The sequence below is a fragment of the Ricinus communis genome, chromosome 2, assembly GCF_019578655.1.
Source record: "Ricinus communis isolate WT05 ecotype wild-type chromosome 2, ASM1957865v1, whole genome shotgun sequence".
Lineage (NCBI taxonomy): Eukaryota > Viridiplantae > Streptophyta > Magnoliopsida > Malpighiales > Euphorbiaceae > Ricinus > Ricinus communis.
Window position 1 is genome coordinate 14,427,136 of NC_063257.1, and position 62,165 is coordinate 14,489,300.

A 62,165-nucleotide genomic window follows, 5' to 3' on the forward strand; every position below is an offset into this window, starting at 1 on the left:
AAGTACTAGTTTATTTGAGAATTTCATATTAAAAGATTTATCGGTTGTCCAATATCTTTCTTAACTTAGAGAACTAATTCTAAATATTGTACCAGTTCTCCATTGTCTCAATATTCTGGAAGGCTAATAATTAAAATTAGATCTCCAAAAAGCAATTTTACTCAAAGAACTACTTCAAATATTTTAATGATTCTCTGATACATCAATTACTTGTAGAACTCGATACATTTTTCAAGATGCTGAAAGTTTTGTCGGAATTAGCTCCTTGATTATAAAATAAATCCCTTAATTATAGGCTGATTATAGTTTCTAGTATAGGCTGATTTAGTTTCCTGTATAGGCTAATTGTAATTTCCTTAGAATAGAATTGCTTCCTAATTTAGCTCATGATTAGGAAGATGTAAATGTGTATATATTTCCTCTTCTTTAGAGATAGAATATGACAATATATCATTTACAGAATTCATTGGTTCAATATGGTATCAGAGCAGTGTTTGCTCTTGAATGTTGTATCTTGAAACCACCACCATTTCTTTTCTTTCTTACCTGAAAAAAAAAACTCAGTAACCTAAATGGCTGAGATACTACTAATTCCATTATTCCAGCTACATAAACAAACCAAACACCACCAATAATCATCCACCAAGATAATTATGCATTCCTTATCAGTAATATACTTTATGAAACGAACTACCCACTATGGTCTCAACTCATGGAGATGCGTATTGGGTCCCGAAATAATACTGGATATCTCACTAGAGAAACAAAAAAACCACCACTCGAAGATCCTAGTTATGCAACAGTGATCACCGAAAATCTTAAAGTGAAAAGTTGGCTTATTGAATCAATGAATCTATTATTGATGCGGCGGTTCATTCGTCTCTCAACCACTAAAAAAATCTAGGAAGTAGTAGCCAAGACCTTCAATGATGAATCATATGAGACTTGTCTTTTTGAATTGAATAGGAAGTCCTTCTCTACTACATAAAATGGTAGACCATTGTCCACATACTATAATGAACTTGTTGCTATTTTCTAGGTAAAAGATCATCGAATGATCTCTCAAGAAGGAACAGTTGAAGGGCTAGTCCAAATGCATTCTGCAATGTCTAAGCTTCGGGTCCATATCTTTTTTAGTGGGCTTGATCCTAATTTTGATCAAGTTCGTGGAGAAATTTTGCAAAAGGATCCCAAACTCAATCTAGAAAGTACTTATCCGTATGTCAGAAGAGACTGCCAATAAAAACTTACAATGGGATGATCTAGAATCATATCTAAAAGTTCAACTATGGTTTTCAAGAGAACTCAACCAGCAGTTTCACCTGGCTTAGTAAAAAATGCTTCGAATACCTATACCCTACAACAAAATGGCTTGGCAGAGAGAAAAAATAGGCAAATTATGAAAATCATTCATGCCTCTCTCTTTGACATGAAGATGCCTTGTTTCTACTGGGGAAAGCCATGAAATTTATTGTATATCTAATTAATTGAGTTCCTTCTCGAGTAATTAATTTTCAAACTCCTCAACAAAAGATTCAAACTTTCTTCTCTATGTCGCATGTCCCAAATCTTGAACCTAGGATATTTGGTTGTACATTATATATCCACATTCTGAAGGAACTACGAAACAAACTTGGTCCCTATGCAAAACGATGTGTATTTATTGGTTGCTCGAACTTTTAAAAAGATTATCGTTGCTATGATCCACCCATAAAAAGAATATATATGACCTTGGATGTGTACTTTCGCGAATCAGAACCATACTATTCTGGAAAGGTCGATACTCAGTCTCAAGGGGAGATTCTTAACAAGAAAACTCTATTATATGAAAATCTGACCGATTTTCCAATTTTGGAAGAAATGAGTAAAAGTTTTTGGCATAATAATCAACAAGTTCCAGAAGAAGGGAGGATGAAGAGTTATTAGTTTCTTCTGGAGACTCACAATTACCAATATCTTCTACAGAATCACCACCATCTGAAGAGTTGTTCATATTAACACCATTGCCCAAAAAATATCTCAAAATATCCTGGATATTAATACTTCCACCCAGGTAAACCCAATTCCTATATTTGATGAGTTTAATGAAATAAAACAGAAATCCTGTATCAAATGGCTAAAGGAGGGCGATAGAAAGAGACTATGTAACGCCTGCATTTTCTCATCATCCATGTTATGTGCATTTATATTTAATCATTGGGCATATGATGGTATATCAATAATATTTTTATTTTATGAGAATAGATATATATTAATTATAAGTAGAGAATAAGAAGCATGATATTAGATTATTAATTTAGATAAGTTGTTAAGTACTTGGGTTATGTGTATTAAGCCTTAAGACTTAATTGAACCAATAGTTGAAGGTTGGGTAAATAGATTGGACTTAAAAGATACAATTAAAAGTTAGTACCTATATATGGTTAGTAAGAATTAATTTAGGATGATAAAACTAGTTTAAGTAGGTGGTGGCATTGAGAGATGAATCTTGGAAATTGGAACCATGAGCAAGCTCATTTTACCTCTTCATTTCTCTAAAATTCGTACATGGCCAAAAACACAAAATTTGGAATAAGAGAGAGGAGTGGAATACCTAGAAAAACTTAAGATTAAGATAGAATTTTACCAACTATTGAAGGAACCAAGCTAAAGCTAAAGGATTTAAGCATATTAGCAACCCAAAAGCTGAAATTGGTGAGTTGCTACTTGAGTGTTATTAATTTGTCATTAGGATTCTTGATTACAAATTGGAAAAAACTTCAATTGATGCTCTCATTGATTAATTAAAGGTCTGATTATCATGAATTAGTAGAGTATTGAATTATTGCATAGAGATTAAGCTTGATTTAAGTTTAAGTATGTCAAGATAGAAAACTGTCAAAATTCCAGCAACCTTAATGTTCTGTATTTTAGGCATAACATGGGTTATATAAGTCCAAATTAAGCTTAATTGATGTCTATGGAAATTTTGAAGAGTCCTCTATAATTTTGTAGTTTTGTGATTTTGCTATTTTTGCCGTTTTGGTTGCTTAAATTGAGCAAACAAATTTCTGCTCGGGTACAACTAGCTGTATGACCCTTGCTCAGTAATTTGAAGATAATTAAATCTATAGAAGTCGGAATTGAGTAATTCTTCTTGGAGATGAAACTAGACGCATAAATGGATATGTTTATTTAATACAAGATTTTTGTATTAAGCCAATTTTTCCCAACAATGAATACACCTTGGTACTAAATTCTGTCTAGAAAACAGAGATATTAGAGATTAGTTTTATGCAATTTATTTGATGTTAATTTAAGTTAAATTGGTATTTAACTAGATGAAATTATGATATTAAAACAATAATTGAGAGTCTTAGAGGAAGAGTTAGACCTATGAATTAGAGAGGGGATGATCTTGTAATGCATTAGAACTAGCATTTACATGAATATTTGGAATATGCATGAAATGTGAATTGATGAATGTGTTGACAGGTACTCAAAGGCCTAGAAAGGAAGTTGTGGAGAAAGGAGGTTCTTATATGCTGAAGGAATAAATGTATTTTGAGTAAGTAAATAGTTAATATTTACTATGTTCATATATTTAATCAAATGTTCCGCGAATGGTTGTGTTTGCTTAATATTATTTATGTTTGAATGAACGAGATGGAAATGATTGGTGTTGAGTGGAACAATTGTTATTGCTTGAATATGATATAAGTGAAATGATTGAATTGTGATGTTAAGTGCATATGTGCATGTGAATGGTGGATTCCCCTGTGAAAAATATATATATATATATATATATAAAGCCTTGGGAGGCTAAAGCCTAGAGAGGCTATAAAAGTGTATAATAAGAGGATGAGGCGGAGCAGCTTACGTGTACGATGGGTGAGGATGAGGCGGAGCAGCACATTAAAGGGGATCCACAAGCAGTAAGAACTAACCATAATTGTTGAATTGTATTTCTTCTATGATGGTTGTAATGAATTGAGTAGAATGGTATGAATTTATACCTAAACTATGAATCATGGTAAGTTATGTGATTGGGTGGAAATTGTATGAAGTGTATGTGATATAGATTATGTTGATTATTTATTTCACCGAAATGGAGGCTCACCCTCTCCAAAATTTTTCTTTTCAGGTTTGTAAATAGTAGTGCATCCGTTGGTTGTATCTCAAGTCCGCTTTTAGCCTCAGTTGGACCGGCCATGAAGTCTCCTCCTGATGCATTTTGTATGCAGTTATGTGATATATATGGAAGTATGCCTTATAAGGCATAAGAAGATGTTTTGAATACTTGTTAAATGATGTTTAAGTATAATCATATGTTTATATGTTAATAACCTTATGTCTTGATTCTTAACAACCTGCATATTGACCTATCTACATGTAGTATATATTCTACGACACTTGTATGCTTCCTGGCTAATGTCTATTGGTTAGCATGTAATGGGGGTGTGACAGACTAGATTTTTTCATCTCTCCACTTTAGCTAGAAGATCCATAAAAAACTCAAAAGAAGTTGTTAAAGATGATGGCTCTACCTTTAATGATGTGTTTCAGGTGGGGGCCAAAGCTGCTGAGCACTTTCAAGGGCTCTGCTTTTCATGGTTTCCGAGCGGGGGGTGGCGCCTTAAGCCTAATCTACTTAGATGTATTCCCACGATAATCACTGATGTTGAATATCTCTTTCAGGTTTCCACGCCATAACGAAAAGAAGAAATCTATGATGCGGTGAAAATAGAGCCTAGTTAAAGTGCCCTCCCCTATCCTTTAAGTTGATGGATTCCCAGGTCTTTTCTGTTAGAAGATTATTGAAGACGACCCCTGGTCAAGGTGGTTCACAATTTCTTTGCTGAAGGTGCTGTTAAGCAAAGTTTGAATTAAGATCTTATTGCCCTTATTCCGAAAGTGGAAAGTCCTTCATATTTTCACCAATTTTGACCTATCTTTGTTTATGGGATATTTGAAGGAGAGCTTTGTCACTTTTTCTAAAAAAATCCTCTTTAGCTCGAAAAATGAGTTGGATTCCCCTTAGAATACATTTTCCTAAAAATTTTCCTTATAGATATCCACAAAGATCAAATAAAGGTATACTAAAGAAACAATATGAACCTGATCTTAGAACCAATGTTAAATATCCAATTGGTAATTACCTTTCGACATATAGATTGTCTAGTTCATATGCATTTGTTACTAGTCAATTATCCCAAGTATCTATTCCTAGTAGTGTGCAGGATGCCTTAGCAGATCCAAAGTGGACAAAAGCAATGAATAAAGACATGGAGGCTTTATAAAAGAATTGTACATGGGATCTCGTTCCATTACACAAAGTAAAAAAGACGGTTAGTTGCATATGGGTTTACACCGTCAAACTCAAATCAGATGGAAGCATTGACAGATATAAGACAAGGTTAGCCACAAAGGGTTTTACACAAAAGTTCAGAGTAGATTATCGAGAGACTTTCATACTAGTGGCCAAACTCAACACAATTCGTATTCTAATTTTTGTAGCAGCAAATCGAGATTGCCCTTTGCATCAATTCGATGTTAAGAATGCTTTTCTTAATATAGATTTAGAAGAGAAAGTCTATATGGAGCTACCACCGGGAGTAAATTATAATACTTCATATAAAGGTGATGTTTGTAAGCTGAAAAAGGCATTGTACGGCCTTAAACAATCACCTCGAGCTTGGTTTGGGAGGTTCACTTTAGCAATGAAGACATTCGGTTATAAACAAAGTAATGGTGACCATACTTTGTTTATCAAACATAAAGAAGGGAAGGTAACGGCTTTAATAGTGTATGTTGATGATATGATCTTGACTGGAGATGATCCTTGTTAAATGAAGTTGTTGTAGGAATATTTAGTTAGTGAATTTGAAATGAAGGATCTTGGACATCTTAAATATTTCTTAGAAATTGAGATAGCAAGATTAGAAAAAGGAGTTTTCCTTTCACAAAGGAAGTACGTTCTTGATTTGTTGACTGAAATCGGAATGCTTGATTGCAAACCAGTTGAAACTCCGATAGAGGTAAATCATAAACTCAGTTTGTTCTTAGAACAAGTTCTAACAGATGTGGGACGTTATCAACGACTGATTGGAAGATTAATCTATTTGACTCACACAAGGCCCGATATAGCATATGCTGTGAGTATTATGAGTCAATTCATGCATACACCTAGTGAAGAACACATGAACGCAGTATACCGGATCTTGAGATACCTAAAAGGGACTCCGGGCAAGGGCCTGTTATTCTCAAAAGATGGCAGCTCGTATATTGCAGGATACACCGATGCTGATTGGGCAGGTGATCTACATCAGGCTACTTTACTTTTGTAGAAGGAAATCTGGTTACTTGGAGAAGTAAAAAATAAAAAGTTGTGGCACGATCAAGTGCAGAAGTTGAATTTAGAGGAATGACATATAGTTTATGTGAGTTATTATGGATTAAAAATGTCTTACAATCTTTGAGGATAAATAATACAAGTCCAATGAAACTTTATTGCGATAACAAAGCTGCCCTTGAGATTGCCCAAAATCCCGTACAACACGATCGTACCAAACACGTTGAAGTTGATCGTCACTTCATCAAAGAAAAGCTCGACCAAAAGATTGTACAGTTCTCATTTCTCAGCTCAAAACAGCAGCTAGCTAATACACTAACTAAAGCAGTGTCTGGAAAGATTTTCCATGATATGATTAACAAGTTGAGCATGATAGATATCCACGCACCAACTTGAGGGGGAGTGTCGGAACTAACTCCTTGATTATAGAATAAATCCCTTGACTATTGGCCTTAATTATAAGCTGATTATAGTTTCATGTATAAGCTGATTTAGTTTCTTGTATAGGTTGATTCTTGTATAGGCTGATTTAGTTTCCTGTATAGACCGATTATTGTTTCCTTAGAATAGAATTGCTTCCTAATCTAGCTCCTGATTAGGAAGATGTAAATGTGTATATATTTCCTCTTCTTTAAAAATAGAATATAACAATATATATCATTTACAGAATTCATTCTTTCAACAGTTTTAAGCTAAATAACTATTGAAATATTTAGTTCTCTATCGCTCAATTCTTACACTAATTTATTAAAATTGACTTTTAGCTCAATATTTCATTTAGACTTTCATTTTATTCTCATATAATTAAAACATATACATTTATTTATTTTTATAATTATGAATCAGGACATAGGCCCCCAACACTCTTGGTTATCTACACTCTTGGTTTTGGAGATAAAAGCTCCTTTTAATATAGCCTACTAAAGAGATATTTTACTTCTTCCAACTTAACTTTAATCTCTACTTGCTGCTTGGCACTCTATACTCATCAGCTATTATCTTACAGAACTGAGCTGAAAGAAGTCTAAATGGATAGTTATCACAAATTAATTCCACCTCAACTTTAAGAAAATTCAAATATTAACACTCTTTTAAATAAAAAGGAGATTATGAGGACAAACTAAGATTGACTGGCTTTGGAAGGAATTCTGTCCAAAACTTTCTTTATTGGATCTTTGAGTAAAACTAAAAAAGTAGGCTAACGACAACAAGTTAGGTCCCATGCATTTTTCCTTCAAGACAACGTAACGATGCCAGTCCCGCTCCATCCTGTCCCTCTTTTCTTTTTGTACCAATGAAACTAATTTCTTTTAGTTACAATTAACTATAAAAACAAATTTTACAATTAATTTATAAATTTACGAATCAAAAGACAAATTAATTATCCGGTTGATAAATAAAATCACAATACAATATTTTCCTTAGTTAAAGTTTTTATTATTTTTAGCTAAATATATATTTATATCTTTAAATTTATATCTATTAATTAGTTAAATATTTTAACTTTCAGTATAACCTAAAAATTATTAAATTTTAAATTTTTTAATATCTAAATATTTATAACTTTCAATTTAATCTAAGACACTTAGATTTTATTTTTTTGATAATATTTAAATATTTTTATATAATACATGTAGATTTATTGGATGAAGTCACATATCAAAAATATTAAAATATCACAAAAAGTAAATTTAGATATCCATTAGATTAAATTAAAAATTAAAATATTAAAACTGACTAATAACTAAAATTAAAAAATATAAAAATGTATTTAATTTTTTTTAATTTTATATTATGTTTACAGTAAGAACATATTTATATATTAACACCAAATCAATAGTTTCAGAAAAAAAAAATACAATATTTTCTAATTATAATTTGGGGTGAAAATAATCTGATATGACAGATAATATTAAAGTATCTCAATCCAAAATACAAATACTTGAATAAAAATTGCCCTTCATTTGATTATTAGTAATATATACATTAAAAGGTACAAAAAAAGACCTATATGTAATATATATATATTATATAATATATATTACAACAAAAATTGGGTAAGCAAACGACACTATACACCCTATCACCATCTGCCTGATGATTTTTATTCCAAACACACAGAACAAACACACATATAATTACAAACATAACACTATAAAAATTTATTTTTAATTTTCTTTTTCAAAATTCAAAATAAAATAGATGTTACTTTACGAATAAATAATAATATAATACAACAATGAACCGGAATCTTATCCCGGCGAAAGGCTATTATACGCCTATTAGCTACACGTCGTCCATGTCAAAGAGTTTCAGTTACCGGCAACCTGATTTTCCGGTTGCTGTTCTTGTCTCACGCAAAGCACAGGCTTAAGCTTGCTTTTCCAAATCTGCTTAAAACATCCGGCATCACCCCCTGTCCTTCTCACGTCAACAACGACCAGTTCATCCGTTAACCGGCAGACTTCGACCTCAGCATTGAAATTACCATTTTGCCCTTCAATCTCAAAAGCCCACTCTTTCGTTCTTTTTGCCCTTAACCTCTCAGCCTTGGCAAACTCCTCAACTTTCTGCACCAGTCTCTCCGGCGTCTCCGATGACACGAACCGTTCGCCGTCGTCAACGGCGTTGTACGAGTCATCTAACAACCCGTTCAAATCCAGTCCCGACGAAAACGAGATCAGATCAAAAGCGTTCAAGTTAGTGATCTCCGGCTCATCTTTGTCAAACTTAACAACGTTATTATCGTCGTCATCGTAAAACTTGATTTCCTTGTAACCGCCTTTCTTGAACCATGGGTCCCTCAGGATCCCGTCGACGGTAATCCTCGTCTCGGGATTCGTGTCCAGAAGCCGAGACAGGAACCGTTTCAGATCGTTAGACATCCATTTCGGGCACCGAAACTCGCCTTTGTAGATCTTTTTATACATGTTCATGAGATTCGGGTCGTTAAACGGCAGATAACCAGCCGTTAAAACAAAGAGAATGACACCACATGACCAGACATCAACCTTAGCGCCGTCATAACCTTTCTTTGACAAAATCTCTGGAGCAACATAAGCCGGAGTTCCACATAAAGTATGCAAGAGCCCATCGCTTCGGATCTGATCCGTCACGGCACTGAGTCCAAAATCCGAAACCTTTAGATTCCCATTTTCATCTATGAGGAGATTTTCAGGTTTCAAATCTCGGTGGAAGACGCCTCTAGCGTGACAATAGCCAACGGCTGAGATCAGCTGTTGGAAGTATTTACGGCTGAGATCTTCGCTGAATCGACCTTTGGCAACTTTGGCAAATAGCTCACCTCCTTTGACAAACTCCATGATGAAATAAATCTTAGTTTTCGTCGCTAATACCTCGTAGAGTCTGACGATGTGACGGTGGTTTAGACGACGCATAATTGAGATCTCCCGTTTAATGTTAGACATTAAACTGGAATTAGCAATCTTCTTCTTGTTGATGACTTTGATTGCCACGCTCTGCCCAGTTGAGACATTGCGGGCATGATACACTTTTGCAAAGGCACCGCATCCCAGTAATTTTCCGAGCTCGTATTTTCCAAACAAGGCATTCTCGGCGCTGACATGTTCGATCTCCGGCATACGGTTAATCTACCAGAGACCGAACCAACAGATGTGGTCCGATCAAATAAAAAAGCAAGATGCTAAAGGAGAAGAAGAAAAAACAAAACCCGAGTTTCTCCTATAAACGGAGAAATGAAAAACTGATCAACAGAAAGAAACTGAGCGAATTTAGCGGTGGAAGTTTCTTGAGACCGGCAGGTGTTCGTTGGGTAATTTTAATGGAGACGGAGTCGTGAAGGAGTGAGTGTCTTTCCTTTACGCGTTACCCACTTGTTCTATTTTTATAAGCCGTCTGTTCCTTTTTTTCTTTTTATTCTAGAAAATTAGGGTTTTACACGTGGTAGATTATTATTGGGTGTAAAGCCTGTATATCAATAAGTTGTCGCCAAGTCAGTACTGTCCAGACCCTTATTCAAAAGAAAGTACTGTCCAGACTCTGGCGTTGGTGGGGCTGTTGATATTCGGACTGCCAAATTATTAGAACGTCGATTATTCAAATTCGTTGATATATTATTTAATAGTTTATCTTTTGTATGGTAAAAATAATCAAGTTTGATTGCCTAGTAAGGATTTGCAGTTTTTGTAATAGGTTGTCTGGTTTCCGTATGTTTCCATATTGGGATTTTGTAAAGGGGTGATAACTGGCACGTAGAAAACGAAATCGTTTTGGAGAAAAAAAAAATCAAACACATTTCGATTTCTTCACTTTTATTACAATATTTACAGTTGAGATTTATTTTATAATAAAGTATATTCTATTTATTAAGTGTTGGATTTATATTAATCAGTTAATTTATTACTATTAATTATTGATGGTTAAAAATTGAATAATATTACAGTCTAACTTAATTTGTATTAATATTCAATTAATAGAGTATTTTTATGAAAATATTATACAACAAATAAGATGAATAAGAAATGGTAAAAATCAAGATGGAATATTTAATATTTTTAAAAATTCAACCAATAATTTTAATATCTAATAAATAATATTATGTAACTACATGTAATTAATTTGTCCACAGTAGCTTTTAAGAGTTATGAGGAAAGCATGTCTTTACTTTTTCTTTCTTTTAATCTAAATATAGTTTATTAAAACACCCTTATAACGGCCATATTTAACAGCTAGTTTCAGGAGCATTTAGGAAGTGAACTGTAAGAATCTATAAATAGCTTTCATTTTTCCTCACTTTTAACCTCTCATTTCTAAAAGCTTCAAGCTTTCGTTACTTTCTATATTATAAAAATTAAACCTGGAAAAACACTAGCCGTTGCGGCTACTGCGTTCACCATCAGTACCACCGTCATTATGTCAATCTCTTCTCTTTGGCGAAAGGAGAAATGTATAGAAATCACCATTTCTTTCATACCATACACATTTATTTTTCTTTCAAATCATAAATTCATTATCTGTATCTCTCTACATTTTAGAGAGAGAATCATAGAATTATTAAAAGAAAACATTACTATTAACTTCTTTATTTAGTGTTGCGCCCACATCGCATTAAATTTTAAAAAGTGACATACTTTTTTTTTTAATTCAAGCAAAAGAGGTACAAATAGAGATAATATAAAAATTCTTGTAAATATCTACTTAAAATTAAAAAGATACTACATATTTTTTGTGCTTTTCTTTTGTATAAATATTGAAGAAGAGCAAGATACAATTAAATTGAAAAGGAGTATGATATTTTTGAGGTCCATTTAAAATGAAAACGATATCGAGTGCGAAATATTGTTCGAATTATTATTATAGGCAAAATGCAATTATGTGGTCAATAACATACTAAGAAAATCCAATTGAGGAGAAGTCTTGAAAGAATAAAAACTGGGAACTTCTGATACGTTACTTCTAACACTTCTTAAATAAATTCATCCAAATAGGTACTCTCTCCCATTGCCCTTTTTGTACGATGTTTCTTGGTGTTGCATAAAAATTAAGAAACTACTAGGGGCTTGTTTATTTGTAGATCATTTTTTATTTTTATTTTTTTTTAGTTTTTAAGAAAAATAAATCTTTTTTATTTTTTTTCATAAATTTTATAAAATATATAAAACATGTTTATTATATAAAAAATATTTTATTTTTTATTTAGATAATATTTTAAATATAAAAAATAAACGTAAAATAAATGAAGTGAGAACTTATTGTTTTTATTTGTAAACTACTGACTTTCTATATAAAGAAAAATATAGAAAACATGTCAAACTTATTTTAAAAAGATTGTCAAAGTTTAGTTGTGATTTTAAGAATATAAGAAACTATTTTCTATTTTTATTTTAGAAAAATAATACAAGTAAATATAAAGTTCTATTTTCTGTTTTTATTTTAAAAAAATTCTAAATAACTGACATAATTTTTATAAATAAACAGGCTCTAAATATGTACATTTAAAAAAGGATTAAATTATCTCCTTTTAATAGAGGTACCCAAACTAAATGTATTAATTATTTCTTACTTTTAATATGGATATAATTAAAAAAGAAAAGAATGAAAGTTTTATCAGCTATTGTTGAAATACTATCAATTCACGTGTTAAAATAGATTATATGAAAAAGGAATAATAGACTTGCAAATTTTTTGCAAAAGGATCTATATGCAGTTATAGTGATATTTAGACTGTTTGCTAATAACGAAGGTAAGATAAAATAAAATAATAATTACAAAGTAAATAGAGGTAAAATCCTAGAAATAAGATAGTTTTAAATATTTTATTTAGAAATAATGCATAGTAAATAAAAATTTAATAAATAATATACAATTTTTAAAAAGTTATAGGAACAGCCTAGATTATATTATATATATATATTAATTTTTGAAACTTGAAATTTTTTTGATATGTGTCTTTAAATTTTGACACATAGAATTTTTATTTTGATGTATATTATTTTTTATACGTGAAATTCAAGTTTATGTATAATTTTATAATTTTTATTTATTTATTTATTAATTAATAAATTACATCCTAATTAAACACTGACTCTAATCCTAAGAAATATGATATTAATTATATTTTAATATGATATTAACTAATAAATAATTTCTTAATCAGATAACGATATTAATTCTATCATAAGAAATAGTATATTAATTATGTTTTAATATTTTATTAATTAATACATTAAAATAATTCTAATTTTAAAAAATAACATCTTAAATTATATTTTTTATATTATATTTAATAATAAATTAAAATTTTAATTATATAATAAATTTTTATTTTAAAAATAGTAATATCAATTATATTGATGGTATTAATTTATATAATAATAATATTAAATAATAAGTAATTTTAAATAATTTTATATTATTATATTAATAAAATTTTAAAATCTTAAAAAAATAACAAAAACATTTAAAATAGTTAGTTTGCTATTATTTTTTAAAATCTTATAGATTAATATTAAATATTAAAAATTTATTAAATTTTATTTATCAACTTAATTTTGTAATCAAAATAATAATAACGGTTGTGCAACACACAAGCATACGATTAGTTTTCATATAGATTTCGAACTATAAGACTTTTTTGAAAACTTAAAGAAAGAGTTTCATATTATCTTTTATTTTCTTAATTTTTGAAACCTTATAAAAGAATTTGAGAAAACTTATTTGAAATTCTCTTGTACATTTTCTTTCTAATAATTAGGATTTTTTATTCTCAATTTATTTATTTAATTTTTCTCCATTTATATCTTGTTTTGTGAAATTAGTATTTATATTCCCTTATTATTCATTTATTTCATATCTTAAAACTTTTTTCTATATTAACCAATAATATTAATTATTATTATATTATTATTAAAATTATTATATTATAAAATTAAATTTAGAAAAAATTATTAAATTATAATATTAATGTGGGTAACAGTTTCAGGTGCGCACCCAAATATTTTTAGTGACTACGATACTGCAAAGCGTTTCAACCTAAAAGGAACATGCTACTTAATCACAAAGACTAGCACGGAAATAAGAGTCGTTACCCAGATAATTTTTCAAGACACTTTCACTAATTGAGTGGCATTTTTCGATTCCATAAAGAAACTTCGCTACATCTAGAGATGGATACGGAAGCCAACTTTCTTATTTGTGTATCTTTATCTTTAATTTTATAGTTTAACATGCTATTTCTTATAAATGCAACAATTATATATTTATAAGCAACCATTACAACATGTGATGTCTACCTAGGTCTAATCCATTTTATTTAAACTCAATTCTCATTTAACTTTTTAATTATGTACAGAGATCCATATAGTCTAGCCCAATTATAAATTATGCTTCTAATTACTAAATATTTTAACCTAAATGGACTACCCTTTTTTTACATGCCAAAGCTCAATTGGGTGATCTTATTCTAAGTTAGCTCATTAATTAATTAAAAGTATGATAAAAGCCTACTAAGTCTATATGGATTTTAATTTAAGTTCAATCTACCATCTTTTCACCTAATGCCAAGATCTATTTTTAAAGCCTAATATTTGTATGTCCAGTTTTTTTAAGCAGTTAGATACCCTGGTATTTGACATACATTCAAAATAAGAGCAAAAATAAATAAAAAAAAAATTAATCTAACTATTACAACCTTTCTACAACTAATAAAATCAAAGAAAAATAACTAATCTAGGTTACAAAGTACAAAAATTGCCAAAAAGGACCACAAAGTCCAATATTAGGTCAAAGTTTTGAGAACAACCGATTGGTGAGGTCATTGAGCCAATCGGATCTAGGCTCTGCCTCGGTCGGCTTTGCACAGATCACGGTCCTCCCTCACCCAGAATCCAAATCACATGGAAAGAGAACATTAAATAAAGAATTAATATAAAAAAATAAAATAAAGACATAAAACTAAATTTAATAGAATCAAAACACCAAAAGAAAAAAAAGAACAATTAATAGGAGACAGGAACTTCACATGGAAGATTCTAAATTTAATCATGTAATTATAAAATCTGATTTAATCACATAATCTCATTTGCAAAGTGAATCTAACATATTGACCTAATTATTCAATTCATTCGACTCAAAACCCAATCTAGTTTATGTTATCGGATTCAAAAGCTAATATAGTTTATGTTATGAGATTCAAAATCCAACATGCATTAACATTACAAAAATATATAAAACTATTAAAACCCAAGATTTGATCATATAAGTTATATAAAACATTTGAAATCAATCCTAACATATTTCTAAAATCATGAAATTAAAAAAAAAAGGAAAGAAGATGTTGATAATGCAGGCTTTTAAAACCCTCAGATTGTCACCGTATTATACTGATACTCGAGTCTTTGGAGATGATGAGGAGGTAAAATTGAAGATTGGATAGGAATCCAGTTCTTTTTAGGATTTGATTGGTGAAAGGGTTTTTTTAGAAAGGCTATTGTCGTTCTAAAAAGAGTTTTCCAAAATGAGTTATTTCTTTACTGGTTTTTTCTATCGACTGCTAAAAATACTGAAAATAGTTGTAGCCAACCCTAGACCTAGAATATTATGTTCTATTTATAGTAGCAGGATTTATGAAATTCTAGATAGATAATATTGATAATAATAAAAATAATTATTTTTTTGATTTATCGAATGTTCAATTAACTAAATATCCAAAATAAAATTTATTAATAATAGCTTATGGAAGATATTTTTGGTGTTTTAAATCAAATAAATATATAAAACGATATCGAAAATTAAAATATAGGCCAATCGGCGCTCTCAGCTCTACATATAGCCGATTCAATTATATGTATAGTCAATTGGTTTAGGAGCCAAAAAATTTTAAAATTTCTTGTGATTTAGTCTCTCAACTTTATAAACTTGTCATTTCACCCTTCAAACTTAATTTTTTTCCGTCAATTCGGTCCAAATTTATTTTTGAAAAATAATTTTATTTCAATTACTCACACCCTTAATTGGGAGGCGGTAACTTTTATCATCGAATTTTTTATAATTCTTCTTATATCTAAATTTGAAAAATAGATGTTGACAATTAATTTTTTTTATATTTTATTATTTATTAAAATGATGATTTTATTTTAATATCTTTTATTAAAATAAAAAATACAATTTATTTTTCAACTAAAATGAAACATTTGCTATATATAATATTAAATTTCAATAAAATATAATTATATAAAATAAATTTTTAAAATTTAGTATTGAAAATGGATCATTAGATTAAAGCAAAGAAAAATTCTAAATTTTTAATAATAATATGAGAAAGCATGCGGGGAGGAAACTTAAGACAGCCAAGTGTCGGCTATTGATTGATAAAAGAAAAATAATTCGGACGTATGCATTGCGGCCTGCCGATGTATATTCAACGTTTGAAACTTGCCTTGCAACACCTAATTTACAATAATTGACAAATGGATGTGACTGCGTGCCTTACTTATAATAATTTTCTTCCCATATAATTTGATATAATTAATGTATTTTTAATTGATATATTAAGTCTAATAATAAGACTATTTATGAAGAAAAAAAAGACTATTTATGAAATATTTATTAGAATGTATGTTTTACTAATGATGAAGGGAATAAATATTTATTAGAATGTATATTTTACTAATGATGAGGATTTACTTCCTCACTTGGTCTAACGTATCTTTGACTTTAGATACGTATCCTTTTTGTAATATTCATCATATTTGTTTGATAGAACGTTTGTAAAATAAAAGCATTTAATTGTTGTAAAATAATGTCTTTAGTAATGCCTTTTGCTAATAAATATAAGTATTATATTATTTTAACATAATAAGAATATAGTTAAAAATTAAAAACATATGAAATTATAAATGTCTTTTAAAAATAAATGACACGTTAGATAAATTAAACCATATCAACATAATTTTAATTATATTCAGATATTGTATTTTACTAATAAAAATAAGTATGAAAATTAATTTATAATAAAAGAAATATAGATTAAAAATATATAAAATCACAAACATATGTTTTACACTGGCATAACACAAAAAAGAGGAAAAGAGTGAGGAAGTATTTTAAAAAGAAAGAGAGTATTTGATTATACAAAAATAATTATTAAAAAAAAGAAATAAAAATTAATTAATTTTAGATTTTTAATTATAATAATAGAGATAAAAGAATAGTTAATTAGATTTTAATCTCTTTATATGACTTGAAACTTTTTTAAGAGTGTTTGGTTCAAAAGTTTGATGCAGCTGATAATTATTTCTTATATTCGTTTCGGAAGTTGTTTCTATTTCTACATCTGTTTTTTCCTCACTTTCCTCCATTTCTTCCATCTCTGAGGTTGAATAATTATATTAAAGCGATTGATAAAAACTTAAGAAACAATAACCGATAATCAATTTAGTCTCAACTAATTGTTATTGTATCATCTCTATTTTAAATTCTTTTTTATTAGCTAATAATTGATTTAGTTTTTTTATTTATTTAAACACTATTATCCTTATTCAAACTTATTAATAATAACTTACTTTTAAATCAATCTATAGAATTAAATTTTTATATGTCATAATAATTATTTATTATTTTTAATGATTAAAACTATTTATAATTATATTTAAAATTAGAAATTTTTATTATTAAAATTTAAATTTAAATTTTTATTTTTAAATAACTTCTACAAGAAAAATAAATGAGAATAATTCCTATTTAATTCTATTTTTCTCCTAAAAAAATTTATTAATTAAACACTACTAAAATTAATTTTTTATTTATTTATTTTTAAATATTACCCTCCATCTATCGATAATATTAATATATGTAATGTAACTCCACAGAATACCTTATAAATTGTGGTCAACCGGAGGAAGGTATAGTTCTTCGCTTATATCTAGTAGCCATTGGACCTCGAATCCATCCCAAACTCGTTAACAGATATAGTGGCATACGTCATCAAATAATTGAGCAATCTTTGTGCTACAAACAATAGTGTCTTTTAGGCCTTTATTGCAGAGATGTGATGTCATGACATTCCCTGATACTTCCCTTGTTGCACGCTCAAACTGGATGCGCCTTTTAGGTGGCACTAGCCAGTGTTTTTATTGGGACAACTATTTGTGCCAACTAAAAGACTGAAAATTATTATTTTTATTTACAGAGATTTAATATATAGTAGGAATAAACATTACTTACATTCGGTATAAATCTAGCCGGTACATAAAAAAAAAATTGACTTTTCGCACTTAAAAATAAATTAAAAGACTAAAATTTATTTTTTTTATTCACAATGACTTAATAGACCATAGAATAATATAGTAGGGATAGACATTCTCTTACATTCCTTATAAATACAAAAGTTTAGCTAGTGTAAAAAAAAAAATTGAACCCAATTTTATCCTTTCCAAAAATTTAAATTAGTACCGTGGGCGAAAGCAAAGTGCTTAAGAAGAAAGATGAATCCGAAATTAGCTACAAAATTAGATTCTGATCGATGGACAAAGGGTCCCGATAACTTGAAATCTCGTAAAGAGAAGTCAAATATAGAATAGTAAGTAATATGTGAGTAAAGGTCAAATCCCGCCACTAAACTATATGATTAAGACTGGCAGTAAAGAATCCTCGTTCACTATTCAAAACTCCAGCCTAGCCTATCTTGGTGTTTGCTACCGAAAGAGAGAATCGGTCTAAGTAAAGGCAACTCAAAACTAGCCAAATCTCTTCATGGTTACATCTCCCATTTTTTATGCTTTTCATCTTGTTGTATGTGCCTTACGGTATCCAGATTCAGTCCTCTATGCTTCCTTTACTTCTAAAAAGGCTAAACTAAATAAATAAATGTGGGAGCTACCTTGAGTTCATCTCTTTTCGTTTCTCTTTCATATAAGAATGCAATTTTGTTATATTAGTGTTTTTTTGCCAACCACTCTTTGCCAGGTATATCCTTCAGGAGTTTAATTTATAATCTCTTTTTTGAACAGAAGAATTAATTCATTAAAGACCCAAGACTGCTGCATTAATTAGATATAAAATATGAAAGAATACATATTAGTGGAAAAATGGATTAATATTAATAATTAGACAGAGAAGCAAGAGACCTTTATGGTGTACTAACTCTCAAAGACCATAAAAATAAAGGAAATTTGAATAAAAAAAAAAAGAAAAAGACCGGCCAATTACACTAAGCAAAAGGAGTTACGGCTTTAGCAATACCTCCCTATTCCATTAGGAAATTTTTAAAGTTAAATTCTAATAAGGATTTTTTTTGCTTATTACCTTTAATCTAGGAGATTAATTTACACTAATTTATAAGTTGCCATAGAGTGATGTTCGAAACCACTGCTACTCCAAGTTCTGCCTTTGAGACTGTTCTATGTTTTTTTTTGGCTCATAGACCCTATACCGGTGATGGGCTAGAGCAAGCTTAGCCTTCGTGATTGAGGAGTTTTTCAGACCTTCGGGGAGTACTTGTTTATTACAACATAATTCCCACCAAGGAAAGGAAAGTAGTGAAGTGTAACGTGAAACAGTCATTTCTTGTTGGCAGAAGGAAATTAAGAAAAAACCACCAATTATTAGTTAAGTATACTAAAACATCCAATATCCTGAGGACACGTGTCATTAGAAAAAGATAGTACCCATAGAATTAAATCAAATGAAAATTTACTAGTCTTCACCTCAAATATAAGTGTATTGGATTATGCATATCATTGAGATAGAAAGAAAGAGAGATAGATACTACTCCAATTTACCCATGCCCATATATAGCCTTTAAAAATTATTACATAAAATTATTAGATTTTTTCTCAATTTCTTTTTATTTTGTATCCTTCATTTAATGTGAGTTGAATATTAGTATGACTCTTAAATGCATTGTCCTTTGAGCATATTCTAAGAGGATGTTTGATTTAAAAAATTTATATAACTGATAGTTGTTTCTCACTTAACAACTATATTAAATCGTCTAATATAGATATAAAAGTCAACAGTTCATAACTGATTTATTCTTTTATTTATTTAAATAATATTATCCTTATTAAAACTTATCGATAGTAACTTATTTTTAAGTCAACTTCAATTAATTTTTCATAATTCATAATAAATAATTTTATTTTAAAATTATTTTTAATAGTTAAATGATTATGATATTTATAATTATGACATTTAAAATTAAAATTTTTTATTAGTAAAATTAAAATTTTGATTCATATTTTTTAAAATAATTTTTATAAATATTTTTAATAATAAATAATTGAGCTAAATATAATTAATTATAATATTATAATTATTTTAAGTTATTTTTATTATTTATATTATTGAAAATAATATAAAAAAATTAAAATATATTTAAAAATAAATTATATTTTTAATGGTCATTTAACATACTAACGATAGTTGTTGATAAAATTTTACCAAATAATTTAATTTATCAACTACCGATTATGAGCCAACAATTATCAGTTGTATTGATCATCCAAACTAGACAAACACTAAATATCTGAACCTCAAGAAGATGGCCCGATTCCTCCTTATTTACATGGCAACTTTCGGACCAAAATTCACTTATTATCTAGGTTAGAATTACTTAAAGTATTAATAGAGTTAGAATTTTAAAATTAGATTCGTATTAAATAAAATATTAATTATAACTATTATATATTAATAAATTAAATTAATAAATAATTAAATTAACTTAATTAATTAAAAAATTATTTAAACTATATTCGTAAAATTATCAGTTTTCTCTATTGATATGTTTATATATACTATAATAAGTGAAGGATGTTAAGAATCATTATTAATTAATAGGATTTAATGTATTGTTGTTGTTTTTTTTACTCAAATCCTATATTTGAAAATTGGAAATTTGAGATTTTTTTGTTATATTTGGCTCCTCCATATATATATAATGGAGACTTCACCTTGTTAATAATTCATTCCGAAAACAAGTCTTATGTATTTGACTAAATTTGTTTTTCTTCTTTCTTTCTTATAGTATTGTTTTTCATGGGCTCAATTCTCTTCAATTGGTATCAGAGCCAAAAATTTCTTAGTATGCTCAGTGGTTGCAGCTTAGTCTGAACTTCCACATCAGAAAAGAATTTTGGTACTGGAACTAGTCTGTCAAGGGTCCTATTTATTAACGTACAAAGCAGTTGTATGGGGGAGTGCTCGTGCACAGTTTGGAACTGTGAGTTCATCGGTTTGGAACCATAATTATTTGGTGAGACGCGGGGCTGCTGAAACCAAGTCACGATGGCAGATTCAAGTAATGTTGGTGTTAATAGAAAATTGAATAATAATAATTATAGCATCTAGAAGACCTGCATGGAGTCATACTTGCAAGGTCAAGACCTCTGGGAGGTTGTTGCCGGGACCGAGACTACATTACCACCAGAAGATGAAGCTGGTAATATCAGAAAAGGGAAAATTAAAGTTGGCAAAGCTATGTTTGCCATTAAAACCACTATTGAAGAAGAGATGATGGAGCATATCAGAGAAGCTACTACACCAAAGGAAGCTTGGGATTGTCTTGCTTTACAATTTACAAAGAAGAATGATGTAAGGCTACAGTTATTGGAAAATGAACTAATGTCAGTCTCACAACGAGATATGGCAATTAGTCAGCATTTTACGAAGGAGTAATCCATCTATAGAGAGATTGTTGAGTTAGATGAGGCATCCAAAATTGTCAGTAACAGGATGAGATGGATTATCACACACAGATTGCGACTAGAGTACGGAGGATTTATGGCTGCAGTTCAACGTTGGCCCATACAACCTTCTATTGAGAAGTTGGAAAATCTGCTGGTAGGACAAGAAACTCTAGCAAAACAAATGGTTGGAGTATCCTTAAATTCTGAGGAGGTGGCACTCTACACCAACAAAAGGAGAAATCAATTTCATGGTCAGAACAAAGGAAAAACTCGAGGAAATACCCAATATGGGGTAGGTCAACAGAAGTAGCACCAAAACAACAGTCAGTCTAGAAATCTCAGACGTCCAAATGGCGAGTGTTTCAATTATGGCAAAAAGGGACATTACACAAGAGATTGTTGGTCGAAGAAGAAGATAGTAGAAAGTAATGCAGCAATAGTGAGCAACTATAACCAAGTAGAACCTGAATGGGATGCTGAGGCATTGTTTGTGAATTTTGAGACAATGCAGTTTGAGGAATCTTCCAGTTTAGAATTTGTGGTTGTGCCTAGCCTCATGGCTACCACAATAGAAGAAAAAGAGGAGCAAGCCTCTAGTGCTTCAAGTTCTCATAGAATTGATTATGAGAGAAATTGGATCTTTGATTCTGGGTGTTTCGGTCATATGACAGGAGATATGGATAAACTCTATAATATTTCAGAATACAAAGGCAGGCGAGTTATGGTGACTGCAAATGACTCGCAGCTACCAATAACTCATATTGGTGATACGGTGATTAATTCCTGTCTAAATCAAAAGCAAGTGCATCTGGAATATGTTTATTGAGTTACTGGGATGAAGAAGAATCTTTTATCAGTCTCACAATTGACTGATAGTGGGAAGTTTGTTGTGTCTGGCCCTAGAGATGTCAAGGTTTATCAACAAGTCAAAATAGTTGACACACAAATTATGGAGGGACAAAAGATAGATTCCGTGTATGTTATGCTGGCAGAGGAGGCATATGTGGAAAAAACAAGGAATAATGAAACAAATAATTTGTGGCATGCACGGCTGGGACATGTAAATTATCACAAGCTGAAGATGATGATGACTAAGTCTTCAATGAATGGAATTTTGAATCTTGAAGTTCGTACTGATATAGTTTGTGCTGGTTGTCAGTATGGAAAGGCGCATCAGTTACCATTCGAGGATTCATCTTTCAGAACTAAAAAGCCACTTGAGTTGATTCATTCAGATGTTTTTAGAAAGGTGAAACAACCTTCAATCAATGGTATATGCACTATATGGTGACTTTTATAGATGATTATTCAAGATATGTTTGGGTGTACTTCATGAAAGAAAAATCTGAGGTGCTGGAGAAATTCAAAGAATCCAAGTTGATGGTTGAAGGTGAGATTGGAAAGAATATTGCGATGCCTTCGTAGTGACAATGGGGGAGAATACATTTCTGATGAGTTATCCAAATATTTACTTGAGAGTAAGATCTGACAGTAACTGACTTGTCCAAACACACCACAGCAGAATGGTGTTCCAAAGAGAAAGAACAAGCACTTGGTAGAAGTATGCCGGAGTATGATGCATGCTAAGAATGTCCTTAGGAGATTTTGGGTTGAATGCATGAGAACAACAGCTCATATCATCAATAGACTTCTTCAATCGAAAATGGATTTCATGTCTCCTTTTGAAAAGCTGTGGAACATGAAACCGACAGTGAGTCATTTCAAGGTATTTGGCTGTGTGCTATGTATTTTTGCTTGATCATTTATGTAGCAAGTTTGACAAGAAAGCAATCAGGTGTATCTTTGTGGGATATGATGAAAGCAGAAAAGGCTAGCGATGTTGCCATCCTACCACAGGCAAATGTCATGTTTTTAGAAATGTTGTATTTGATGAAGCATCATCATGGTGGACACCGGAATATGTTACACTTCCTTATTCAACAGAAGAACAATTGTAAGAAAAGTTGAAAGGAAATGTTCAGCAAACTCCACAGAGTAGTGCAAAGTCTTTATCACAAGAAAGATTATGGAAGACTGGTATTTATCAGAAAGTAGAGGTGGAGAATCATCCAATTAAAGAGCTGTTGGAGGATGAATCAGTTAAGGAGACACCATCACCATAAAAACTTAGAAGATCTGAGAGGGTTAGACAAGAAAATCCTAGATATGCTAATGTTGCACTGGTGGAAGAAGAAACAGAACCAGAGTCCTTTGAGGAGGCTTTCCAGAAGACAAAATGGAGAAACGCGATGGAGGAAGAGATGGAATCTCTTATTCAGAATCAGACTTGGGATTTAGTCCCAAAGCCAAAATATGTAAAGCCCATATCATGCAAATAGGTGTACAAGATCAAGACTCGTCCAGATGGTTCAGTTGAGAGGTACAAAGCTCGACTAGTAGCACGAGGTTTTTCACAGCAGTATGGATTGGACTATGATGAGACGTTCAGTCCTGTAGCAAAGATTGCAACAGTTCATGTTTTGTTAGCTCTAGCTACAAGTAAGTACTGGAGCTTGTGGCAGATGAACGTAAAAAATGGTTTTCTGAATGGAGAGCTTGATCGAGATGTGTACATGGAGCAACCAAAAGGATTTGAAAACCAGCTAAATTTTGAATATGTTTGCAGGTTGAAGAAAGCGCTCTATGGATTGAAACAAGCTCCTAGAGCTTGGTATGGAAAAATTGTTGAGTTTCTCATTCACAGTGGATATGCAATTGCACCAGCAGATTGTTTATTTGTGAAAGCTAGAGAAAGGAAACTAGCAATTATTCTTATTTATGTGGATGATCTTATTATCACTGGAGATGATGTGACAGAGATCTACTAGACAAAGGATAATTTATCAGTTCGAGTTTAGATGAAGGAACTTGAAAAGTTAAATCACTTTCTTAGTTTAGAAGTGGAGAGAACATCAAAAGGATTGTTCTTGTGTCAGCATAAGTATGCAATGAATCTTCTTCAGAAATATGGAATGTTTGACTGTAAACCTTTTTTTATTTCGATAGAGGTGAACTCAAAATTGAGCATGTCAGAAGGCAAAGATTTGGAGGATTCTGTTATGTATCGACAGATTGTTGGCAGTCTAATATATTTGACTCTCACGAGACCATATGTTACTTTTGTAGTTGGAGTAGTGAGTAGATTCATGCAAAATCTAAAGAAGCCTCATTTGGAAGCAGTTCGGAGAATTCTGAAATATATCCGAGGTACACTTGATCTCGGTATATTCTACAGAAATGGAGTACCATGCAAATTGGAAGGATACTACGATGCTGATTATGAAAGAGATTGTGATACCCGAAGATCAACTACTGGGTATGTGTTTAGTCTGGGATCGGGAGTTATTACTTGGTGTAGTAAAAGGCAACCAATAGTGTCACTGTCAACAACAGAAGCTGAGTATCGTGCAGCGACGATGGCAGCACAAGAAAGCACTTGGTTAGTGCTGTTGATGGAGAATCTACATCAGCCAGTAGATTATGCAGTACCAATATATTGCGATAATCAATCATCTATCAGTTTGGTTGAAAATCCAGGATTTCATGTAAGGACAAAGCATGTGGAGGTGCAATATCATTTTATTAGAGAAAAAGTATTGGTTGGAGAAATCAAAGTGTTACAGGTAAAGACAGAAGATCAATTGGCTGACATTTTCACTAAAGGACTTAATAATATGAAGTTAGAAAAGTTTAGAAAACTACTTGGCATGATTTCAAGAAAGCATATCAAGGAGGAAATTAATAATGAGGGGGAGTGTTAAGAATCATTATTAATTAATAAGATTTAATGTATTGTTGTTGTTTTTTTACTCAAATCCCACATTGGAAAATTTGAGATTTGAGATTTTTTTGTTTTTTTTTTTACCACATTGGAAATGTAGTAGAATACAAGGCTCCTCCATGTATATATAATGGAGGCTTCACCTTGTTAATAATTCATTCCAAAAATAAGTCTTATGTATTTGACTAAGTTTGTTTTTCTTCTTTCTTTTTTATAGTATTATTTTTTATGGGTTCAATTCTCTTCAAAGGATATTTATAGAAAACACTAAATAAATTTTTTTACTCTAACTAAATTAACTTATACTTTTATGTGTGCCTATCTTTTTGGGATAGAAAAAGTATTATTCTAATAATTAAGCATCATTAATTTTTCGGTAACAAATTATAAGAAAATAATATAATTATAAATTCAGTTTAACAGATATTAACTTTTTAAATTAGAATGTAAAGAAAAATATAAACGTCAGATGGTGTTAAAAAAAGAAAGAGAAAGAAAAAAAAACTATGACACTTCAAGTCAATTCACAAGCTTTCCGTGATGTAAAACAATACACTTAAGAGTTCAAAACAAAACAAAACAAAAAAGAAACTTAAAAGTCACGGTATGAGAAGATGATCTAACTAAACTCTAGAACCCACTAGATTGAACACATACAAGACAAATACTAATTTGATAAGAAGTAAAGTTAAGCTACATAAATTTTGTTGTGAGGAGATAATTATATTTTTAGTGTCTGAATTTATCAAGAAATAATAATTGGATGATTAAATTTTTAAAATTAATAATTAATTGTGACAATTTGTAAAATAATAACAAAATAATATTTTTATCAAGTGATTTTCAGGTTTTTCTTAGATTTTTACAGATATATATTAGAGAGTAAAAAGTTTATTCATTAGTGATATAGTTTTAGAATGAATTTTATTTTATATAACTTTTTTTTTCTAACTTTTATTAATCCTTAATTTAGTAGTCCTAATCTTTAATTTCCAATTCCTAAATTTTAATATTTATTGCATTATAAAACTCTAATTACTTAGTAAAAACATATTTGTATATGATGGATAAATTTATCATTTTATTATTTTTACAACACATTTTTATCACATATCTTTTATTTTTCATCTCATTTAATATAAAAACACCTACATTAGTATTTATATGTTTGACCTGCTAAAAATACTATTTTTTTTTTTACAGATTGCCACACTTAATTGTTAATTATAAAAGTTTAACCACTCGATTGTCATTTTTTGACAAATTTAGATACTAAGAATATAATTATCCTTTTGTAACTTCCAAAGTACACTAGATTAGTGACGCAGATAAGACGGATTGTTTCAACACTAATGAAATAATATTATTATGATAAAGTAATAATTTTAAGGATAATAATAAAATAATTTTATTTTTCTTTTGTGTTAACTAGTCCAAATTGATTTTAGAATTTTAAGTATAATTAATCTTATCCTTCTCTCAAATTCACCTCTTTTCAATCTCTAAGACTCAAGAAAGACAGTAGCTTTCATCATCGGGTTTTTCATAATTTCTTTGGTGTCTAGATCCAGAAAATAGATGCTGACAACTGAACTGGAAGAAAATATAAAAAAAGAAAATAAGCATTATTTAAAACTTGACATCCAAACTGGTTGTCAAGCTTTTATAGAGTTTCTTATTGACGAAGAGGGAGTATCAAATGTAACAAAATATAAAAAAGAGCACAATCATGACTTATATTTAGTAAGTAAAATATTTCTTCAATTATACAACAATATATACAAAATCAATTAGAATAAGGAATTGAATATGATGAATATCAAAAAAATACTATGAACATTGAACAAAGTATTAATAAACGTGCAAGAGAATATTAATGAACATGCAAGATAGTATTAATAAAAATTTTAAAATAACGTAAATCAAGACGACGCTTTTTCGTTTAATGAAAATGCTTTACACATGTTATGAGCTCTGTTCTATGATGCTACATGGACCCTGGTCCATGATATAAGTACTAGAGCTGATGAACCTCCTTGAGACTTGAAGTTAAAAAGTTGTTACCTTTCTGCCCATTTAATGTCAGGTTAGCAAGCAAGTAATAATTGCATTTTCTTCCTTAAACACGTGACAAACCTCAACTTGCCAATCTTTGCTAAGAAACTCTCTACAATCCTTAACTAAATTGGAACATTGGTAATGACAAATATCATTAAACTTTAATGAACTCTCTGCAACCTTATAGGATCCACTTCAAGAATAAGATTTTTGAAGCCTAAAATTTAAAGCCAAAATAAGGCCTTATTTTGAGTATTCTCCCTCCTTTCGCTAAGTCTGAATTGCATTTACTATATTTATATGTATTTAATTTGATCCATCTTTCACAAGGAGGATCTCACCTAATGAGTTTAAGAACTTTGGTGAGGTAGGAATAACTCATTATTGAACATAAAAATAGTACTCAAGACAACATTCACTATAAAAATATAGTGTTTAACGACATATATAACTGTCGCTAAATGAAGGAAAACCATTTATAAAACAGAATATCAAAGATTTTCAACTGCTGACCTCCATCATCAATAGCTTGAATGACTGTCAGTTGCCTGTTGTTAAATTTAGTGATGGCAAGAGCCATTGTTAAACAAGTCCATTGCTAAAGGAGTACCCTTTTCTGTCACCATCACTTGACTTTGCGAATGGAAAGTCATCGTTAAAGACTATTGTTAACTAAAATAACTATAATGACAATAATCGTCGCTAGACGCTGTCGATATATATTTTTGGTATGTAAAATTATTTAAATTTTTCGTTAACACATTGTCTCTTAGGTTAGAAAATAATTATTTTTTATATCCATCATTAATCCGTTAGTAAAAGCAAGTTCTGAAAAAATTAAAATATGTTAATGATTATTATTATCATTATCTATTTTTATTTATATATTTAATAAGGAATTAAATAAGAACAATTCATTTGAAAAAATGCATAATACTATTAATTTATAAAACATAAACAAAAAAGGTATTAAGAAATTATCAAAAAGAAAAAGTGTAACCCGACTAGTCTAGGAGTTGTCATTAATGATGACCACCAGTAACATCAGGCATATCACTAGTAAAAGCACGAGCTAGTGTAGTTGAAACAGACAGTGGAACCATGCCTGCACTAGACATTCATAACATATGTTTCATTGTCCTTTCCAATTTTGCTATCCGTGCACCATACTCTTGGTCCAATTTTGCTCGAAGCTCGTGCCTTAAGGTCTCCTTATCATTTATTGCGGAGTAACTAGTACTAGCACATCCATGTGGCTACGTGAAAATGTGTGCCTCAAAGCTTAAGCTGTATACTCATTGCTTCATCTCCCCTTTGATGACATCCATGATAAGCTGTGACATATCAATTGGTGGAGGATTGGAAGAATCCTCAACTGCCTGAGAAGTAGCAGCTATCTATTCCTTAACCAAGTACTTACATATTCACAGGATCATGTGCTTATATACAACGCAAACATTAAACAATGAGTTTTAAAACACCACCTAAATGTATGCACATTTTATTCTCTTTTAGATACTCAAATATTTCTTGAACTAATCTATAAAATCATTTTCAAGTTTAGCATCCACGTCATGACCAAGCATGTTTGATGGACTTACTTTAAATAAATATTCAATATACATGCTTCACATTTTGGAAAGAAGTGTAGTACATTAGAAAAGAAACTTAATTTGTGAAAATTCATTGTTATTTTTTAAAATTTCCTCAATATATGGATCAACTTTAGAGCAATTAAGTAAAATATTGTTTGTGAGCTGATTTATACTCTTCACCTGTCAGGTACATAAATTTCACTGTTTAAAAGGGTCACCCGTGATGCTTGAATATAAACAGATTTTCCTATGGCTCTTCTACAATATATGTGTTGCCCATCATCATTTTGAGGCATATTTTTATGCTTTATTCTTACACGGTCCTCAAAGCAGAATGAATAAAATGATAATGCTTCTTCAACTAGTTAAGCATTGTATATTAATCCTTCCACCTTTGCTATGTTTCTGACATTATTTTTAAAATTTGAAGGTACCTATGACATTAGAATGACATAAGTAATTGATTTATATTACAATTTAATGATTTATTATGATTATCTTATTAGTGTTATTTACTTCTCAAACATATACATTCATCTGCATTGAACTGGACATGCAATCCTTGCTTTATAAGCCAAATAGATCGAAAATATTTCATAGAGTCAAAGAAGTTTGGATGAAATATATATTTATAGAGAATGACAAGAATGTTTGTCTCCAATCAATTCATATCATTAGTTCTAAGACATTAGTAATTAGTTATATAAAGAAGACACTCAATTTTATAAGGGTTTTTGAATAAATATATTATAGTCATGGATTTTCATCCCAAATAACTTAAGCATATTCATGTCAATATATCAGCCCATATTAGACACATATTTGTTACGAAATCTCAAACTCTTGACCCACTCACATAAAACTTCCTTTGCTTGCTTATGAAGTGTAAAACTAGCTTTTAGGTCTTTTTTTATAGCATCATTCCATCTGAATTCAGGGCATGGAAAATAATCATTTAGCTCCTCTCTAGATTTAGATATATCTTTAATTTTATATCAACAGTCATCACAGTGTTGAACATATTATCGTCCACATTCTTTTTTATGCTCATGAGATTCAAGTCCTGATGAATCAGATTGGAACCAGTATGGCAAACCCTAGAAAATGTTCTTTTATCTTCTAACCACATGTTTTATCGGTTAATTGGTCTCATTTTCACCCTTTTTTAGCTTCAAGTCCTCTATCTCTTACAATATCTTATGCCAAGATTGAACAAGTGGGGATTCTGTTACAACTTTCTTATTCTTAGTGGAGATCATTTGTTCTTGCGAAATGGATGATCTGCAGGCAAAAACTACCATTGGTTGTCAAACCATGATGGTTTACTACTGAACTTCAAAGTGAAAGCTTCAGATTTGACCATGCAATACGAACATGCTAACCGTCCAGTAGTACCCCAACCTTACAACATCGAATATATACAAGAAAATTACTAATAGTCCATATTAATACAACTCGCGTTTGAAAATTTTATTTCCTTGAAATTTCATAAGTATAGCACCCAATTCCAATAACTGTTTTAACTCTATAACAAGTGGCTGTAAGAAAACATCCAACCTATCTTTTAGGCTCCTTAGCCCTAGCACAATTCATTGCCTCCCAAATATCAGTCTTTTAACTCATAGACATTACATATAGTCGTGCAACTATGTGCATAATATTACACGAAATTTCATAAAACCATGAAGCTTTGTGTCAATATTGTGCGATATTGCGTCAAATAATACTACATGGCTTTGGAGTAAAACTACACGATATTATGCAAACTCATGCACTTTTGCACAACACTTTGCTGCTTTAGGGTTCCAAAAGGCTATTTTCCGAGCTTTGTACCAGGGTTTTATGTCCCGAGAGTATTTTTTAGGGTTTTATGACTATCCAAGCTTCTGTAAGATTCAAAAAAGAAATCAATTCTCATCATTGGATTTAGAGACGTTCCTAGATATCTGATTTAAAAATTCTAGTGCTTACAAATATTTTAATAATTTTAGCATATAATCATAATGATGCTGTACAATTTTTATATTTAATTAATTGATATATTAGATAATAAGTTACTTTTCTAATTAAGGATAATTCTAATCCTGAAAATAGTATATCAATTTATATTTTTATTATTGAAGATGAAAAGATCCTAAAATATTATATTTGATGTTATTCTATCAATTATTTTATTTGTTAAATAAAATTATATGCACTTAATTTATTATTAGCTTGGTTATATATATATATGTGTGTATATTTATTTATTTTCAAATAAAAATAGACAGTTTTAATTATTTGAATTAAGCCTACACTAGGAGACTACTAATTGAAACTCTAAAATTGAATATACATGTAAAAAATTTGAAATCTTTTATCAATTTAAGAATACTGACCAATTATAAATAAATAAATAAACAAATAATCAGATTACAATTGATATAAATCGAAAAAAATAGATTAAAAAGGATAATTAAAAGAATTGATTGAAGTTACTATATCATATGTCTACCTGCCTTTGGCTCTTTGCAGTCCATCATCCATTTTCTCTTAGGATTTTTTCATAAATAACATTTTTACTGTCACAAATTTTTCTTTAAGAAATACTGTAAATTAGAATACTGTATAAATTATAAGTCACGTGTGAGTAAGTCTAGTGACACTATATGCGCCAAAGAGAGAAGGGTTGGCCTGACACTCAGCAATAAAAAGTGATTGCAAGAGAGAGAGACGGAGACAAAGCCATGTATACATGCGCACCCAATTTAGAACACATCCTCGTAAGGCTGTCTTGAATTCTCTTTCCCCTGTAAAGCAACAATTGTTCTTCTTTAATAGAGTCAAAGAGGTCAGCAATTTTTTCTGACTTAAATTTATATATATATATTACTGTGTTATTATCATTTTTCAGGGCATATATTGTTTGCTAGTGAGTTTATCAAAATCCATGAATCAATTAACTAATTAGTTGGTTCATGAGCATCTGGAATAAAAATATTTCTTTAATTGATATTAGTATGCTTTATTATTTTTATATGAATAGAATAATTATTTTAAAAAATTTATAAAAATAATTACAATAATGATAAGTTAGAATATTTTTATATGAAAATATATCAAAAATGATATATAATATAATAAAACATAGAATATTTTTAAAAAAGATTATAAATTATAATTATCAATTTAGATATTGAGTTTATATTATATTGAATCTATTAAGAATATAATTTATTTACATATATATAATTTATATTTTAAGAAAATTTAAAAAAAATCTTGAAAATAACTTTTTTTTTTATAAATATAGAGTAAAAGATATATGTTAGGTATAAATTAGTTATATATTTAATATCTTTTAATCAAAATTTAAATTTTTTCAATATATTTAAATTTTAAATTTTATTTCAGTACCAATGATTTAATATCAATGTTTATTCAATACAATGCAATCTCATTTAACTTATTTTAATATAAATTATTTATATATAAAATGCTTATTACAATTATATCCTTAGAAAAACACAAGTAAATATTATAGTAAATGGTATATATTTTACAAATATGTGTATATATTTCGTATATTTTTGATATATATTTCGTATATAACTAGTATATGACTTATTTTATATATATATGTTAATTATATTTTAAATAATTTTTTATAATGAATATTAAGTATATATTTATAAATGTATAGTATATCTAAATATTTTGGTACAGAGTTAGTATATATTTCACATATTTTGATATCTAGTTAGTATATATTTAGTATATTAATAATATCTATTGGTATATATTTAATATATCTTTGGTATTATCTATTTATGCGTATTATTTTATTTTTATAATTATAGATTGTATAAGATTATTTTTTTTAAACTAGTCTCTGAAATATTTAATATATTTTTAATCTTTTTCTAGTTCTTTAATTTAAAATAAATAGGTGTCATTATTTGTGTAATTATTTTAATTTAATGGCTTTATAACTTTTATATCTTTAAATTACGCCAATACATTTTATTATTTATTTGTTTGAAACATATAAACTTTTAAAATAAAAATCTTTAAATGAAAATATAAATACTAATGAAATTAATTGAAAACATACTCATAATTCGAGAATTACATTGAACCTTACATATAAACTAGTACTTATTTTGAAAATCTTTAGAAAAAAAAGTACAAGGATTAGTTAGCTCTAATGTAATCCTATTAAAATCTAATTAATATTATCAATCTATGAATATTATAAGAAAATATATTAGAGAAAGTAAGAATTACACCAACTTTATAGAAAGAACCATACAATTATAGACCATCAAAACTATTAGTAAATTAATTTGGAAACTCATTTTCATCTTCCTTCACTAAGTCAGCTGCCACCTTATCGTCACTATTTTCATATTTTTTTGCTCTTCCTTCGAATCCTCAGTTGCATTTGATCAAACATTTGGATATCATTCATCAATAATGCAAATCCAGAATCACAAGCTTTAACCAAATCAATTCCAACACAAACACAAGATATTACAAACTTCAAACCATAAAGTGTAAGATACATTCCTTAATATCATAATTAAATGACCATAACATAGTAGGTGACACTGTGAAATGGAAACAAACAAACGAGACACATGAAGAATTATAGTTGTCTTTCTCAAGTTATTAGGAGAAACATGAATTTGTTTTTTCTTGCAAATTTTTGAAACCAAAGAATCATTACAAATAATAATAATTAACCAAAAAATATTTAACTAAAATCCACCTTAAATATATTAATATTTTGAGATTATAACCACTAAAAAAAAAACCATCAACTATCAACCACCTGTGTTGCAGGCCGCAACACAAACGCCATTTCAATCCATGAGTTTACAACTGCAAGAAGAGTAAATCATAAGTAAGAAAAATAATTGAAAAGAAGACAAGAGAAAGGAGTAAGAAATTAAAAGTTTGAGAAAAATAGAAAAGAATAGATATGGTTGAAAAAAATAAAAATAGACAAAAAAAATAAATATACAATATAAATTAATAAAATAAAAAGATATGGCGAAAAAAAATATCTTTAAAGAAGCACCGTAATCTTTAAAAGCATCTCTTAGAAAACCATGTCTTGCATCCTCTAAACTGTTGCTGTTGCTGCACTTACATAATTTTTTTTTATTTTTTAATATAAAAAGTCTTTTACTGATTTAATGATTGGAATGATTTAATTAAGTCATATTTTTCTAAAATCTATTTTTTATTGGAATATAAAAAAAGATCAAATCAATAAATCAATATTGATAGCTGAGTAATCTTTGATCAGTAATTATGAGGATAATATTTACTATGTTTTATGACATAATGCTCCTATGATCATTATGTCTACGGCCCAATAAATAGATCAAATGTGTTTTGTGCAAATATATCATCAAAATCTATTAAATTTTGTACTTTTAACTTAACTATGTTAACCACATGTTTATTATAAATAAATTTCATTAAATTAAAAAAATTTATAATTATACGTTATACAATCGTTGTTATTATTTAATTATAAAATTAAATTTATAGTAAAATTTAATTTTTTTAATTTTTATATATAATATTTTAAAAATTACAGTAAATTAAATATTTTATTATTTTTAATATTTTAATATTTTTAAATTTTATTAATGAAATAATATAAAGTTATTTTAAAAATATTTACTAATTAATTTAATATTATATAAATTAGATTATTAATATAATTGATATTACTATTTCTTAGGATTAGAAACTATTTTATAATTAAAAACTAACTTATTAGTAAATATAATCTTAAAATATAACTAAAATATTATTTTATAAATTATAATTATTATAATTAGAAAATTAATTTATTAGTTAACATAATTTTAAAATATAATTATTATACTATTTTTATGATAGAATTAAATTATTATCTAATTAAAAATTTATTATTAATTAATATAATATTAAAATATAATTAATATATTATTTTTAGAATTAGAATTAGTATTATTTAAGAATGTGACTTATTAATTAATAAATCAATAAAAGTTATAAAATTACATATAGCTTGACTCCTATGTGTCAAAAATTAGTATACATGTCAAAATAAAAATTTTATGCGTCAGGATATAAGCATATATGTCAAAAGAGTTTTAAATTTCAGAAATTAGTATATACTAATAGTTTACACGTCACGTTCTGTGACCGTTATTATTATATAATTATAAAATTAAATTTATATATAAAATTGAATAGAATTTTTAATATTTAATATTTATTCATCATATTTTAAAAATAATAACAAATTAAATATTTTTTAAGTTTTATTAACTTGTTAGTATTTTAAAATTTTATATATAAATTAATATTATCAATTAATTGATATTACTATTTTTAGCATTAGGAATTATTATATAATTAAAAAATTAATGTATTAGTAAATATAGCATCTAAAATATTATCTTTTAGAATTAGAAACATTATCTAATTAGAAAATTAATTTATTAGTTAATATAATATTAAAATATAATTAATATACTATATTTTATGATAATCACTATCTAAGAAAACTAATTATTATCTAATTAAGAAATTAATTTATTATTAATATGTTATTTCTTAAGATTAGAATCAGTGTTTAATTAAAAACTAGTCGCTTATTCGTGCGTTGCACGACTTTTCTTATTATTTCGACTATGAAATTAAGTTGATAGATATAATTTAATTAAAATTTAATATTTAATATTAATTTATAATATTTTAAAGGCTTAATTACTAATTAAATCTTAAACTTTACACTTTTTAATAATTTTATCCAATTGTTTTAAAATTTTAAAATAAATACATATGCTTTTAATTTATTTTTAAATATTTTCGGTAATAATTTTTAAAATATTACAGTGAGAAAAATGACGTGGCAAGTCAATTATGTTTATTAACATAAAAATTAGTGAGTTAATAAAAAATTATTGCATTTAGATATAAAATATGTGAAATAATATATAAACATGAAATTTTTAATAGGCATATTCTTAAGTGGAGGATAAACTATTTTTATTAATTAATAATTATTATTCTTTTAATAAGTACAATAGACTTCCCTACATCATTTTTTTTACTGTGAAACTTCAGAAATTGTCATCGGAGAATATTTTTAAAAATGAATTAAAATAAAGGAGAGATGCATCGCTGCATACCTTCTAGCCAAGAAGGTATACTGGTTAAAGGGGGAAATAAGTCTTTTTTTTTAAAGGCTCTTTATCTAAAGCAGTGTGCCTCTGCGCTGTAGAAAGCTTATGCCGGAGATCCAGCAACCAGAAGACTCTCTTTTCAAGGATCTCTCACCCGTTCAGGATACCCAACGATTATTCCATCTTTCCATAGAAGAATTATATATTAAAAAGTATTAGCCTCCTTCTTTTCGTTCTACCCGGACGATTCTTCTACTTATCTTTTCGCCCGTTGGGTTTGTGATACATTGATTCTACAGATTCGAATCTGGGTGCCCCTGCGCATAATATGGATAGGGATGCCGATTCATATGCGGCTAGAAAGGCCCATTTGATTTTAAAATTTTAAAACAATTGATAAAATTGTCAAAAAAATATAAAATTCATAATTTAATTCGTAATTAGGCCTATTTTAAAAAAATAACAAACTAACTATTTTAAAATATTTTTTTAATTTTTAAGATTTTTAAATAATATGTGCAATAATATTAAAATTATTTTAAGAATATTTATTAATTAATTTTAATATTATATAAATTAATTCTATTTTTAAAGTAAAAATTTATTGTATAATTAAAAAATTAATTTATAATTGAATTAAAAATATAAATTAATATATCATTTTCTAAAATTGGAAGTGTTATCTAATTAAAAAACTAATTTGTTTGTTAATATAATATTAAAATATAATTAATATGTTATTTTTTAGAATTAAAGTCAGTATTTAATTAAGAATGTAACTTACTAATCAATAAAGAAACTATAAAATTTACACATAAGCTTGAATTTCATATATAGAAAATAAGTATACATGTCAAAATTTGTGTTAAAAATTAAGCACACGTGTCAAAAAAATCTTAAGTCTTAAAAATTAATATATCTATAGATGTAATTTACTAATCAATAAATTAATAAAAAAACTATAAAATTAACATAGGTTTGAATCGCATATGTCAAACATAAATACATATGTTAAAACAAAATTTTTATATATTAAAAAAAGAGACAGATGTCACAAAAAATTTTAAGTTTCAGAAATAGATATATATATATATAAATTTTTTTCCAACTCATGTTGAATATATCATCTTCAATATATTTAAATAAAAACATAAACAAGATTTTTAAAATAAATTTCTCAAAAATTCAAGAAATAAACTCTTAGATTAAGAATTCAAATATTATTTTTTTTTCTTTTTTCTTTTTTCCTCTTTCTTATCCTTTTCCTCTAAATTTTTGTCCATTTCTTATGTAGAAAATTTTCCAACTGAATAAGTTCTATTTTTCTACTTCTTGTTTTGGAAAAGTTCTGTAAAGGAAATATTGCATTTTTCCCAACCTCAGAATTCATAAATATTGTACATGATTTAACTTTGATTTGAATAACAATGTGGCTATAGAAATTCCAATTTTTTTTTTGTCTAGATAAAGCCTAAACATTGTCTTCATCTTTCACGTGAATCGTAACCCTGAAGTGCAAAGGGAGGGGCAATTTCGTAGCAATTTCGAAAGAGAATGGCCCCAAATGAGTAGGGACAAGTGTATTCATAGCCATAAAAATCAGCCATACATCACATGGAGATGCAGACTTGGAACTTTAAATAATATTTGACTTCAAAGGGCAATCCAAAATAAAAAAGATAAGGATTTGATTGAAATGTACAGTAAATTGACCCATCACTTCTTAGATAACACTGGTATTTTTGCTCCTAACATTAATGGCAATTCAAAACTTTTCTGGGATATTTTAGACAACATAAAATCTGGCAACCATTTTTCTGAGACATTAATGCTTCCGAACTTTTAAGAAAAGAGGAAATCACATGTATTGTGTTTTGTACTTAAACTAATTTATTATTGTCATTGTAATATATAAATAAATAAAATTAAATTATTTGTCTTTCGTTATTAAAAAAGAATAATTTTTATATATCATTTATATTGTATTGTCAACTGTACGATAATATCATAGAAATATATTATAATTATTTATATTCATTATCAATGTATGTTATTAACTATATTGACAATTATAACATGAAAATAAATGATAGTTTTAGTCAATTACATACTTGAGTTTTGTGAATTTTGTGTGTAGTATATAAAATAATCATATCGTATTAAACTCATTAGAGACTTTAACTTTTTCTATCTTTTTCATTATCTAATGATATTATTTTTTGATTTTATATAATTCAGTTGTTATATTTTTAATGGATATAATTTAAGCAAGCCCAACATATTAAAAATTATGACAATCGATTTTGAAGTTGGTTTTATTTTTAAATTGATACAGTATTATTTCTAATGTTCTTTTAGGTATTTATATCTAATTTTATATGAGTTTACAATGTATATCTTTTTTGTGTGTTATAATAATGATTTAGATTATATGGCATATCAATGATACTATGCTTCTTTTTCTTTTTTTTTATCTCTTTTCTTTAATTTAGAAAGTTTAAATTTTAATCTTGGTCTTAATAAAATGATTCATTTTAATTGGAATGAAATAATCTTTTGATACTACAAACTTGCACTTTTTATTTTGATACTATGAGTATCTTTTTTGGTACTAAAAAATGCATTTTCTTTCCTCTTCTTTAAGTTGTACAAAGATAAAACTTGTGCATAAAATATTTAGTAATTTACTATTCGCATAATAAGACATCACAGATTTATGTTTATACAATTGACTTGTAAGAAACACAGATCATACCACATGTATATAGTTCTTTTTCACAGTTTATTGCTGCTTTTCACATTGTGAACATATACCTTTTTAAGTACAAGCTATATCTCATGCAATACCTGGACTACAACGCATCAATTTCTTGCATAAATTCTTGCATTCATCACTCAAATTTGGCATCAATTTCTTTTTTTAAAGTTTTTTTTTTTTTTTACAATTTTGGTTAAGAAATTTTTATTTGTATGCTTTTCAATTTATTTAAAATTTTGTTAGGAAAAATATACTAAAAGTATACATAAAAAAATACCAAAATGATATCATTTAACTTGCATCATTATCAAATCACTTGATCAAACCAGCCAAGTGAGATAGAATTATCATTTTTTGTATCGTTATATTTAGAATTCATAGATTAAAGGATATTACATATTTTTTAATAGCAGCTTGTGTTTTGACAATAATACAGATGTGCGTTTTACCAAAAATATACTCAAAATGCAATTAAAAATACATGAAGATAAAATTAAAATAAAACCAGAAAAGTCATTTAAATGCGCAAAAAAAAATAGTAGTTTTGTGTTTATAGTAGCTATTTAGATTTTTATGATAATAAAAACATGAATAGAGATGAAGAATGAATTTGAGTACTATAATATAGTTTAAAAAATTAGCCGTATGAATAAAAAAAGTTAAATTTTAAATCATAAAAAAATTTAGCTGTTAAAAAAATTATGCAGCTCTTTTCCCATATATATAACTTGAAAAAGAATCCATAAGAAGCTATACAAGGACAAAATCCAAAGTGCCATCTTTAGGGACTTCTAGATGTGCAATTCTTTTTTTTGGTAAAGACATGTGCAATTTCAATTACAAGAATGAAATGGAAAGAACCTATTGTAACCAATAGTAGTAGTAATCACAATTTAGCTTCAATCGTTGAGCTATTTTATAAATCGAATTAAAATTATTTATTTTTTTCATTAATAAAACCTAAACCAAACCAAATTAGAATTATTGGTTTTTTATTTATAAAAACTTGAACCAGACTGCCTTTAATAATTAAACCTTAAAAACAATTCAGTGTCGAGTAGCTGTTACGTAATGACCCGAAACCATATCACATTACGAGATATTGCCGCTTTGGCCCCCTACTAGCCTCATGGTTTTGTCACTTTAGCGGATTCGAGAACTTCCAAGGAGGTCACCAATCCTGGAATTTCTCTGAACCAAGTACGTTTAACTTTGGACTTTGGAGTTCCTATAACTCCATAGCTAAACAACCAAATGGTGGCTCAAGTGATTAGTTTAAACTCTTTACATATATATTATCAACCATTCTTGCTCCATTTACCTTAGAGTGCTGCCATTTTAGATGCCTGCCAGAAGCCGCTCCTTGTCCAGGCGTCCTATTCATGCCCTGGCATCTACTTCTCCCCCTCATCGGACCGCTTCTCTAGGCCAGGCTGTCGCATGGCCACCAGCTTCCGTCTAATTCGTTCTTGTACCACACATCTACTAGAGGGGTCTTGCTCTGATACCATTTATAACGACCCAAAACTAGATCACATAAGATATTGTCCGCTTTGGCCCCCACTGGCGTCACAGTTTTGTCCCTTTGACAGGTTCAAGAATGGGAAGTTCTCGAACCCGCTAAAGGGACAAAACCGTGAGGCTAGTGGGGGCCAAAGCAGACAATATCTCATGTGATTTGGTTCCGAGTTGTTACATATTATATTTTCTTTATCATTTTCTTTTAATTTTCATAAGTCACTAAAGCACAATAATAATAATAGTAATAAAAATAAAAATAAAAATAATAAATTGATTATTAAATATAATTTATAACTATAAATAATAATATAAATAACTACAAATGTCCAACCATAATTTATTTGATTATTGCAAAATGATATTGCTCCTAGTCTATAAATCTAAATGATAAAAGAACTCCAAAAAAAATGATGCATGGAAACCTCCAGAAATTGTGAAGGCTAATATAGTTTTAGCAGTCTGAACACATTTTCTCAATCTATAGATAACCAAAAGCTTGGCAAATGTAGCTAAAATTCTCTTTTGTATAAAAGTCTTCTAAATTGTACCCATTGCTTCCTCAGTCCCAAAACTTAAAACAGTCAAAGGGAATAACAAATAAACCCAATGAGAATAATAATATTCTCTTTGAACCATAAATAACTAACTTTTGACACAAAAAATGAGCCCATCCACCGGCTTTTGCTGCAATCCTACTACTGAATCTTAAGCATAGGAAAAACAATCACATCTCGAATGCTAATAGAGTTTGTCAAAAGCATCACCAGCTTGTCAATGCCGAATTTCCAATCCAAAGCAAACTCTTCCCATTATATGTTTTTTCCCCATAAAACTATACAATAGGAAAGGCAAATCAAGCTTTAACTTTTTAAAAACATGAATATCTTTTTGGATATTAGACGTCGATTTCACTTTAACAATTGAAAAGATAAAATCCAATCTTAAATTATCTTCAAAGTGTAACTTGTGTATATTGCTAATAGATTTACTATATAAGACATTTTTCCAAGGGTATAAACAAATAGTTTAAGAACCTTTTCCAACCTCTACCAGAAAGAGTTTCATTAGATAGAGTTGATTTTCGCTAGTGATAATCTTTAAGGAAAAATAAAAAAACACAGCATAAAGGTGATTACCATTCTTGAAGTAGGAGGCATCCCATATTCCAAAGCCGCTAAAAAGTCATCGTCAAGTGTCACTTCATATGAATCATCCTCGTTCATCTATTTGTGTAGCTACAATCTAAGGCAGTGAACCTATCGATACCGACTAGCACTAACGATGAGTATCAATGTCGTATTCTCGGGTAAGGGTGATCCTATAACTACTGCAGCATCTTACGATATCTAACCCTAACAAAATGAATGAAGTTGCTACTCTATGATTAAATGTAAACAAGCGGTTAACTAAGTGTCAGATAGTTTGAAAGGATTTAGTAAAACAATCAAATAAAAAAGCAAACCCAAGGGGACCTAAGCTAGTTGGATTTTAGTGAAGATAAAGATTATATTAATTACCAATTTTAATTACCCGTGGATGAATTCTTAACGGAATTCAGTTTTCCTCTCGAGATAACCAAATTCCTAAACCTAATAACCTAAAGTTAGAATCTCTTCCTAACAATCGATTATTAAATTAGCATTAAGCTTTAACCTGCCTCTATTAAGCTTTAACCTGCCTCTATTAAGCTTTGTTAATTCTTAATCCGGCTAGTCAATTACCTCTTATCTCTAATTGATCATTAACTAGTTCTTGCTATTCAAATTTCCAATTACTAAATGAATTTCTCAATTATATAAAGCAATCTAAATACTACAACTCACAATGTCTCATGAATAATGTGATTTCTCATTAATAATGAAAGCAAGAAGAGACAAGCATTGATAATCAAAGTCTCATAATCATTAAAAACAATCCAACAACATAGGAGCCCCAATGGTTTTAACAAATTTAGTTACTCATACTAATAAGCAACACAAAGTAAAGAACAAATTTAGAAAAGTAAATTAAAGGCATGTACACCATTCTTCTTCAAGTTGGATGGAAAACCCTAAATTCCTAATTCCGAATGATGAACCCTAATTTGCCTCTTGAATGCCTTAAATCTCTTCTTGATCTTTAATTTGATGTTAAAACCAATGTAATCCTTCCTTCAATAGATGAAATGGTCTTCTAAAGTCAAGTATTGAAGTCTGGGAAAAGATGGCTTATTCTTGTATATGTGAAATCCAGTCAGAAAATCGAATCCTTATTCAATAAATCGCATTTGCATATATAAATCTCTCGACGGCCGTGTTGAGTCCGAGCCGTCTTTGGACCTTCGAGTCCTGCAACTTGCAGCTTCTTCCTGGCTGTGCCCTCGTCGGTGCTGAGCTACCATGGGCCGTGGTGGCTTCGGAAACTGTGCCAAAATAGCACTCTTGAAGGTCAAGTGTTGATGGTTTAGCACAACCAGAGTCCAGGCCATGCTCAACCTTAGAATGCTAGTCCTTGCTCAATTTTGATGGATTCTGGTCCGTAATTGCGAGTATTTCCCTCGATTACTGATAATGTCCCTCAATAATGACCTGAAACATGAAAGGAACCAAAACACAGGTGATTCTGGCATAATAAAAGATAACTATGCATAAAAATATAAACAATTGGCCATATAAACATGTATGAAATGATACACATTAAATCACCGCACACTTAAGCTTTTGCTTGTCCTCAAGTAATGAATAACTTAATACATGCACAAGCAACAATCACCCCTCAAAATCCATGCTAAAGTTCACAACTCAACCTTATTCAACAAATAAAGAATGAAACTCAAGTAACTAACAAGTTATACACCTTTAAAGAAAAACTATAACAATACCATCTCGGGGTACAACTTATATAACAATTCAGCATTAAAGACTAAGAACCATTGCCTCACAGGAATCTCTCAAATCACTCACAGTATTTACAGGTAAACAAGAAAATTCCCTCAACGCAGCTGCACACAACCTGTTTACCATAAGCTTGCTCATCAATCTCATCTTTGCTACCGCGAATAAATGAATACCAAAATCAAAGGGTCTTTACAAGGGTTGAAATATGGTTGAGGTAAAGGTAAGAATATTTGGATAGAAATGTAAAGTATACTGAAAAATCATGCACTTATTTGAAATGAATGCTTCAGGAACTGAGTGTTAAAACAACAAAAATACTCACTAAGCCTTATTTGAAGTAAAGGATGCTCACAAGAATTAAATTCAAAAAAGCTAAGAGCTAAGAAATAAGTTAGAATTTTTTTTATATATACTATGTATATATATTACAGCAGCTTATATAGGGGCTGCATGATTAGTAACATAAACAATGAAAATAGTTATCCAATTTAGATTGAAGGGAGCATCAAAGAATGACTAAAAAGACTACATGAATTTATAACAAAGTTAGGCACTATGATTCCATAAATGGAGAAGCATAACACATAATTACTCAGTATACAAGGTGAAAGGAAAGATAGATGTATAGAATGGTGTATGTGTAGTGTATAGGTGTAACTCATGAAGAAAAGGTTAAGGCTCAAAACTGGCTGACCAATGGAAACAAAGGGTAGGCTTTTGGCTAGATGTGGTGAATTCCTAAATTGCCCAAATCATCTTATGGTATTCAAAAATTCATGTAACCTCAACAAGCATTACAGAGTAAGTTCTAGAAATAAAATTAAGTACAGTGCACACTCAAACAAGAAAAATCATGAGCATAATGTGCAATGGATGCTCAAATTTTAGTTCAAAAACTCACATTTGAAATGGCTAAAATTTGCAATTGGTTCCCAGACTTATCAATTGAATCATCACAAAAATTGTATAAGAGATTGGCATAATCAAAGTTCAAAGTCAAAGGTTGTAAATTTACAAGAAACTCAAGTAACACCGGTTTAACTCGGCCAAATTGACATATTGAATACAGTGAAATTGCTTTCAAGAAAAAAAAATCGAGAGGGACAATCAATTTCTAGTGTGTGAATTAAGTCATTAATTACGAATAGACTAAGCTTAAGTGTCATGAAAAACCTAGGTCATAACATCCCAAGAATAGTCCATTATCATTGCCTAAACAATCAAGGGATAGAGCCACAGATACCTACCCCACACTTAAGTATAACACTGCCCATAGTGTTAGAAAAATAAAATTGGGTATAACACATAACTTAGCACATCAGAAAAATGAAAATCATATTAAATGTACATATCAAGAAGGCGAAGCAAAGTGTTCCACTAAAACAACATAACATGAAAGGAAAATGAAAGAAAATAACAAAAAATAAAAATGCAAAAAGAAACTAAAGTAAAGTAAAATAAAAATAAAGAAGGAAAATAAAAAGGAAAAGGAAAAGAATAATAGCACAAATTTTTGTCACTGCTAGTAGTCTACCGAAGGCGCATCCTCACTGGCTGGATTTGCTGGAGGGTGAGGAGTAGGGGAAGGCGCTGAAGGAGGGGGCGGCAGTGGTGGCACAGGGTCTGTGAAGCAACCTGCTAGATTGAACTCCATATCATCAATGAATCGCTAATTTTGTGCTCCGGTCTCCGCCATCTTTTCAATCTGCTCCGCCATTAGATCTGTTTGGGTGGCCTGCCTATCCAGCCCATGCATAAGCTGCTGGAGCATATCGTTTAAACCCTGAAACTGTGCCCTAGTCTCCTCTTGAAACTGCCCAATCTCCTTTCTGTGCTGCAGAAACTCAGTATAGTGCTGCTGTTGTAAATCACAAACTCGATCTAGTCGGTCAGCCAAAGCACTAATCTAAGCACTCGATGTCCCTGCAGAATAAGAAAAGGAGGCTCCAGATGTAGGCATAAACATTCTGGCTGGGTTAGGAATCCTAACATCTAGAATCTCAGCCGTAGGGTATTAGGCTCCTCTAGCTGCTACCTCTCTAGCCTCCCTTACTATTGCGCTGACGAGCCTGTACTCTATGCCATGTGGGTGTCGAGTAGCCGTGATCATCTGCATGTTGATCATCTGTCTGATCCCTAGTGGTGTCATATCACCAATATGAGAAAGCTTGGACAAACAGTTGTCCAATACATCTAGTCTCTTGGTTAACCTAGTCACATATGGGCCAAAACAACAGTGCATCTTCTTCTAGAGGTCGACTATGATTGAACGGACTTGACGAGCCAATAGATATCCCAAGTCAAGCTTCTTACAATGTTGCATAGCCCAGAGGATGAATACATCGGTCTGTGTGACCGCTCCAAAACTTTCACGACCCCATCTGTGGGCCCGTGACCGACACTAGGGAATGGGTAGGCGTAAGGCCACCGAATCCCGTAGTAAGCCTGACACTCACTGACTTAAATAAATCTTATCTCATTTAATACTATTGATTCCACAATTTCGTAACCATTAAATTCACATAATTAATTCGGTCTGCCAGAAGAATTAGGCGAGACCCAAAACTACAAGGAAATACAATAGATAAGTCTATTAATTCTACTGCGGAGAATCTAAGATTTTACAAGTTAACATACCAAATAAATTACATCACCTGATGATGAAGGAGTCGGGTTATTAGATAAGAGTCGCGAGAAGACTAACAGTCACGGATCTGAAAAACAATAAGATTGAGACTGTCAGTCTCGAGAGTGAGTTAAAATCATATATCTAGCAAACATCTCAATAACACATTTATTTTATTTGAAATAAATAATAAGTCATGCAAAAATAAACGTGTCATGTCATGCTTAAATTAAATAAAATAATTTTCACACGCTATGGGACGGAGTACTCCAGTAGATCCCTAATCTCAACACAAACATCTCGATCAATCTCCATACTGACATCTCGGCTAATCTCAACTCTAACATCCCGACTAATCTCATTCCAATAGAACTGGCACCCAGAGAGCGAAGCTCGACCAGGGTCCTTAACTCCAGTCCGGTCACTTAATATTCACTATCAGCCTAAGCCTTTCGGCTCTCTTATTCTAATAAGACTAGCGCCCAGAGAGCAAAGCTCGACCAGGGACCTTACCTCCAGTCTGGTCACTTAGATTTCCAAATAAGCCGGCGCCTAGAGAGCAATGCTCAACCAGGGACCTTTACTCCAGCAACCACACTCTACTAAGCCCAGAGAGTGATGCTCGACCAGGGAAAGTCCTAATCTTTACTTTTCAAATTTACCTATTTACCCTTTTCCATCACTCTCGAACCTATACCGATACACTCATCAACCTAATATGTTCTACTGCAGTCCCATCCCGTGTCAAAACAAAATCAATAAAAATTCTAATGCAGAAAATGAAGCATGCATAAACAGTACATAACCAATTAGTCAAAATATTAATCATTAAATCAAAGATATCATATAAAATATTTGCATGACACACGTAAGCAGATATATGACTTTAACTCACAGCTTTGGCGACCTCCTAGCTCTGCTCCGGTGCCTCGGATGGAGCGAGCCGGACAGACAGATTATCTAATCATGGAAAATAATTTATCAAAATGCTGAAATAATTGACCATTAATCCTAGGTCTAGATTCCTAGGACTGACTATCTAAAATCTCGACTTTGTTAAATTCTACCGAAACTTCGGCAGAACCTCCCTTATAACATGGACATTTGCCCCCCGTAAAATGGGTCCAGGACCTGCCAGAAAAACACTTCAAATATCCAACAATTCATACAACGGGAGTCGGATCCCCAAGACTTCACTAATTTCCCGATTCCGCCACACATCACAAAACACAACCAAGGCAGGCAGTTTGACAACAAATATTTTAACACACAATATTTTCTAATATTCAACACAATTCAATAAACATATAACTTTATCAAGTAATTCTAAAATCAACGGGTCAGAGAAAATTACTGAGACGCTTGATTGCTCAGTCGACTCGCCTCCAGCCGCCGGAGTCCGATCGACGATCCGAACACACCATCGGACTAGAAACGACGCGCTGATGACGATCCCTGCTTTCGATTTCCAAATCCGACCCCCAATCATCCAGAGAGATTTACGGACGATCTCGGCCGTCGATTTACAAACGAAGCCTGATCGCCATGAAACCGGTGCCATTTCGAAGTTTGAGCTGAGGAGAGTCGGAATACCCCCTCTGATCGTCCATCCGCCGCCGGAGCTCGCCGGAAAAGCAGGAAAATGTAGCTGCCACATACTTTCTCTCTCCACCGTGAACTTCCGACTCCGGCCACCATTGTCGACACTGCCACCGCCAAAAGGAAGCTCTCGCCGAGGGGAGTCGATCGCCACCAAGATCACGCAAGAATCGACGCCGAAGCGCGCGGCGCAAGGAAGCTTCACCACCTTCCTCTTCGCGTGTGTTGTGCCGTGCCGCCCGCCGAAAGATCGGCCGACGCCACCACCGTGAACCAGACGCCGCCGCCTTCCTCCTTCTTTTTCTTGACCATCTCCCTCTCTCTCTCTCCCCGGATCTTCTTTTCTTTTTTCTTTCTTTCAATATCGACATTTAGCCCCTGAAGTTTTCTTTCTTACCTTTTGGTCCCTCAACTTTTTTAATTACAACAAATTCACCCTGTAAAATTTCTAATTAACTCCTAAACTTTTCTTTAGCCTTTCAATTAAGCCCCTAACTATTTAATTTGGGCCAAATTAGAGTTATTAAAAATACACAATTATTTATATATATATATATACCCCTGCCGACATATTTATTTATAAAAATACCAAACATACAAATTTTCATTAAACCCCCATAATAATAAAATCATTCTTTTAATCCTCATTCCAAATAAATTTTTAATTTATTCCTAACACACAATTAATTTAAATAACCAATTTGCTAAATATTTTCCAACTTAAAATTAAATACCACTAGCTAATTAAAATACCAATTTTTCCAAGAAATTTCTTTTATAAAAACATTCTTTACAAATTCTTCCAATATATAATTCTATTTATATATATATACATTTGGGGAAAATTTGGAATGACAAAAAATATAATTTATTTCTCAAATAATTTACTTAATTAATTTCTTAAAATTTCAAACTAATAGGATATAGAAAATAACTCCTTATTTATCTAGCATTAAAATTCCATTTAATTCATTCCAACTGAACCAAATAAAAATAAAATAAAATTAATTTAAATAAAAAACTCATTATTAATCATTATTAATATTATCCTTATTAAAGAAAAATTCCGGGTATTACAAAAACTATCTTCCCTGCCTGTAATCGTATAAGCTAACAAAGTATGGAGATAGCGGAGATGATTCAAAAGGTTAGACGCCTTAGACCTGCTAGGGTAGTATGATTCCAGCTTGAGTACTAATGAATCCCACATGGTGTCGTACGAGATTGGGTTAATGTAGATGCATCCCTGATACTCCTCGTCCGAGGTCTTCTGCTCAGTCCATAATCCCAAATGCATCTCGAATTATGGAACTGGCATTGAGAACTGCCTTCCTCCAAGTCTGAAGTAAACTGCATCAGGTTGATGCCAGTTTGTGATATGTTGCTGCAGAAAGAAGGTGCTGAGGAATTCAATTGTGAGCTCGTGGTAGGTTGGCTCAATGATGTTGAAGAACCGTGCGTAAGGCAGAGTGTCGAGCAGTGCACGCACATCCTAAGCCAATCCCACTCTCTCCAGGGATACAAAGTCGATGCAACATCCAACCATTACTTGCTTCTATCCCATGACTTGGAAGCGGCTCTCATTATCAAATTCTGAAATGTCCATAAGGGATGTCGACTAGGTGTGGGTGGATTTGCAGCTGGTGCTCTTCATGCTCAGACTAGTTGCTATTGTGATGGGGGTGCTAGTGCTGATGAAGGTGAAGTGGAGGAAGATGTTCCTTCGCCACGTGGGCGCTTATTGGTAGCGGCGCAGTTGCGGTTGCTTTCGACGAGATTGATTGTGGTCCCTCATATTGCCTAATACAGTCAATCATTAGTATTCGAACAAGAAATCAAGTTAACATAAATTATACCGAAAATCAAGTAGCATAAGGGCTATAATTTGACTAATAAAAAACTTTAGTCTTAAAGCTAAGACTAAAGCCTCAATTTCCTATAGAAAACTAATTCACAATTACATTCCAGCTCACATTATTGCGCACCAAATAAAGAAAATTTATGCTATTAATTTTTCATAGTAAAATGCCATAAATAAATTGCTGCCAAACCCCACACCTAACATTTTATTATTCAAAATCACACAAACATAGTAACTAATCTAAACTAATTCTAATCTAAGTCAAATTTAAGCAGTGTAACAAAACAAAACAATAACTCAATCTAAGCAATAAAGATTGATAACTACTAAAGCGTATCAAAATGTCTGAAATAATAAAAATTACATAAAAGAAAAATCAAATTTAACCAAATAAAAGCAAAAGGCGAAGAGACTTACTTGAGATTGCCGTGACAGGTAAGAAAAAATCAAGACAAAGAAGAAACAACACCTTAGAGCTTAGAGAGGGAAAAGTAGGAAAAGTTTTTGAAATGGTATGCTTATATAGTCATAGGGGTCGACGGCGGTGGAAGGCCGCCGGTCAAGATGGCTGACTCTACCCGTCGAACCCCAAGCTTCATCCTCTTGCCATACCACCACGGGTGAGGGCATGGTTGTGCTGTGGTATTGCTGCCCGTGGTGCCTTTGGAAGTCGTGGTGGATGACTAATTCTTCTTTGTGCTTCACGTACATGTCCATCACGGGCTGGGGCATGGGCGTGGTGACCGGCACGGCCTGGTGTTGCAGACTGTGGTGGCCTCATAAACCGTGGTGGACGACTAATTTCCTAAGCTCTTCATGTGCATATTGATCACGGGTAGGACTTCGGCCATGCTGAGGGATCCAACCCGTGATGCCCACGGAAACCGTGGTGGATGGGTAAAGTCCAAGCTTTCCTTCGCCATCACGAGTCGCCAAACTCCTACTTATGTTCAACACATACATGCACACATTTAGGCTATAATTCAAGTAAAATGTATCAGACAGGGAAGTTCGTCTTCACTAAGTACCAAAATCTTATTTAAGTTACTAGAAACCCTAGATTCAGACAATTATGTTTAATTACTAAGTAAGTGTTCTAACTACCATCAAGCATGCAAACGACTGATAAAATAAAAATGTTAAGAAAAATATAAAATTAAAATGCCTCCCAAAAAGCGTTTCTTTTTAGTTCTTGAGTCATTTAGCTGGACTTGGTAGCAGCATTCCTGCACCACAGCCAAATTGAGAAGGTGTGCTTAATGTAAGCTGGGGCCTAAGGCATATGACCGCAAGGAGGCGATCCAATGTGTGCAGCAGATGGCCAAGGAAGCGTTCTCCACACTAAGTTGGGATGCCTATTCATCCACTCCAAATCCTGTCTACATGACTTGTCATAAACAAACTTGTAACTACCCTTCACGGGTGTATCATAGCACGAAGTTTCAAATTGATACAAGTTATTTTCTTCAAACGAATAACACACATCAATAGGAAAGGAAACATGAAAAGCATCATCAATTAGTATATCCTGTGGTGGCTTATCACATGCAAGACCAATCCCATCAATAGCACAAATGGCATGAACATGGTCGGCGGGAGAACTATTAAATGGGAGTAAAGTAAAAGTAACATAGTCATCCCCTATATTAAGCTCTAGCTTTTCCTCAAACACGTCTATTTTAGCTCTAGCCGTGGCAAGGAAAGGTCTCCCTAAAATCGAAGGCACACCATGCTCATTATCCATATCCATAACCACAAAGTCCATAGGAAATATGAATTTATCTACCTTGACTAGCACATTCTCTACGATTCCCCTAGGAAGCTTAACAAAATGATCAGCTAATTGAATGCACATCCTAGTGGGTTTTGCCTCCCCCAAACCTAGTTTATTGAACATACTCGTGGGCATGACATTTATGCTAGCACCTAAATCATCTAATGCATCATCAACACACAAGTTACCCAAAGTGAAAGGAATAGTAAAACTCCCTGAGTCGTGACGTTTCTCTGGTAACTTGCTCTGAAACACTGCTGAGCACTCTTCATTAAACTTAACATATGCTACCTCCTCCAACTTGCTTTTGCTGCTAAGTATGTCCTTCAAGAACTTGGCATACTTCGGCATCTGCTTCAATACATCGACAAAAGGCAAGTTATTCTGCAATTGTCTAAAAAAATCCAAAAACTTATTGAACTGCTCTTGCGCTTCTACTTTCTTCAGTCTAGCATGATAAGGAATCTTGGGCTGATACTCCTTGACTGGGATTGGTTTCACCTTTTGCCTCTCAAGTTCCTTAACCTTACTGTTCACCTCAACCTGCACATCAATAGTGGAATCGTTAAAAATAGGCTTAGAAAGAGCTGAAACTAACTTACCCGAACGCAAAGTGATGGCCTTCATGTGCTCCCTCGGGTTAGACTTAGTGGTGCTGGGGAGTGTTCCTTGTTGCCTCTCAAACAACATCTTAGAAATCTGCCAATCTGACTTTCCAAGTTCTGAATGGACGCCTGCTGATTTCTAAGAGCACTGTTAGTCTGTTGGAACCTCGTTTCAGTAGACGTGACAAATTTCATCATTAGCTCTTCCAAGTTAGATTTCTTCTCGGCTGGTAGCGGAAGCTCTGATGGTCCAGCCTGCTGCTGCTGTTGTGGTGGCTACTGATGCAGTCTTTGAAAGCCTGGTGGACCCTAGGCATTATTATTGCACCAACTAAAATTGGGGCAATTTCTCCACCCAGGATTGTATGTGCTGCTATAAGGGTTGTTCTGCTGTCCAGGCGTATTTCCCATGTAATTAACCTGTTCACGGTCAGCAAAAATAATAGATGAAGTAGAGGAGCTAGCAAACATACCTCCCGCATTACAGTTTGCACCGTAGCACAGGCCATTGCAAAACTCGCAGCTTATCTGGGCTGCATAAACCAGCATCTGAAGCTATTCTAATTTCTTGGTTAGAAGCTCCACTTGAGCTGCCAAGGCTGCTGTGGAGTCTAGCTGGTTGACCACTCCCTATTTGACTAGCCGACTCCTAGAGGATTGCCACTGGTAGTTGTTCATGGCCATCTCCTCTATCAGATTTTGTGCCTGCTCCAGCGTCTTACTGTTCAAGGCCCCACCTACTGCAGTATCTACCATTTACTTAGTAGCAAGGTTCAGACCACTGTAAAAGGTCTGAACCTGCATCCATATTGGTAGACCGTGGTGCGGACAGCATCTCAACAAGTCCTTGTACCTCTCCTAGGCATCATACAAGCTCTCGTCATCCATCTGCACAAAAGAAGAAATATCATTTCTCAATTTAGCAGTCTTAGCTGGAGGAAAGTACTTGTAAAGAAATTTTTTGGCCAAAGATTTCTAGGTAGTGATAGTGTTCGGTGGAAAGGACTGTAGCCATCTCTTTGCTCTATCCCTCAAAGAAAATGGAGATAATCTTAGCCGGATGGCATCATCGGTAGTTCCATTTATCTTGAACGTGTCGCACATCTCTAAAAAGTTGGCTATATGGGCATTGGGATCCTCGCTTAGTAGCCTTCCAAACTGTACACTCTGCTGTACCATCTGGATCATATTTGGCTTTATTTTGAAATTGTTAGCTGCCATCGGCGGTCAGAGTATACTCGTCTGTGTCCCATCCAATGATGGTTTAGCAAACTCGTACATTGTTTTGTTGGCGTCTGCCACAACATTTCTGTTGTGATTCTCCATCCCTACTAGTCTATCAATAGGTATCTCAACCTTAATCTCCTCTTCTACCAATTGTAAACGCTTCCTTAAAAGTCTGAGGGATCGCTCTAGATCATACAAAGGCTCTACAAGATCAGAGCTAGAGCTCTTTGTCATAAACTACCTAGGAATGGAAGGTAGCAACCAAAGAACAAAAGTACATAAAAGAATAAAATTAAATAAAATAAAGACAGAAAATAAAAATGGTTAAATTAACACAAACACAAATTCACTCCAGTTCACACAAAAATTCCTCGGCAACGGCACCAAAAACTTAATAAGCTATTTGTGTAGCTACAATCTAAGGCAGTGAACCTATCGATGCAGACTAGCAGTAACAGTGATTATCAAGGTCGTATTCTCGGGTAAGGGTGATCCTAGAACTACTGCAGCGTCTTACGATATGTAACCCTAACAAAATCAATGAAGTTGCTACTTTATGATTAAATGTAAACAAGCGGTTAACTAAGTGTCAGATAGTCTGAAAGGATTTAGTAAAACAATCAAAGGGAAAAAGCAAACCTAAAGGAAGCTAAGCTAGTTGGATTTTACTGAAGATAAAGATTATATTGATTACTAATTTCAATTACCCATGGATGAATTCTTAATTGAATTCGATTTCCCTATCGAGATAACCAAATTGCTAAACCTAATAACCTAAAGTTGGAATCTCTTCCTAACTGACAGGCATCATACTACACATGTTTTCATGCCCAATTATTTACATTTTTGTGCATGAATATCTCATTTTATGCTAGAATCACTTGTCTTTTTTTTCCTTTCATGTTTCAGGTCATTTTCGAAGGATACTATCAACAATCGAGGAAAATACGCGTGATTACGGACCAGAATCCATCAAATTCGACGAGGACTAGCACCTTGAGGGTTGAGCACGGCCTGGACTCCAGCCGTGCTGAATTGCCAATTAGTTGCCCTCCAAGAGTGCCTTTTGGCACGGTTTCTGTAGCCACCACGGCCTCCACCACGGCGCCGTGGTGGCTTAGCACTAGCTTGGGCACGGCCTAGAAGAGGTCAACACAATGGAACCCTTAGGTTCAGCACGGCCTGGACTCTGTCCGTGCTGACCAGCACAGGCTTGACCACGACCGTGCTGAAGAGACTATATAGGCAAAATTAAGATTTGGTGAGTGGTGGCTCGATTTTCCTGACCTAATTCCAATATACACTCAATTCACTTATTTTCTAGACCTTAATTTTTGACTTTGGGAGATCAAATTCATCAATTGAGGGAGGATTACACTTGTTTTCAACATCAATTTAAAGATCAAATCAATGTTTGGGAGCATTCAAGAGGCAAATTAGGGTTTGATATTTTGGATTGAAAAATTATGGTTTCTCATCCAACTTGAAAGAGAAGGGTGTACATGCCTTCAATTTTCTTTTCCTTATTTGTTCCTTATTTTGCTTTAAATATGAACATGAGTAGCTAGATCTTTTGAACCTATTGAGATCTTTATTGTTGATGGATTGTGCTTAGTTATTAGATTTGTAATTAGCATTCTTGTAATATTTTTGCTATTTAGTAATAAAGTTTGATTTAGTTAATTTGAGACGTTGAATTAATTGTCTTTTAGGTTGTTTCTTGCCATTGAGAAATGCTTGTTACAACTGGAAATTGAATAGTAAGAACTGGTAGTTAACACTTAGAGATAAGGTTAATTCACTCGCCGGATTAAGAATTAATAACTCTTAATAGATCTAAATCACGCTTAATGCTAATCTGTAATAATCTGATAGGAAGAGATTCCATTAGGTTAGTGCAAGTTTAGGAAGTCAGTGAGATCGAGAGAGGAACCGAGTTCGATTCAGGATTTAGGCACGGGTAAGCAAGATTGGTAATTTATAAAATCAACCTTTACAATTCCATCACTTAGGTCCCCTTTGGGTTTGTTTCTCTTATTGCGATTGTCTTTCGATTGTCAGTTGCTGTTTATTCACTCGCCGAATTTGAATAGTAAGAATTGGAATTTGAATAGTAAGAACTGGTAGTTAACACTTAGAGATAAGGTTAATTCACTCGCCAGATTAAGAATTAACAACTCTTAATAGATCTAAATCACGCTTAATGCTAATCTATAATAATCTGATAGGAAGAGATTCCATTAGGTTTGTGCAGGTTTTGGAAGTTAGTGAGCTCGAGAGAGGAACCGAGTTCGATTTAGGATTTAGGCACGGGTAAACAAGATTGGTAATTTATAAAATCAACCTTTACAATTCCATCACTTAGGTTCCCTTTGGGTTTGTTTCTCTTGTTGTGGTTGTCTTTCGATTGTCAGTTGTTGTTTATTCATTTATTTGCATTCATAATCATTAGTTAGTTAATTTAGACTTCTTACACTCTATTTCAGACTAGATAACATAGTGAACAGTAGTAACTCTAGGTTCACCCGATCTCCAGGGATACGACCTTGATAGTCACTAGTGCTAGGCTGCATCGATAGGTTCACTGCCTTAGGTGTAGGTTGCATAAGTAGCCCATCAAGTTTTTGGTGCCGTTGCCAAGGAACCGTAACGATGAACTAGAGTGAATTGTTTGTGTGTTACTTTAGTCATTATTTGTTTATTTATTTATTCTTTATTCTTTATTTTATTATTTTTGTTGATTGGTGGTTGTTTGGATTGTCGGTTTCAGGTAGTTTATGATTAGGAGCTCTAACCCTGATCCCATATAACCTTTACCTGACCTGAAGCGCTCTCTCAGATTATTGAGATGATGTTTACAGGCAGTTGAGGAGGTGGCCGGGGTTACATTTCAGGTTCATAGAGCTAACATGATGGAGAACCACAACCCCCAGGCCGATGACGATCAGAGGACGATGTACGAGTTTACTCGACCATCTTTGGATGGGACAAAAACTAGTATAGTCAGACCTACTGTAGCGGCAACAATTTTGAGATAAAAGCCAATGTTATCCAGATGATCCAGCAGAGCATGCAGTTTGGAGGATTACTCGGTAAGGATCCCAATGCAATCTCCAACTTTTTGCAGATTTGTGACATATTCAAGATAAATGGAACAATCGATGAAGCCATTCGGCTGAGATTTTTTCCATTTTCCTTGAGGGACAGAGCAAAGAGATGGTTGCAATCTCTTCCATAGCAAACGATTACTACTTGGAAGGCGTTGGTCAAAAAATTTCTGTATAAGTATTTTCCTCCCGCTAAAACTGCTAAACTTAGAAATGACATATCTTTTTTTGTGCAGTTTGATGATGAAAGCATGTACGATGCATGGGAGAGTTTTAAGGACCTTTTGAGATGCTGCCCACATCACGAATTGCCAGTGTGGATGCAGGTTCAGACCTTCTACAGCGGGTTGAACCTTGCGACGAGGCAGATGGTGGATGCTGCAACAGGTGGGGCACTAAATAGTAAGATGCCCGAGCAGGCTCAAAACTTGATAGAGGAAATGGCCATGAATAATTATCAGTGGCAATCCTCTAGGAGCTGATCAGAAAGACAGGGAATGGTCAACCAAGTGGATTCTACAGCAGCCTTGGCAGCTCAGGTGGAGCTTCTAACCAAGAAGATTGACCAACTCCAGATGCCGGTTCATGTAGCGAACGTTGGCTGCGAGTTTTGTGGTGGCCCGCACTACAGTGTGAACTGTACTGCGAGAGGTATGTTTGCTTCATCTTCTTCAATTTTTCCATCTATTCCTGTTGTGTCTTCTGATGTTGAGCAGGTTAATTATATGGGGAATGCCCCAAGGCAGCAGAACAACCCTTATAGCAACATATACAACCCTGGGTGGCGTAATCATTCCAACTTAAATTGGAGGAACAATAATGCCCAGGGTCCACCAAGTTTTTAGAGACTTCGTGAAGCGCTGGTTCCTCCTCCATAAAAAAAAAGTCAAATTTAGAGGAGCTTATGATGAAGTTTGTGACGTCTAAGGAAACGAGATTCTAGCAGACTGATAGTGCACTTAGGAATCAGCAGGCCTCGATTCAGAACTTGGAGACTCAGATTGGCCAGATATCTAAAATGCTTTCAGAGAGACCCTCAGGATCGCTCCCCAGCACTACAGAGTCAAACCCGAAGGAGCATTGTAAGGCTATCACCTTGCGATCAGGTAAGCAATTGACTGGTTCTTTACCTTTAGCTGATAAGGATGATATGATTATGCAGGATGAGCCAGCTAAGGAAGGACCAGAGCCTAAGGTGGTGGAGATTGAGAAAGAAGACAAGCAAAAGAGCCCTATGCGGGAGTATCAGTCCCGGGTTCCATATCCTACAAGATTAAGGCAGGATAAGATGGACAAGCAATACAGTAAGTTTCTTGACTTGTTTAAGCAGCTGAAAATTAACTTACCTTTAGTTGACGCGATTTCATAGATGCCGAAGTACGCCAAGTTCTTAAAGGAGATTTTGAGCAACAAGAGGAAGCTGGAGGATCTTGCTCAGGTAGTACTTGATGAGTGTTCAGCTATTCTCCAGAACAAGCTACCACTCAAGCAATTAGATCTAGAGAGTTTTACTGTCCCTTGTATGATTGGCGATTTGCCAATTAGTGGTGCACTGACTGATTTAGGAGCTAGTATTAATTTGATGCCCACTAGTTTATTTGCTAAGTTAGGATTGCATGAACCCAAGCCTACTAGGATGAGCATTTAGTTAGCTAATAGGACTGTTAAAATTCTTAGAGGTGTTGTTGAGGATGTACTTGTGAAGGTGGATAAATTTATCTTTCCTGTGGACTTTGTGGTGATGGATATAGAGGGTGAGAGCACTATGCCTCTTATCACAGGTGAGCCTTTCCTAGCTTCCTTGAAATTTGCATTATCAATGTAAGCGATGGGAAGCTTAAGCTTAGAGTTGATGATGAGACCATTACCTTTGAACTGTACGTCGTGGGGCGATCACTGAACCATGATAATCATGTTTGTTGATGTGATTGATGATGTGGTTGAGTCCCATTTGCAGGAAATGTTATATTCTGACCCTTTGCAGGTGGCATTAGTTGAGGATGAGGAGGAGTTGTCCAACGAGCAAGTGTTGGAGCAACTCGCTGTTTTATTGGCTTTTGAGCCAAGCTTGTCAACTGATTCTTATCTTTTTCTTGACAGGTCTGGAGTGCAGAAGGTAAAGACCTCATTCGAGGACCCACCAATCCTAGAATTGAAGGAGTTACCAAGCCACTTGACTTATGCCTTCTTGGATAAAGAGAAGCGCTTGCCAGTGATCATAGTGGCCGATCTGACTCCCGAAGAATAAGCCATGCTTTTGAAAGTTTTAAAGAAGTACAAGAAGGCCTTTGCCTTCAAGATAGCTGACATCCCAAGCATAAATCCAAGTTTCTGCTCTCATAAGATTTCGTTGGAGGATAGTTTCAGGGCGGTTGTTCAGCCTCAAAGACGACTCAACCTGAACATGAAAGAAGTGGTAAAGAAGGAGGTAATTAAACTTCTTGGTGCTGGCTTGATATATCCCATTTCTGACAGTTTGTGGGTGAGTCCTGTGCAGGTTGTGCCGAAGAAAGGAGGCATGACAGTGTTAAGGAATGAGAAGGATGAGTTGATCCCGACTCTGACGGTGACAGGCTTTCGAGTTTGCATTGATTACAGGAGGCTTAATGATGCAACTCGGAAGGATCATTTCCCTCTTCCTTTTATTGATCAGATGATTGAGTGTTTGGCAGGTCACATGTTTTATTATTTTCTTGATGGTTTTTCAGGTTACTTCCAGATTCCTATTACACCTGAGGACCAAGAGAAGGCTACTTTCACCTACCCCTATGGGACGTTCGCTTACAGACGGATGCCATTCGGACTGTGGAATGCACCGGCTACATTTCAGCGGTGCATGATGTCTATTTTCGAGGACATGATTGAGGAGTTTATGGAGGTATTTATGGATGGCTTCTCTATTTTTGGTGATTCTTTCTCTCTTTGTTTGGAAATCTTGAGCGCATGTTAGCTAGGTGTATTGAGGCTAACTTTGTATTGAATTGGGAAAAATGCCATTTCATGGTGAGAGAGGGGATTATGTTAGGGCATAAGATCTCTCAGTCGGGATGGAGTGTGACGAGCTAAGATAGAGGTTATATCTAAGCTACCTCCTCCTAGTTCTGTTAAGGCAGTTAGGAGTTTTCTAGGCCATGCAGGGTTTTATAGGAGATTTATTAGAGATTTCTCTAAGATTGCTAGGCCTCTTACTCAGTTGTTAGTTAAGTATGTACTTTTTGTTTTTGATGATGCATGCTTGGCTACTTTTGAGTTACTTAAGAAACTTCTGACTACAGCCCCGATCATGGTTTACCACTGGGGTCGCCTTTTGAGTGATGTGCTACTGCTAGGATTATGTAGCTGAGCTATGCTTGGACAGAGGATTGAAATGAAGTTCCAACCCATTTATTGTGCTAGCAAGACTTTGACAGGAGCCCAGGAGCACTACACCATTATAGAGAAGGAGTTGTTGGCTGTTGTTTACGCTTTCGACAAGTTTAGATCGTACCTCGTTCTCTCTAAGACCATTGTCTTCACAGACCACTCGACATTGAGGTACTTATTCCTGAAAAATTATGCGAAACCGAGATTGATTCAGTGGATTCTTTTATTGCAGGAATTTAATGTCGAGATCAAGGATAAGAAGGGCGCGGAGAATCTGGCAGCAGACCATTTATCGAGATTGGAGAATCCTCACTTGGATGCACTTGATGAGACGACCATAGACGATCGATTTCCAGAGGAGCATTTATATGTCACTCAAGTATATATTGATACTCCCTAGTTTTCAGATTGTGCTAACTATTTGGTTGCTGGGTTTCTACCAAAGGGTATGACTTATCAGCAAAATAAGAAATTTTTTGTTGATTTGAAATACTACATTTGGGAAGACCTCTTTATGTTTAGAGTGTGTGCAGATCAGGTGATTCGCCGTTGTGTTTATAACGAAGAGACCCTCCAAATATTGAGGCACTGCCATGAGGGACCCACTAGAGGTCATCAAGCGGCAAACCATACAGCAAGGAAGGTGCTAGAGGCAGGATTCTATTGGCCTACGCTCTTCCAAGATGCACAAAAATTCATTCAGGTTTGTGATGCTTGTCCGCGCACAAGTAATATCTCTTCTCGTGATGAGATGCCCCAAACTAGTATGCAAGTTGTTGAGATTTTTTATGTTTGGGGCATCGACTTCATGAGATCCTTTCCCTCTTCATATGGTAATAAGTATATTCTGGTTACCGTTGAATACTTCTCTAAGTGGCCTAAAGCTCAGGCTATGGCCATTGATGATGCCAGGGTTGTTTGCAGGTTCCTTAAGTGATTTCCATTAGCTCACACCTAGGGCACTTATTGAATTTGATGTAGAACACATTTCGATGCCCAATTAGAGAAGGTACTTGCTGCACGGGTTACTTAGCGGTTCTACTCCCCATCACCCCGCACTAGTGGGCGTGTCTGTAACCATAGAGTATTAAGCGTATTTAAGAGAGAGAACCGTTAAGACTAGTAGAAAGATTGGGCTTAAGTTGGATGATGGTCAGGCTTAGGACTACTTTTAGGACATCTATAGGTTTTATGCCTTGTTTATGGAAAGTCATGTCATTTGCCTGTTGACTTAGAGCATTGGGCACTTTGGGCCCTTAGGACTTGTAACTTTGATATTGATTCTGCAGGTAAAGAGCGACAATGGTAGTTGGGTGAGCTAAATGAGTGGCACCATCAGGCGTATGAAAACTCGATAACTTACAAAGCAAGGACGAAGAAATGGCATGATCAAAGGATTTGTGGGCATAAGAAGTTTCAAGTTAGGGATCGAGTGTTGCTATACAACTCTCACCTTCGTCTGCTTCCGGAAAGTCATGAGTTTGGTCCGAACCATTTCGTGTTGTATGTCTTCCGTATGGAGTGGTGGAGTTGCATCATCCCGAGAAGGGAGATTTCAAAGTGAATGGCCATCGGTTGAAGCTTTACCATGGTAACTCGTTGGATGGTGAGCAACGAGTTGACCTGGCTTTATATGCACATGAGGGTTGATCCGGATGAGTCAAGCTTAGGACTCAGCAAAAATAAGCACTTTTGTACATTTGACTTTGGTTATGCTTTCATGTTTTTGTTAGTTTTTGTTATTTCGTTATTGTCTTTTGACTTTATTCATTTTAGTTTGCTTGATAGTGGTTAGAACACTTACTTGGTAATTTAAAGTAGTTGTATAAATTTAGGGATTTTAACTTAAGTCGAACTTTGCACCCAGGAGGATGAACTTTTCCATTTGACCATATTTCCTTGATTTATGGCCTAAACATGTGCGTATGTGTCAATTGCAGGAGTCTACGACCGAGATGGCAAAGGAAAGCCCATAAATCTCCTTTCACACGGTCATGGCCATCACGGGCTACAACACTAGGCCATGCCCATCGGCCGACTGAGTCAAGCCCGTGATGAAAGACACATGAAGACTTGGGGATTTCGACCATTCATCACGGCTTCTAAAGGCATCACGCGGCAACACTGCCAAAGACGGCCGTGCCCCTACCAAAGGCCAATTGGTGCACTATCAAGACAGTGGCTCAAGAGCCCAGCCGAGTCCTACTGTCGATCAAAGACCGCCGTGCCCTCACCCGTGTCAATTCTATGCCTATAAAAGGAGGCTTCCAAAACAATTTTGCTACCCTTTCTAAAGCTCCAAGGTGTGGTTTTCTTTATGTCTCATCCTTCTTAACTTTCGGCAATTCCAAGTAAGTCTCTTCACTTTTCACTTTTATTTGTTTTAATTTAGTTTTCTTTTATGCATGTACTTTATTTAGGATGTGCTAGTATGTTTTGGTAGTTTTATGTTGTTACACTACTTTAATATTACCTCAATTAGATTTAATTTACATTAGTTGTTATGTTTGTTATGAAGTTGATTATGAAAATAATAAGTGGGGTTTACGGAAATAAAGTTTGTTTATGGCATTCTATTATGAATAATTATTAGAATAAAGTTGCATTAGTTGCACGATAAAGTAAGTTGGAATGTATCGGTTAATTAGTTTATGCGGGAGATTAAGGCTTTAGCCTTTGTTAAGTCTAAAGTTTCGTTAATGAATCGTAGCATATGCCGCCCAATTTTCGGAGGGATTTTGATTAAC

At 32.3% G+C, this 62,165-nt stretch overlaps 2 protein-coding genes and 2 non-coding genes across 4 annotated transcripts; 2 read left to right on the forward strand and 2 right to left on the reverse strand.

Moving 5' to 3' along the window:
• Positions 1-8,325: 8,325 nt before the first annotated feature.
• On the reverse strand, positions 8,326-10,191 carry LOC8282733 (CBL-interacting serine/threonine-protein kinase 11). The gene has a single exon (XM_002517663.4). The coding sequence runs from the start codon at positions 9,931-9,933 to the stop codon at positions 8,644-8,646; it is 1,290 nt and encodes a 429-aa protein (XP_002517709.1). The 5' UTR covers positions 9,934-10,191; the 3' UTR covers positions 8,326-8,643.
• Positions 10,192-24,443: 14,252 nt separating this feature from the next.
• Positions 24,444-49,285, forward strand: LOC125369268 (uncharacterized mitochondrial protein AtMg00810-like). Its single transcript, XM_048371280.1, has 3 exons — positions 24,444-25,118; positions 48,872-48,940; positions 49,091-49,285. Exons 1-3 carry the CDS (start codon positions 24,444-24,446, stop codon positions 49,283-49,285), a joined length of 939 nt encoding a protein of 312 aa, XP_048227237.1.
• Positions 49,286-52,535: 3,250 nt separating this feature from the next.
• Positions 52,536-52,642, forward strand: LOC112535088. Its single transcript, XR_003079287.2, has one exon. It is a non-coding gene; the product is annotated as a small nucleolar RNA R71 (small nucleolar RNA).
• A 3,616-nt stretch (positions 52,643-56,258) lies between these two features.
• On the reverse strand, positions 56,259-56,365 carry LOC112534644. Its single transcript, XR_003078924.1, has one exon. It is a non-coding gene; the product is annotated as a small nucleolar RNA R71 (small nucleolar RNA).
• Between the last annotated feature and the right edge of the window lie 5,800 nt (positions 56,366-62,165).

What these genes read in the sequence shown, in the direction of transcription:
- LOC8282733 (XM_002517663.4), bottom strand. Translation starts at nt 9,933, where the DNA reads ATGCCGGAGATCGAACATGTCAGCGCCGAGAATGCCTTGTTTGGAAAA.
- LOC125369268 (XM_048371280.1), top strand. Translation starts at nt 24,444, where the DNA reads ATGAATCTTCTTCAGAAATATGGAATGTTTGACTGTAAACCTTTTTTT. An exon ending in GAGAAATCAAAGTGTTACAG is followed by an intron (nt 25,119 to 48,871) that starts GTAAAGACAGAA and finishes ATGTTGCTGCAG; the next exon opens with AAAGAAGGTGCTGAGGAATT. An exon ending in ATGATGTTGAAGAACCGTGC is followed by an intron (nt 48,941 to 49,090) that starts GTAAGGCAGAGT and finishes AATGTCCATAAG; the next exon opens with GGATGTCGACTAGGTGTGGG.